Source organism: Ylistrum balloti, unplaced genomic scaffold, assembly GCF_031769215.1.
Source record: "Ylistrum balloti isolate Yb309-2 unplaced genomic scaffold, AGI_CSIRO_Ybal_v1 Utg369782, whole genome shotgun sequence".
NCBI lineage: Eukaryota > Metazoa > Mollusca > Bivalvia > Pectinida > Pectinidae > Ylistrum > Ylistrum balloti.
In genome coordinates, this window is record NW_026781970.1 from 361,664 (window position 1) to 433,752 (window position 72,089).

Sequence of the window (72,089 nt, forward strand, 5' to 3'; positions counted from 1 at the left end):
TTTTTTTTGGTAAACTAGTGTATTGATGAAATTTTTTTTTCTACCAAAAGATTTGTCTTGATTAGTCATTCAAAAATCCTTCAGCTATTAAATTTAGCATGTCATATCAATTAATGAAGCCAAGGTCACCACTGACAAAGTGAATTTATTGTGTTTCAGTAATATCAAATGACAACAATATATATACATATATATATATATATCAGAATAGGTCATACATGCATTGACTGAGTAAAACCTCAGACATGGAGAATTTCCAGTGATCAATTCCTCCAGTTAAAATCACAAGTAAGCTTTCTTTACCGTCAATAATTTAGAATAGGTAAAAAAATGAGACAAGGAGCACCGATAATACCAAATTAATATGTTTGGAAAAATCTTTGTGGTAGTTTTTGAAAGTAGGTATGTGTATCTTTATCTTGTACACTGAATGTAAAGGGGAGTAAAATCACATTTATGCCAGTCCATTGTGTACAACATAGCATACAAACAATAACAAAACATTCAGGCATGTTAATACATTTAGCACTGTCATTTGTAACAGATATAACATCAACACAACCAACTTCAATATATCCACTTGCAGCGAAAATCAGACACACATTTTCAATATTATACAAGCTTCTTGTTGGCCATTTAACATGGAAATTTGTGGTGGGTTATTTTGATCAACACCACATCTCTACCATTATGATGAGCAAAAGAGATTTTTCCACATTCTTTGGGAAGACAAATTCTTTACAACTGTGTGGTTTGATAAATTTCACTCAACCCTTAACAGACTAGCAGTGTAAGCGGCAAACAGGTGAGTATGAATCAGTTTTGAATAAAGGCAGTCTTGACATATGAAAAAACTAAACTCAGCTTTGTTCTCACTTGCCGTGTAGAAGATAAATCTTAGTGTAGAAGATAAATCTTAGTGTAGAAGATAAATCTTAGTATTATGATTGAAGACTTTCATCTTGAATGCATTTAATATAACAAAACGTTTTACTTTGGGAATCATTAACACAAACAGCAAAACTGAATTTTCATGTTTTGGTAATACAAGCTTAAAAACCAGAAAGTTATACCCCAACAAATCAGGAAGTCGTCTTGACAGAAAAGAAACGACTTGTTCAAAGGAATAAAGAAAACGGGTATAAAGAATTATAATTACAACAGTAGATGTGTATGTGTTATTTTGATTGTATGACTATTTAAAAGTACCTGTTTTTTTAATATGTCTACTTCTTCCCACAGAAACCCTGATGGTAATGCCTGTCTACATATTCAGATGTTATGTGTAATTATCTGGGTAACCTTTGTACAAGTAAAAAAGTCCTTCACATTATGCACACTTGTTTTACACTATAATCACATGTCACAGTTTGAAAGTAATGACAAGAATATGTTACTGTTTTGAATGTCTTGAAGAGTGAAAACTGAAACATACTTTTCTTATAGAAATTGATCAAGTTGGCATATTTAAAGAGGGTACATGTCAAAATATTCTCATATCTAATGGAGTTTTAAAATTACTATGTATGTGTATCACAACACTGCTGTTTCATCAATAAACATACTGACACAGTATTACTTGTGCACATAGTAATCCCTGAGGACATTCACATCATCCTGTTCTGTCCCAGTGATACCTGTGTATAGTTTGTATACCTGGGGTTGACAAATATATACCTTGTGAACCTGCCTGCAGGCTTGTCAACAGGAACCACAAGTACACATTCTTATGGAGCGGGACAGGAACGTACACAAACCAAACACTGTAATACTTCTTTCCCTAACAAAACTCAATCACTATCCTTTTTTATCCATCACTTTACCTATTTGCTAGCCAATAATTGAACAAAAGACAAGTTAATTTATCAGCAGATATGACACATTTCCTCGATTTTTTCACAGATCAGTCCGTAATTTTTTAATCAAAAGACCTATATACCCTAATAAAGTAAATGGTTACCAGTAATACTTTAGTATTGTCAAATTACTAGTGGAGAGTGAAATTAGTAAAAACAGTGACCTACATAAACAAACTAAGTAATTAATAATAAACAAAATATCACTCAAATAAAAGTAAACAATAAATACTATTTCTAATAATCAATAAATCAATTAAAAGGAAAATGATTGCACTTAATAACTGGTAAAAACATATATACATAAGCACAAAAGTAAGTATATAATGACATTGCAAATAATATACTTCCAGCATAGAAATCAATAACAAACAGATAATGTTGGAAAACACATTGGCTAATCACATTCAATAGATTAAGTAAATGATAATGTTAAGATAAAACTATTTTTTTTTGTAAAATTTAATTTTTCATTTTACTGGGTATACTAACTTTTGCACTTATGTATATAAGTTGTGTATAAATATCAAATAATTAAGATAACAGATCTACCAAAACGAAAAAGTAAATTTTCACTTTGCAATACGATCATTTATTTTTTCTAAAAAGGTATAAAATTCATAAACTATCTGAAGAGGATCATTATTTAAATGAAAACTATTAACCATGAGTTAATAATACTGTTTGTACAACAGTGATAGTAATTACTTCTAAATAATTAGTGCCTTTTTTAAAACTTAAGTTATCTTAGTTTTCTGTGAAAATATGTTAACACACCTTAACATACTTGTTAAAAAGAATGGAAAATTTGTTAATTACCCTAAGTATATTTACATTACTATATCACCTAAATGTAAATATATTGTGTTTACATATTCATAAATTCATGTTTAAACATTAATAAATAAAAATTCAACTTTTAAAACATACAGGTAAGTAAACTTTAGTCTAGTTCTGTATACAGATTTTCAATCATGCTAATTTTGTTTTTTTTTATAACGTATTTAGAAAAAAATAATCTTCATATAACTGGATGTTTTGCTATATAACTCACAATGCTGGAGTTATTTAAATGTTTGTGCAGCCAATCAATAGTTAAAACATGATATTACTGTCAGATATAGGATACTATATATAGAATGTGTGTTTTTTACACTAAGATTTATCAGTGTATCAACAAAGAAATACTTGAAATAACAATTACATTTTAAATGATTTTTGTCATCACTTGATATATATATATCTCACAAATTTGTTCCTGTATGTCGTCAGAGGGAGAACACAGAATTCATCATTCAACAAATAAACAGATTTAGTGTCATGTAGAGGTTCTTACAACAATTTCAATTTCATATTGATTTATAAAACAATGTTCAGAGTCTAAGTATGGTTTTCCACCAAGCCCCTTGCCAGGTTAAATGAAGCTTATAATGAGTTTAAAGAATCAAAATGGCTAAGAATGTAAGATACTGTTTATCGCATGACATCCACTTAAACTGCATTTCATAACATTGATAATAAATCGGTCTTGATGATAATTGCGCTCCATGTCTCTTTTTTAATGACATCACAATGTATATGGTGTCATGACATCATGGAGGCACAACTTAACCTATCAGACCCTATATCCAATCACAGCTTTGATATGTTATATTACAGGTATTGTCAGAAAAAAATACGGAATGGGTGTTATAACACTCACAACAGGGTAACTACACGAGAGATATGTTTCAGTTAAAATTTCCTTTTACATACAATTAATTAAAATGTTCTTTCAGATAATGTAACACACTATCATAATATTGACGACATCATGTTTTAAAGATATCAGTTAAATTTTCCTATTTAGACTAGGTTTGAATTTTTAAAAAATCAATATGTCTTTGTATAACGTTATCACAATGCCATACCATTTCTATGAATGAAAAATGAAAAAGAAAAACAACAATCACATGCTATGGATAAAAAGTCATGAGTACAAAAAACATTTAGCACTCAAATTTTCAGGGTCATAATAAAAAGTCACATTTGGCAAATAACTTATCTAACTTACAGGGAAAAAAAACCAAGGCAAAGTTGATTCATCCCTCAACAATGAAATTTAACCTTGACTCTCTTAAGAATTTTATATTTTAGATTGGACTCAAATATCACACAATCTTTTGTATCTATATCTAGCATTTTCGCCATTGTCAGAAACTTTTAAGAGTCAATAGCCTCACGTCATGTATGAAAATGAGCAAAATTTTATTTATTTGGGGTCCTTTGTCAATTTAAGGAGTCAAAATGACAAGTTTTGCGGGTCAGAAATAACCATGTTATCAAATTTAATCAAGTGATTTCATCGTCTCTTTTCTTCTTGCTAAACATCAATTTTCAACAGAATAGGATAAATACATTTATCATGATTATCCATAAGAGTATAGATATAACATAAAAAAATATATATTTTTTACAAACGATTTTGAATGTTGATTTAAATACATGCACTTTTGGTTCGAATCCTTCCTCTAGTATTCAAACAAAATTAACAGAGGCATCGGAGGTAGTACATCAATATGATTATAAATATTCTAAAGCTTTGGCATTTGTATGTGCTTAACAAAACACCAATCCCAGAAAAACCTGATATAGACAGAATGCATTATACTACATCAAAAAAATTACTGACAAGATTTCTACGCAATTCGTGAAATGTGAATCGTGTTACCAAAACAAATTTTGATTTTTCTACAAATGAAGCACATCGAAAGAAGCAAAAATGATAGGCATTCTATTGAGTAATACTGGCCGATGAAAATGTTCACCATAACATCCTCGTACATGTACAAGCAATCATGGATGCAGGTATTTGTAGTCAACTGCTTCTGAAACCCAATTGTTTAATATTCAATTTGTACCAAGACGTTTTCAAAGATTAAAAGGCATTTTCTTCACACTGTTAGTGTAAGTGTGAAAACGTATATACCAAAAGTGTCCAGCACACAGAAGTAACAACAATAAATGTTGGAATAACGAAGATGTCCCTCCCCACATCCCTAGCAACTTTTACCTCAACATTTCCAATAAGCCTACACAAAAATCTAATGATTTCATTCTATAAGCAGCTGACATTAAGGTATCTTTCAGCAAAAATTAAGCTTATCACTAAATGGCTGCATATTATCCTAATCTGACAACCCTCCTTTCAGTAAGAAATACAATGTAAGTGGTATATTGGATCACCGTTCAGGAAATCACTCAAATACATGTAAACACAGGAAAAATTCTTGCATGCTTACAAACCAACATCAACGACACATATCTCTAGAATATGGTTTATCCAACAATAAATGCTCTTATGATACTTAAGAAAATTCCTATAGACTGTCCGGTTACAACAATAGATCATTTCAGTCATGGCTCAAAATTAGAATCAAAAAGTTATTTTGTTCTATAGTAGATGTCCACAGAAGGAACTATTCAGGTGAAAGCTTTCTCCAGTTTGGTGGACTGCTGATAGAATTGCGGTACAGAGTGGGATACGAAATGTTGATGATTCCCCTCCATCTTTTGCTGGTCAAGCAAAATAGTTTAATGTTGGAGCTATCTGAGCACATTTCTTCAGTTCACTTAACAGCCATTTTCTCTATAAAAACAAAATTAATAATGTTTATTGCTGTAAAACAATATCCAGTTCTAACATCACAATCTAGAACTTATTAACAACTATATTTATCAGTGGCTTGGTCGGACATCTTTGTTTATGACATAAGACATCACTGACTTAGAAACCACTAGGAGTAAGCCTGGCATTATTTTACAGAAGATCTTACCTCCAGGTTTATGGAGATTTAAGTGACATCATCTATATATTTTCATTAATCTAACACCTGTGAGATTGAATATGAAATAACACCATAAATCCTAGTAGTTGAGTACATGTAAAAAATGATTGAGAAAAATGAATAAACAAATAAAAGATTGTAATGATAAATAGAACAAGACACGAAATAAGAGCGAGAAATATTCTGAGTGATGATGAACATCAACTCTGGAGTCACCTATAGAGGCTGTGTTGTCAGTTACCTAATTCCCCTCTATTGCCAAACAAGTTAAATGGTTTACCTGTCTCTCTTTGTTCTTATGGACACAATAAGCAAGAATGTAACATGTATTTTATAACAAGAGATCCTAGAATGATTTTGGCACCCGCCATTTTGTTCGTTTAAAGGTTGGGTACTTCTTTCTCTCTTCTTTTCTGTTTTTATTAAAATTACATGAGATCTGAAAATTCCTCCAAAGAAGTAGTGATAATAATCTGTAATTGTTGGCTATTTTGTCTTGTTTAATCAATCCTAAAATCAAAAGGGTATCACAAAGGAAACCTACATGTGAAAATTGGGAAAGATTTGTCCAGCATTTCTCAAGAAATAGTGATAACAAAACTCCAATATCAAAATCCAAGATTTCCAACAGTCAGCCATTTTGTTTTTTATCAGTCCCAAAATCAAACAATATATAACTAGGGATCTGATGACAGACCACTGACACAGGGCGATTTGAGTAGATAGTGGGATAAAATTTACTTCCGTAACAGTTCACATCCATAATTTATAATTAAGGTTATCTCAGGTCATATTTTCTTTGAAGTTTACAAAAACATTAGATAGATTCCTTACCTACAATATTAAGTTTACAAAGAGGACAGGTACGATTTTTGACAAGCCATGGATCAACACATTTTGTGTGGAACTCATGATCACAAGGAAGAACTCGTAATTTCTGGAAAACAAGAAGAAAAATATACTGAAACATTTCTTAAAAGCTTTCAACAATGATTCTTTGATATATCATTTCATTTCTCCAGCAATAATTTGTAATGACGTATTTAATAATGTGCTATTCTAAACACTTAACAAACATTTATCTGTCATTTAAATAACTTCAGGCGTGGTATTGAATAAAGAACCAAAATTTCAAAACAGTCACTATAACTTTTCATTTTTTTAATTTTATATGTAGTAATCATAACAGTGTTAAATTTCAAGAAAGCATATTTATTTAATCTATCATTAATTGTTATGTACATAATTTTGTCTCTTTTTAAGAAATTCTTAATCAGATCACCTCTAATATCCTCTCCCACAAAAAAATATTTGCATGATGACATTATTTTATATATATATATATATATCAATGCATGGAATTAGGCACAGAGGCCTAATAATGCCTATCTCATTCATAAAACTTATTCCCTATTCCCAAACCCCTGAATAAAAAAAATACCTGTAACATATTTTTCCCCCTCAGGGTATGGTGCAGATTTACCTGTTTTGGTGTAAAATAATCCAGGCAAATGGCACATATTTCCTGGTCCTGACTTGGAGGCCACTTCCTGGTCATCATCCTGGAGAGAGCTTTGTGGGCTAGCTTCCTTAATGCAATCTGTGTATATTGTACATATATTTACATATATGTATACTACAAAGCAATATGTTTTTAAGTTGTTTTACAAATCAGTTTATTTTTTTAAGATAAAGGTTCAATTTCATTACTGTATCTGTAAACATCACAAAATCCCAAAATAAGAATAAAATCGAAAAATGTTATTAAACACTTTATATTTCAGAGCCAATCATCATCAAATTAGGATGATGTAAGAAATCAATTTCAGTACTGATTATCAAGAATCTCCTGGATGAAATAAGTTTTAAAATTAAAACACATCAATGATAAAAATGGATCAAAATGTGATGAGGTATAGGAACAGGTAAAGGAACATTGATACTACCAAAAAAGTGGCAAAAGTTTGATAAATATTGTGCAAACACCACCATCCTGTTAATTTTTAGACTAATAAGAGAAATTACCAAAATGTGATCAAATATGAATCTGTAATATTGTGAAGAGCAGAGTGATCAAAGTGTAACAAAAATTTGATTTAATTTTAAAAAAATAAATAACTGACAAATATTAACACAATATGGTAAATTAATAAATATGAAATCTATGTAAAATAGAATATACTTTTGGTCATTCAAAAAACGAATAATTTCATGCCGGTAAAACATATTTTACCAAAACAGAATTAAATCTGTCTCTGATCTTTATAGTATTTCTGTATTAAACTCAATATGGAAATAAAATCCAACCACACATACAAAAATTTTTCTATGACTACGAACCTCCATGTCATCAGTCCCATTGAGGTGTCTGTCTCTCATGCGTGCCTTCATTACAAGTAAAAGAAGAAGTAGAAAGGCTGCAGAATAAAAAAAGTTCCAGAACTGCGCTGGGTCTGCCTGATAAGTAAAAAAAACCATAATGTACAATTAAATCCCACACAATTATACTGTTTCACAAAAAATGCTGGAAGATTTTATTTATTTTGTCAATGTGCATGTACATAAAATTGTCTTGATCAAACGATGCATGAAGAAATCTTTTACAAAAAATAAATAATTCATAGCTTTTAATTAAAGAATTTACCTATCACCTGTTCCTTTATGTTTTATGTTTTTTTTTTTTATTTGTTTGTTTGTTTGTATCGAAATATTGCCTTACAAAACACTCCAGTTCAGATCTGGATTGAACACCGCAATTTTATTTCTATTTCTATTTCCAGGGACATATAATACATATTATACGTCCCTGCTATTTCCATACAATTTCAGCTTTTAAATTTTTTTTTTTTTTTGAACTTTTTCTGAAATTTGTGTAATCTCTTTGAAACTACAAGAATACCTTTTTACTTAAAAAAATACAGGAATCAACCTTATCTTATCGATTAAATACTGATACATTTGTATATTGAAACTGACAACAAACCTTTCCTTGATCTCCAGTTTCAATTTTTGTGCCAAGGCAGATAACTCCATCCCACTCATGAAAGCTGCGTCCATTTGGGCGTCCACAAGTTGCCCACAGAGTCAGAGTGGGAAATTTCTACATTAAATCAACAAATATTTTGTAATCTTTATCCTTCTTAAACCTTCCTTGGTTGAAGCAGACACAGGGGTCTGTGAAGTTTAATTGTGAACCTGGTACATATTATTTCTATCCTTTGTTAAGCATGTGTTGAAGATGTTGCAAAGGAAAGGATTTCTTGAACATACAAATTTGCTTGAAAGAAATTATGTTATTATTTTGATATAAATACATATACCTCGGAAAAAAACACACAGAAAACCTAAATCATACCATTATTATATTTTTGGGAGAAAAAATGTTTATAACAAAATTTAACATGCTTACTGATAACAGTGACAATTACTTGCTCTTTCATTATGACTTTTCCAGCATAAATAGACAATAAAAATCCTTGAAATGAAATGTGACTTCACGATTCACCATTTACTCTATGGAAACCTGACATGAGATGATGACAATACAAAGTACTTTACCTGCCAGTAAGCTAGCACTGAGCTAAAGGTCACCTTGGCCCGGGTCTTCACCTTGCTGTAGTATCAGACAAGGAAAATATCACTTTATACCTAATCATGGTACATCAACAAAACTCAACTAAGACAGATCTTAAGTCTGACACAGAAATAATCAGAGAATGAAATAATACTGTTTATAGATTCATTGCTTTATGAAATCATTATTCTTCTATTTATTTAATCCAAGTAATTCATAGGCGAGAATTGAATACTAAAATGTACTAAATTTGAGTGTACTGGAGTAAACATCATAGTGCTATGGAGAATTAAAACTGTAGAGAAGTGCACGTAAGTACTCACCTCCTTAATACTGCCACAAAGTTTGTGATATTTTCCAGAGATTCTACTACCACGACTGGGTAGGCTAGTAGCTGCTTCACCTCCAGCTGAAAGTACAAAACAGGATATACAGATATACAGCAGATCACAAAAAAATGTGTAGATCAAACTTATTGCTGTTTACTGGTTCTAACAGGATATATAACCCTGGTGTCTGAGTTACTGGTCTCCTACGCACATACAAAATTAAAAAGTACCAAAGAATAACAATTTTCTAACAGAAAGCAGTACTGCAGAGTACTTTGCCATAGTGACATATAAACCAGTCAGGATTTTTTTGATACAGGGTTTTAGTTTTAATGAAAGTTTTTGTTATGTGTCTTTTTCTTACTTTCTTTTCCCTGTACCACATGTTGTTTCTATAAGAAGGGGACTAAGATAGGCAATGCATGATGTCCAATGCTATTGAACTTTGTTTTTTTCAATGAAATCAGTTGAAATTGAAATCGAAGAAAGATTTACTGCATATGTCAAATTTCATGAAGCATGAAATCCCACAGACAGTACATGTTAATTTCTTACTAAATGTAAAACATTCTAAATAAAATGTCTATATATAGATACTGTAGTGGTAACCATTCTTTTTTGCCTGGAACGTTTATAAATGATTATTAAGAATGGAACTTAAAAATGATTTTGTCACGTTTGTTAGATGCTTAGATTTTTATTTATTGGTCCCCCACCAGAAATCAGGGGGACTAACATATTGTGTTGTGTCCATCTGTCTGTCCTTCTGCTATCTTGCCCAGGCTCTGTCTCCTACACGTCTTGTCATTGGAACTTTATACATGGTTTACGGGTCCAAATTGGTGAGACAGTGTGCTTTGTATCAAAAATAGATCACTCTCACATAAATTTTGACTTTTGACTTATATCGAAGAAAAAGTTATGTATTTTATCTCCTTCACTACTTGTAACTGTAGCATCATACTTGGGGTATGGGTTCACCCTTGGTGAGTTGGTGTGCTGGTGAGGACTAATTTGCTTTACTGTCTTGTTACTGTCATATTATACAACCTGATAACTGTATGGCCTAATATATTTCAGGAGTGTAGATAACCATAATCAATGTCATATATCACTAAAGCAGCCATGCCTGGTAATGACATCAATTATAATATACGGTACTATCATTAAAATAAGATGTTTGTAATTTTTGAAATTTTTCTAAAAATTAACTCTCTATCTATAGTAACAGTGACCTAAATTGTTAATTAAATTGAAAAACAATCCAGAAATAACAACCACGTTCATTTCAGAAAGCAGTGTGTAAGTTTGTTCGGTGCATGGGAACTCTAATTGCTGTCGACAGGAACACAGTCTCTATTTATTTCACATTAAAAAATCAAACAATTAAACACACACTGGTAGGAGAGTGATGGGTGATGTTTGACTTATTCTGGCTAACAGACCTTGAATTATTAGTCAGAAACCATTTTTTCTATTTATAACATTGACCGTGATATTGACCTTTTGACCCAAAGTTCAATCTGAAGTAAACACTCAATAAGAAACCAGCATGTGAGTTCCACTTGAACTTGTATTATTGGCTGATAGTGGTGATACAGCTTTACATCAATTTATAGTGTATCATTACCTGTCTTATCTATGATCCTGGCATAACAATCCAATTTATCTCCTAATTTTCATGTCAGTCCATCATTTTGGCTTATTGTGGAATATACCAAGCTAAATACAGTTTATTAATTGATGAATTGTAGTTAATTCAATACTTACCTCCTTGATGATTTTGGGGTTCAAAGTCAGTATGATAATTGCTGAAGCTCCAAACATCAACGCCTTCTGCATCTAGAGATAGAACAACAATGTGTTATGTATATAGCATATCAATAAACGTTTTACTTCATAAAACCGGCAATTTAACAATTAAATAAAGACATTAAAAATCTGCAATATCATTCACAATATGTGTACTTACATCTGACCACAGGGGCAGGATACAATAAGAACATGTATGAAATAAATCAGTGTCATTGAATAATTATAAAGGCTTTGACCTAATTTACATACTTAATTTAACATATCCCTGTGACAGAATCAGTAAACTGCATCCATATGTAAACATTTTCAGATATGCACAATATATGTGTTAATACCCAAGTATCTTTTAGCAAATTAGGTTATAGAAATTATGTAACAGTACAGTACAGGCAAGTTGGAGTTACAACAAAGTAAGTAACAAGAGCCTTATAGAGGGTGAGATGTCTTGCAGTGCTCACTTGGCTTTTAATGTTTACCTAAATACATTAAATTTCCGCACCAGTGATACATTCAAAGCCCTGTTTATGTAAGAAATGTTCCATGTATACTACCTATTTATGTATTAATAGTATGTTTGATATACTATATTTAATGTACAGTTAACGAGCAGATTAATCGTGTGTATTCATCCGTGGTATTACACCCTTCACTAATATTTTCTGATGATAATTACATGAACGTCTATGTTATCCAGGTTAGGTTCACATATAGAAGACCAGGGGTCACAGGCCTGGTTTTTTTTCTTCATTATACTGTACTTGGAAGTGGTTGACAAGGTAATTTATCTCATTTTGAAATCTGGACCTCACTACAATTGCTGATACGAAATTGACAGAGTAATAGGGAACCTCGGATGAGCGTATTGCAAGGGTATTGGTGCAGGGCTGAGTATGCCGAGAAAAGTCAGGAACACCAGGCAAGAGACGCTGGTGTAGTTGCTGACTACCTAGTGCTGTATTTCCATATCTGTGAGGCAGCTGCAGCCGTACGTACCAGATGTGCAGGAGCAAATAATTAATACATGTGTAAATAAATTTCATTCTTCGTTTTTCTGTTGCTTTTGTATTATTTATATCTATGGGATAAAAAACGGAGAAAAATGTTACAGTTAATGAAAAGCAGTTCAATGGAGGTTTTAACAAATTTGACACCTTTAATCTAGAATATGGCTCTGAACCTCATTTCTTTTCATAAACTTTAATGGGCTTCATTCCGAAAACCTGTCAGCAAAATACAATGGTTCTGGACCTTTTTGTTGAATTAGAAGAATTAGTTATATGAGGGTTTCAACAAAGCTACCCCTGTGTGACCTTTCATATGGCTAAAGGTCCTTTTTTCACAAAGTTTGTTGCATTCAATCCAAAGAAGCTATTTATCAACTATCATGATTTGCTTAATCAGAAGAAACTGCTTTAAACACCTATAAACTTGAACATGGTTCAAGATTATTTTTTTCCCTATGTTGGGCTGTATCCCAGGCATCAACCAGCTAGACACTATGATTCTAGGCCATTTGGCTTATCAGATATTGCATTAAAATGGAAAATGTTGACACTAGACTGACAACAGATATACCACAACATAAGCAGATTTGACCCAGTGTTGGCCATTTGGTCTAATTAATATAAACAAAAGAACCATTTGATCTAAACATTGACAAAAATATTTCTGAACAAATGAGGGTCTATATATACCCTGGTATAACCATATACCCTATCTATATACCCTGGTATAACCATATACCCTATCTCTTTCATTCTGACCTATATGATATAAAGATAATATGTTTAAATGTCTCTTATTTGTGAGATGAGAACAATTGTAACTGAAAGTGGTACCCTGTCTATAACGGAGGGACAACCCCTTGTTGCATTATCAGAGGTTGCACTTCTTTCAGAGTAGTGGAAAACTGCTATCCAATCTCCGGGAAGACGAGCATACTCTTTCTCATCTTCTTCTCCACAATCAGATGAGAGCTAAAAGTAAATACGTAAATAGATAATAATAATGATGATGATGATAAATATTATGCAATATACATAGGGTAAACTGATAATGATTCATCAGATATGACCTAGAGTTGGACGATTAATATGATGTTTTATGTGCTTTATTCACACTTCCCAATTATGTCCTGTATGTGTTAATAAATGGACACCTTCAGAACCTAGAAGCAAATTATTTCTTTAGCCACATCAGTTTTTCTGATTTTTTTAGGTGAAAGATATGAATATTATTAGTCCCATGAGTAGGAGAATTTTAACGGATCAATTTGTTTTTTCTTGAACTGAGATGTAATGGCGTAGCTATTATTTGGCAATAATACTAATGTCGTGTCATTAAAAGAAAAATAAATGCACTGAAATGGAATACTAAAGCTAGTTTTTGTTGTCTTGATCATATTTTAGAATATTTCTTTCTTGGTAATTTTTTATTCAAGGTTAAATGCAAGACTCTGATTGATCTTGAGTCAGACAGTAGGTAGTTGACTGAAAAAGGAGATTCTTTCTAAAAATATCCATTGCTTAACAGTAGGTTATTCTAAACATGATCAGTGTCCATTGGAAGACGAAAGGTATCCGACTCATAAGAAGTTTACTCTAGTTGAATGAATGCTAAGTCTAGTGAAATCAGTGTTAAATATGTAGTTACAGTTATGGGATTGCACAATATGGTGGAGGTGATTGTACAAGATGTGTACACGATTATGTATGCACGATATCTGCCAGATAGAAAAAAACTTTGTTGCCGTCTATCTACCACACTGATGTGCCATTCAATCACGGTTCATATAACTCTTATTTGCATAACTTCTGTAATACTGTCATTTTTGTTGTCAGTTTGTAAGGAAAAAATAAGCACACATGAAAACTTTAAGCATAGTTGTGTGCTGGATACGTATACTGCATTGACGTATTTGGTGGGTTGTTACCACAACTGTGCAACTGATTGAATTAACTGATCGTCAGCACGGAAATAAAAATGTAAAGCGTACATAATACTGTAATGTACAGTTGATAATTCCATAGGTCACTAATATAGTATCTGAGTCAAATATGAGGGGATCTGTAGTACGTTTTCATTAACAACCAAACCAAACAACTGTGCATGTGTTAGCTACAATACAGTTGACATGTGGAATTCAAACTGTTTCAAATCAGTTCAATAAAAAATAACTCTAGTGTGGAAGCTAATTGATCTGAAATCCTTACCATATGCAGTCTTCCATCAGCTTGTTTCTTTTGACCAATAGATGCAAATTTACCCTGAATATTTTCAGCAATCACATGTACATCAGACGAATCGATTGACACAGTTCGCGAACTGTCAGATTTTGACAGTTTAGGTTGGTGAATTGGTTTATCGTATAATCTCACTTCAATTGATGCCGAGCTGTCGGGTGCAGCTAAAACAGGAGCCAAAAGCACCATGCACACATTTATGAGCGCCCACAAAGGGTGCCGTTTGCTCTGTCTAACGAAAAACAGGAACAGCTGGAGAATGACCCAGGCCACGGCGGCCATGTTTTTTGTTTTGGTTTGTAATATAATCATACCTCCACATTAAAGAGTCCCACATCCCACATTTTCCCGCGTGTACGTCGAACGGCGAGAAGAATACATCACGGAGTTCAAAATTTTCAGATATGTGATGATTTTTATTTCCCTTTAAACATAACTGTAAGTACTTGTTTGGTTGCAGAAGTTTTTAAAGTTTATTTTTTTCATTTTCTCTCTTATATTTGCAGTGTACTTTCTTCATTGACAGAGCAAGTGCGTCTATCGGCAAAGCAGGCTATTGTATTGTGGCCGTTATATAATGATCTGCTCTAAAGCCTAGTACTGGAAACACCTACCCGTTGTTTATAAAATTGCAAGAGTCTATTATTTTGTATAAAAATGACAGCGTCTTGACTCTCAATTCTTTTGATCAGTGGCATTAAATTTGTCCGACGTATTCCAACTATCTATCCACGAGTTTACTTTTGAGAAAAACAGAATGGCCGACAGGCAGCCATCTTGGTTTTTTACCTTGAAAGTATGTCATCGCTTTTTTTTTTTAAGAAGTGATGGAAATATTTCTCTCAAAATTTCATATATAAGTCCCCCTTTCTCCTAAGTTGTGCACATTAAATCTTTGGGTCTTATCAGAAACACAAAATGGCGGAAAGGTGACCATCTTGGATTTTGACTTCGAAAGTTTGTGATTGTTTTTTTTCTTCAGAAGTACTTGACAATCATCATGGATTTTGCCTAGTGAAGATTGTTATTGCTATTTCTGAAGAAGTACCGAATTGATATCTCTCAAATTTCATATGTATGTTCCCATTGGTCTCTCCTTGTGGTCATTTGCTTTTGGGACTGATAAGAAGAAACAAAATGGCTTCCAGATGGCCATTTTGGAGCTGGCAGGTAAAAATTAACAGTTACTTCTGCAAACGAATGTTCAAATGTCTTAGTATTAAGAGCAAAAACAGAGAAGAGAAGGGAAAAGATATAAAAGATCAAAAGGATCGAACAATTGTATGGCACCAAGATCCCTCAAGGATCTCTTGTTTATTTTTTTAATGGGAATAGTTCAAACCTAGATAGAATTTATTTTCTATTAATATAAGCTGACTGTTTAATAAGATGTAAATATTGACATTGATCCCCAGGGGCTAATGGCATGACCAAAAGTGGGTCAAATTGACTGAAATTTCAAAGATGTTCTACTGTTCCTGGATAGAAGATCATAGGAAAATTCAAATCTTGTGTGAGATTTCTTTTAATTTAAACTTGGTTAGAAGCCTTATAATGAGACAGCAGTTAATGTATACATAATTTACATTTGTGTTTTATATGTACAATATAGTTCCAAGTTATATCACTTTTTTAACAAAATCAGTTCTGCGATATGTTACAAGAACCATTGTGACTTAGATGACTGTTAAGGCCCTTGGGCCTCTTTATTGTTTTATATTTGTACTTAAAAATTGTTTGTGTATAAAATTACGTAATACTTTTGTTTATTTAGTACTTCTTCATTACACCATGCTATGAGACACATATCCAGTAAACAACCAATGAAAATAAAGTCAATCTTTGATGCAAAATGTCTTTTTCATAGAAGCACTGCTAAGTTGAACCATCGGATAAGCTGAATATTTCGTTTTGGTCCCATCAAGTTCGACTTATCCATGTTTAACTGTATATAGGTCTTGATAGTCAGATAACTATTAAGGACTGTGGGCCTCTTGATGGACAGTAACATACTAGGATATATAATAGGGTTATCAAGAGTGTTATAAATAATTAATGACCTTGACTCAATATCAAGGTTACAGGAGGCAAATATGTCAAAATCTTCATATGGTAACCTAGAAGCTTTGAGTTTTGTTAGCCACTTTTTAGTTTGTGATAATGAAATCACCAAAGTTAACTTTTCCAAAAATGTTTTCTCTTTTTTAACTGTAGAACAACTGGGAACGAGATACAGACCTGTTAAACACCTAGTTGTAAGTCATCTTTATTGTTTGTTGTTAACAGTAAATCTTTTTTTGATTTCTTTAGTGGGACAGCAAATTTGAAACCTATGTCATTGAGGAGAAATGGAATTAAAAGTTGGTAATACTGATTCTGATACTTATAAGTTAGCGGCAAGCCAAAGATATCCCAAAACCGTGCTGAATGCATTATACAAGTCGTGGCGACAGGGCGAGTTCTGCGATATCACGCTGCATGTTGGTGAGAAGAGTATCCGAGCCCACAAGAACGTACTAGCATCACTGTCTGAATACTTCAAAGTCCTCCTTCGCATAGATGCAGAGGACAAATCTGACGTAGAGCTACATGATATAGACTTTGATAGTCTTGAGCTTCTGCTTCAGTTTGCCTACACAGGATCAGTGGAAGTCACTGCAGACTATGTACAGAGCCTGTTTATAGGTGCTGACTATCTACAGGTTGAATTTGTGAGAGACGCGTGTCTGAGGTTGTTGCTGAAACATGTTGACAAAAGTAACTGTATATCCATGCTGTTATTTGCTGTTAAATTTTACTTAAAAAATATTAAAAACAGATGTTTTGACCTGATTAAGCGACACCTGGAAGAAATCAGCCAGTTATCGGAGTTCTCGTCTATCCCCTATGACTGTGTTCTAGAATTGGTCAGTCAGGATACATTAATAATATTTCGAAATGGGTTTCCTCTTCCAAATGACCTGAATGAATTGGCTATACTTAGAGCTGTGATCTGCTATATCTCTGGGCAGGACGAGGCAACTAAGTTGAATGAAGAACAAATATACTCTCTGGTTGTAGCTGCTCGATTGATCTACATAGACTATGATGAATGGGAAAATGTCGTTAAAACTCACTCAGATATTCTGATGGAGAAAAGATTTAGTACTGTGAGACAGTACCTATTAGATCATAAAGACGTTACCAACAAGTCTGTGTTGATGTCTTTACAAAACTGTAGGTCGCCTCCACTTCACTGGATTGTTAGACATCACAAAGATAAAGCTAAGATCGTACCTGATAAGCAGAGTAACTGTTTTAAGTCTGAATGCAGCATTTATTCTAAAGGATATTTCAACGATGGAAAAGGCGAGAAATCAAAAGAACGATCGCAGATCTCAAAGATAGTGCTTGTAACACGATACAATGAACACCAGAAAGAAAATGTTGTCGTAGGGATACATGTGTTTGATGACTACTGGCATCACCATGGCCTTGCTAAGGACTCCCCAGAAGCAAAAAGCATTTACGAGGTAGAATTAGAAAAGGGAGAGGTGATTGTTGAAGTAAAATTAAGGACACGGTCAATGATGATAAATTGTTTATCATTTGTCACCAATCAGGGAAGAAGCCTCGGACATTTTGGAGGTGCAGAACCTCCAAACGTTGTCCTAGAACCTCCTCCAAATTTGAGTGGATATTTACACAGTTTTTCAGGTAGGGATACAGAGTTCTGGGGCATAAAATCTGTCAGATGTATCAATGTTAATTGGATATGCCACAGAAACATTGAAATCGTGGAGTGCATTGACAGCTGGGATGTCATGTGGCAACATTTGGGAGAGGATGATGATGAGGAGGTTGCACTTGGATATGGGTATGCATCCAGTGATGATTACCCATACTATTTTGGAGAGGACAGTGATGATGATGATGATGATGATGATGATGATGATGATGATGAATTGGATGTGATAGACCTGTGCGTTAACGACTACGAGCCTGAAAGTGATTCTTCATGAGTGTTGTTTTCAAATGTAGGTGTTGATTGTTTCAGTATACTAAATTATTGATGTCAGGCATTCAGTTATATTTGACATCTTGGTCCAAGTTTTTTTCACAGGTAATAGTTATGCTTAAATTTCAGGCATGTGCATTTAGCTTGGAGGTAAAAATGACTTATTACTGTGTTTGTCCTGGAATAAGGAAAGATGACCAACACGTCCCATCAAAATCAGGTGATAGATGTATAAGTTAATTGTTCAGCTTAAAGCAACACCTATATTTCTTAGCCTACATTAATTTTTTTTATCAATTTTCAAGGAAGGATTGTTGTAAAGTCAAAATTCCTTTCCTCAATGTTCTTCAGAGAAAAACCATTTACAAAAATATAGAAAGAGTTCACCGTTTTCTACAAATGCTCCTTATTTTTCTGGCATGCAATTAATTGTGGAATCCTAAAACTTACATATTTTTTGAGGACAAACACTAAATAAACATAGTACATGTACAGTTACAATTATTTACTGTCAGCAATGTTAGCTTTATAGAACAGCACTTGACATCAATGGGTTTGTTATTGGGAATGGACTGATTGCCAGATAAGTACTGTATCCTACACAGCAGCATGTATCCTTAAATTTAGTGACCCTTAAATTACTTGGTATCTTCATGCACAGTTCAAACATGTTGGGTTGATGTATATGATTTTTGAAAAAAAACTTTATCAGTACATGGTAACAGTTATGTAGACTTAGTTATGCATCTGTAGGTGATAAGATATGATGCCATGTTAAATAGTAGTTGTTGCCTGCGACAGGCTTAAATAGTAATTACAAGAATGCTACCAAGTGAAAATAACTTCCTCAATGCTGAGAGACTTGGATGCATTTGACCTGCATGTTGGATCAAAAGTAATTTGATTCTGGAAGTATTAGACTTTTATGTATGTGTATGTTCATGCAACACATCACAATAATTTAGTTTATACAAACAATAGCACGCATGTACTTCCTTTCAACTTTTACATGAAACTATAGTGCAGTAGTACTAACAAAGAAAGAGAGAATTAGAAAGAATTCGAGATAATTAGGGATAAAGACACAGTAAAGATTATTAATACTAATTCATTATAGTGATAGGCATATGATATACTGTTTTTAGTGTTTACTATTTATATTTCTCATCTTTTAGCTTATTTGAAGTTTTAAGTACTGATGTTGATTCTGTTGACACTATATGGGTTCTATTGTTTTACTTATGTTGATTCTATTGACACTGTATGGTGTTCTGTTGTTTTACTTATGTTGATTCTGTTGACATATGGTGCTTTATCATTTGTATTGATTTGATTGATAATGCGAGATTTGTTTCTTTTCACAAATTTATCTTTAAAAAATGTACTTATAATTACATTGAACAAGTTTTAAAGTTCATAGATTAAATATTGTATTTCTTCATCTTTTTTCACTGCCTCTACTGAATGAGCTGTATGAAGGATTCACGTTATAGCTGCATACGTGATGGCTGATGAGGTTTCAAGAGTATACATGTACTTGGTATCTCTGTCAGTAAGTCACCATTTCAGGTTCATACAGGATGACATCAGACTTTGAAATTGGGTACATTAAGTGCGTGTTTGTCTCAGATGCTGAATGTGGGTCAATGTGATGGTCCTTATTTACCATTGACCTTAACTGCACAACGCTTAAAAAACCAGCTTTGCACAGTATGGTACTGTAGGACAATAGTAGTCTTTACTTTCGTACTATCACAAAGCGCACCTCGATCAACACATGCAATCACCTCACATTCACTGGCATTGGAGGCCAGTGACCATAGCTGTTGATGGGAAATTCAGTGACATAAATCCAAAACATCAAAATGATTTCTATTTCTTTACAAGCTGGAGCAGTACATGCTGTATTTTGTATCCTTCTTGCATCTTCACTATAAACATACTGAGTGTGATGTTTGATGCTACTGGCCATATCTAAACCTAAGGCAAGTGACTGGAAGATAAATACATGGACAATTTTTGTTTTTTTAAGGAATGATTTATTGATATTGGCACATGATGGATACTAGATGATTCTATAACATATTGTAATAAAAGTATATTTAATACATCAGATACAAAGCCCAGTATTCCCACTCTAAAAATTACTCAATGACCCATTAATACATAGAGAAAGGGTAGTTTATGTTATTGTAATTACATTCATTATCTTATATACTGAATGAACTGTATAAACAATCCTGTTTTATCAGCTACAAAGTGGTTTGTAATCTCCAGGTCTATTCAATTGTATGACCTTCCCATGCCTAAATATAACTCAATGGAAGAAAAAGAAACAATGTTTACAAAATCACATTTCATAGGACTGCACATAAACAATAGCAAAATATCTAATTATCTTTCAATCAAGTTTCATTCTAACTCCATAAGAAAATCATTGTGACCCCTAAATATATCTATATATAAAGTTTTACTTCTAATTATATAACATAATTGAGATCCATTCTGGGCTCTTAACAATTTCTGAATGAACAAAAACAAATTGGAAAGACATTCGAGTTTCGTTATAATAACTACATGATATCACATGCTCTACCAGAGCCATTAGCATTACAAAAATGACATCACATATTTCTCCTCTTGAAAGAACCTTATTCCAATAATGTGAACCACAGGTTTATGCATGAGTGCTTTGTAATTTCAAGAACTTCAGACATGTACATTAGAGACTTGGGTATACATCCTTTTTCCTTCTCAGAATTCTGCACTACTAAACATAGTAGATAAAAGTTACAACGCAGACCAGGATAACAAAGATTTCTTAAATCTGATCAATTGTAATGGTCTCAGCCTTGGTGTTTGGTGACAAAGTCTTCTATCATGCACCTTCTGTGATTACAAAAATATTGGTGTTTCAAATCCAAAATTCTAGTGAACCTTAATTCTGACACGAGGGCTGATTTTTATGAATAAACCAAGCAGCCACTGTATACACTCAAACAAATTGAATGTGTTAAGTCACTCACACAATGAAAGACAAATTAGATGAAAAATATAGATAAGTACCAGGGTACACAATATTACAAATATATATATGATAAAAAATGTTGCAGCCATGTAACAAAAAAAAAAAAAAAAAAAAATCTGATGTGTTATGTTATACAAACTCCAATATGAACTAAATCTAATGAGCTGAGAACTGATATAAAATATACCAATATAATCAATTAAAATCAGATAGGCATTTTGATAACGTTAAGCAAGCACATGCGGCCGAGGTTTTTATTGAAAGTGAATGCAATCATTTTCTTGTAACTTTAATTTGAAATACATCACTTTAATACATATGATTAACCTGAGAATTAATATTATCGGCAATTGGCATCTTTATTTTGCATGATACAATATAAATGTTTAATTTTTACTAAAACACTAGAAAACATTCCACCTGAGGTAGGTTAGAGAATTTACACAACATATATCAGCTACAAAGGTTTAGGTGTTTGATATGTCAAACACTTTTGCACACTGGACTTGTTAGGGTGATAACTGTTGTAGAAGCCCACAGAAGTTCTTAATGAAGAGTAAGTGGAAAGAGTACAGGGTAAGACCAGCAACCGGTATTGCCAAAGTATAAGTCCAACCAAGATAAGGCCAATAATGGAAGAAACTATGGACTTTGGCGCTGATAGATCCTAGCTCGAATGACACTTCAACATAAGTGAATGTAACAAAGAGGCACCACAACTAGTGGACTGGTGTGAGCAAAACGGTCAGCTCAGCATGGTTAAAGTATATTAGCTACCCAAACCTTTGAAGCTGGTGTATGTTTTTACACTCCTACCTCTGGTTTATAATTTCTAATGATGGAGTGAACACCCTGTTACCTAGTGATGGTTTTAGTTTTTTGGAGTTGTAGACTAGGTCATGCTCAAAAAAGGTCGTAACTATGCATTGCCAAATACAAAATGATGCAAATAACATCCTGGTTTTATCAAGTCATTCATCATTTAAGAAGATCTGTGTATCTAATGCCTTGACCTAGAGGTGAAAGTGTAGACATATTGTATTGCACATTTGTTTATGAATTTAAAGTTGATCCATATTTCCAACAGTAATAATCTACAACCTAAAAGACAGTCTCATGGAAAATGTTTACTCTTTCTTGACCTTTAACCTAGAATTGAAAGCCAATTTTATCTTCATACAATGTACAACATAAAATCTTTTTGAAAATGTCCAGTTCCAAAGGGAGACAACTTGGTGACAAGTACTACAATGTACATGATCAGTGGTGAGGGGAGGTAACTTAGATGATAGTTACAAGTTTAAAAAAAATAGTATATATATTTTGATATTGCATAAATCTAATATGTCTTGATAGTTGAACAGCAAAGGAAACATACAATTATTTCAATGTTACATAAGAATGTAGACTATACATGATAGACAGAGGACATAGAGAAGAATATCACAGGTCAGGTGAGAGAGACGAGTTTGGGGCGTCGGCAAGAGGGGAACGTTTGCATGAATCCGAGGAGACTGGTGACTGGTGACCTAGATTCCGAGCCAGTGGAGATATCTTGTGTTGTGGGGATGGTGAGCCTTCCATGGAATCATCACTGGATGAACGGCTGTCATTTGCAAACTGAAGATAAAAGTAATATATTGATAATAAGTGCATGTAAAATTAGTATATTTAAAATTTTACGCTTTTCAATATGTATATATAACTGTGTAGTTTATTCTAAGAGATGATTATTTATTTTTTCAAAAATCAGACACTCTAAAATGGAGTTTGGAAACTGAATATTTAATTCCTTTTTGTCCTTTTCAAAAAATGATATTGTACATCCATTATTTCAAATGTAGTAAGTGTTTTTGTAACTTTTGGAAAATAACAAGAATGAAAGATATACCATTAATAAAAACAAGTTTATGGGTCCTGTTTCTATTACACTCCGAAAAAAGGTACTCTGAAGTAAAATTGACCTGTTCTATACCCACATGTGTTTTGTTTTTATCATCAGTTGGGGCTTAATGATATAACCTTAATACTGCTTCTGATACATGTATATTGTATTTTCAAAAATGCATGTAGAACTATAACTAGAAACACATTGGTTTGTTATCTTTAAAAAAAAGGATGAGGAGGGAGACAGAAATCCAAATGAAATTCAAATTGTTGCCAAAACAACAGTGAACTCTACTTATTGTGCCTTCTTATTTCTGTGAGTGTGTAAAGTGCCTTTTCAGTCAAAGTTCACTCTGTTCGCCAATCAAAACATGATCAATTGTAATTACACCACATGTGCTTAAACATTTATTTTAACACAACATTTATCATGATTAATTGATGCCACGATAGTTAAATAACACCTACGTATTTTGGTAGAAAGTGACTTCTGTGCAATGTTTTCTCATGTATGCATTAATTGTTATTGTTCTTTTACTTTCATGTATAAGGTTTGAATTTTACATAGTGTTCAATAAGTTACATACTATAGCAGATTTGTTTCTGCTGTAAAAATAAGTACTATGTAAAGTAACTTTTAGGGGGTGATTGAGGAAAAAAATTCTCAGAAAGGCAGCTTGCTTTTAAACATTTGCTTCCAGTATTGTAAAATAACACAGGTTATTGATTTCAAAGGTTTTCGATTTGTACACTACAGAAATGGTAAGATATTGTGACCAATATTAAAGCATATCACATTTGTTTGGGGCTATAACTATGTAAATAGGATGGTAAATGACCAGATATTAGTATCAAACTATGACCCACTCAAACACATCCTCTTATACAAATTGGGTAGGTGACAAGAATGTCAAAATGTCTGACTGACAGATTGACCTAAATTAACTAAATGATAGACTACCAATCTGTGATTCTTTCCACTGCTATGAATGAGAGGTAAACGATTAGTGACCAGTCCTAGGAAGATGGAACAGTTGTATGGTTCACTTTTGATTCATTATTTGTTTCTATTTTCCCTTGAACTGATCTCTTGTTTATCCTTCGTACAATCCCATTAAATAGGATTCAAGTTTAGATTTGGATAATGATGCAAGGTTTTGAAGCATAAATAAAAGTAACAAAAAAAAAGACAAAGAAAAGCTGTTAGATTTAAGCTTAATATACTCACAACAAACTTTTTCTTTAAAGCTGTCGCCATCATGGGAGTTAATCCTTTACCAGTAGGTCGTTTGCGTTTCACTAATGGGGTGCCCCCTGGGCTCCTGTATCAAATATACCAGAAGTTAGTGTTACTGTCGTCTATTTTCAACAAAAGTCTAACATATCAAACAACAGCACAATATTTAGTAGAAAAACATTAAATTGGGTTTCATGCTAATGATACAAAAGGTATATATGTATGGTTACCGTTGACCTACCTACTTGAATTTAAATGCTTTCCAGACAATTTTAATGTAATCTTTTGTGTATTGTGATTTAGTTAAACCTTTTTTTTTTTTTGGAAAATAATAAATCTACACGTAGTATTATTTTTATCATTTTTACTGAAAAGTCAAGTTAACAACAATGTATATCGGGTTGTACAAACTGAACTGTTTGAAAGATCATTTAATACATCAAACAAGATATAAAACACTTACCTCTTCATAGTGGTTTTCTTAAGGCTACCTTTAAAACTTAGCACTTCACTAGCAATCCTGCATAAAAGCAATCACAGGGTTGGAAACAAGTGGCAAAGCAAGTAAGAAAATTGAGAACAATTTATATTACAACATTTGTAAAGTAAAGTTTAATTTTCAACTTAAAATGTTTCTGAGGAAAGGAAATCTAAAACATAATATTAAATCATCTATCCACTTTTCCTTGGGAATTTTTGAAGTACCAAGTATAATGAATACTGTGCTCACTTTTCTTGTATATTTTCCTTGTCCTGGTTAACTGTCGTCCGAAGTATTCGTTGCCGTAAGTCTAAGTCCGGGGACATAGATAATGCCTGTTTATTTTCTGCTCTCTGAAATAATTATAGTACAACATATATGAATTTTATTTGACTGAATTTTAATCTTTTCAATCCATAATTCCCCACTGGTCATCAACCAGAACATAAAGAAATTTGAGGTAAAATAATATTGGTGATTTAGCATGAACAAGGTGCTATGTTAGCTAAAAGGTACAGTGAATTAATTTTACTATGATACACATAACCATCCTAAAGTTATCTGTAGTGCGACATCCACAGCACTAGGTGTGCATTTGATTTTATGGGAAATAAGTCACAAACAACCTATTTCAGTGATCGAGGTCAAAGGTCAAATACTGTAGGGAAATATTATTGGAACAAGGAAAGACAGGGGGACAGAAAACAAAGTACAAATCTTCATGTATATCTAGCTAGACTAATGATAATTGTGTAAAAGTTGATAACAATATTAACCATGGAGATAGAATTACTTAACAAGTACAAACAGAAGATGTCAGCTATCTATAATTGCATGCTATTCTACCAGTACTTTTCCACATGAAAAAAGATGTTGCAAAATTGTGATACATTGTGCCTAATCCCATTTATTTGGATTTAACAAATAAAATGTTCAAACCAAATGTATCCACATATAAATATATTCAATGCAGCTGGTTCTTGTAGCTTTTGCATATAAAATAAAAAGTTGACAGTACAGACATGGTACAGAATGCCCCACCCACTCCATACACGTAGGTAGATACAATAAACTTCTTAATGTTCAGTTCAATAAAGTGAAATATTTGATGTAAAGAGGAAACAACCGTATCTTATTTGATTAAAATCTTTAATTATAAAGTTTTCAAAGTGACATCACAGTAAAATCTTTTCAAAAAAATAAATAAAAGATATGCAAGTATATTGTTTTATTATTCTTAATTTTTCAATCTTTTTTTTTACACTTGAATGTTATGATGCCATCTCATTACTCATAGTTCATCTGGAATGTCCAGTTCAATCACTCAAATTGTTTAGAAAACCCCTAAATATAGTGATGATAATATACACCTGTTATAACTCATCATACATTACAAGTCGGTCAGATCTATGATGGTAGGAATGATTTGTATCAACGGCAGTAATAAAGACTATATAAAACATATTTGTTGTGAAATATAATCTTAAAAAATGTTGTACATAGTTTCATTTGTCATTCCACTACAACAATTTCCCCCTCCAGGACCCCCGAGTTACAGCACAAGCTTACTTCTCAACTTCAATTTACATGAAACAAGGGTTGCTTCCTAATTGCTTTCGCAAATGTCTCTTACCATCTGTCATACCGACTTCCTATCCAAAATCTCGGATTAAGTTACCTAGCACCATTCAGAAACTCTTTGCTTTGTAGCTAATGTTGTGACTGATTTTGTTTGCCACCACTTCGCCCAGCATACTATTCACAACCATTGCCAGATTGTATACACATTCATTTCCTTAAATATAAACTTTATTTATTTTACAACAATTGCGAAACAAGTTATGTCATTTCCTTGTTGGCCCGGATGTAAGCGCGCGAGCTTTGGTGCTGATCTTTATCTTTTCATTTTAGATCTCCATTGTTAAAAGATTTATTAGTAATTGTTTTGTTTACTCCTCAGTAAATTCGCACACTATTATCCACTAAGGACCTGCAACCTATTTGTTAACACAGAATTTGGCGAGAGAGGGAAAAAATCACTGTGGTGTTCCCTTTAAGTAACTGTTCTGTAGATATACCAGGTATATATATATATTCTCTGCAATAACATACCAGTGGTGGTCTTGGCTCAGCTCTCCTTAACTTAACCTGCTGTAACTGTTCCAAGGTCACTGATGGCCGAGAATCTCTCTCCTCCTTTAATAATGATATTGTTCAATAGATTACATACTAATACTTAAGAGTATACAGTATTTCAAAAGTTCCCATAACAAATACATTCACAAAGTACCAAGATTTCTACTTGTTTATCCAAAGGCATACAGCATTATTAAGTCAGATAACAAACACACTTGGTCCTTTGGGCAAGGTGAGCTAATAAAAACACAAGCAGATATAAAAACTGTTCCTAAGGAACTAGAAAGAAAATAAACAATAAAGTTCATAGGTTGTAAACTTCAGTGTGACTTGGTGAGATTGTTTACCTTGGAGCTGATCCTGCGTTTCCTTGTCCTGATGTTTGTTGAGATTGGGGTTTGGACTGGGGGTAAGGGAGGAGGTGGGGGAGGAGGAGGAGGTGGTGGTGGGGGTACACCAGTTTGTATCATCGAAACATCTTTCATCATGGAAATTGAAGACACAGATTTTCCACACTGAGGACATCGACATCCTGAACACATTCCAGGGGCAATATCATGAGTCTTGTCTTCAGACTGAAATCATATACATATTTAAGGTTGAAAAGAAAAAAAAACTTCTTGAAAGACTTTTCAATGCCATGTTCATAAATTTTATAATATTTATATAGATTAGTTGATATATTAACCCAGTGTAAATTATTAAGTTTACTATATAATTGTCACCTTGAAAAAAAAAAAAGAAAAAATAAAGCAGATTATCCTAGCCTAACAAATTTGTGGCTATGAGCATTTCTGATCTTTTTAGAAAATTCAAATGAAAAGTCAATTTCACAGAGGGAGACATATCTTAGTGAGATACATATCACAGATTGATTCCAGCTGTATCATAACCTCCTTACAAACAGACCAAAAATTTGGTAAACACTCAGGAAGCTCAACAATTGCAAATTTATATCAATGTGTATTTTTAATTATCTTTATGTGTGGCAAAATTATGCCAATAAAAGGCTTTTATAATGAACATTGATTTGATATCAACACTTCAAGGAATGATGTTCAAGGCAGCCGTTATCAATTGTGACCTTTAATTTTCTTAAAATTAATATATAACAGAAAGTTGCTTAATTATACAAATGAATACCATATTGTATGTATACCTGTTCTGGTCTAGAGTCTCGCAGCTGTTGAAGTTCCCGTTCCAAGTCATCAAGTCGCTCAAACATCTTCTGAAGTTCCTGCTGGTACCAATGGTGGGGAAACACCTTGTCCCTTGCCACACTTAAACTCTAGAACATTTCAAATTTAATGTTATTTAATAAATTCATGATGTCAGTAAAGGACATCAGGAGGCATGTATTGAACTCAATGAGTTATTGTCTGGTAATACATTTGGTAAATATACTTTCCTTGTAAATTTGAAAGGTTAGCAGCTGATATATTGAAGGATCATAATGCCTAAATCTAGTAAATGGTGATTCACATATATGTACAAATGTAATGGCCTTTCAAATTGGCCAAATTTTGATAATGTAAACACTTTCCATGTGTAATGTACAGACCTTTCCTACACCAACTTCCAAATATTTTCACAACTCATTGTAAAGAAGTTTCTCCTTATTTATATAGGATTATGATAGCAGTGGTTCTGATATCACCATTAAAAAAACCCCCAAAAAAACCCAAAAATAAAATATTGCTTGTTCCTATCTATTTGCCTTTTCTAGGTTGTTGCATATGACACACAGATAATTATGGTGTTCAATGTTTGAAAACATCATGTATCATCAAAATTGATTTTATATTGACTTGAAAAAATCACATTGAATTAAGAATTTTTTGAAAATGAAGAAACTAAAATTAGAAATTCTGATATAAAGTTTCAACCATGGTAAGTATTCAGGACTTTTAGTAGTCAAAAGTTGACTCCAGATCGACATAAAATAAACAGTAGATATAGAGAATGTAAGAATAATTTGGATATGGCCTTTAAAAACAGTCCTCACAATAAGAGAGGAATTCCTAAAAAGTTCACAGGTTTAAAATTCATTTTGACACACCTTTCCTAGACATCTACTGCACCAGGTCAAAAGCTTACTGACACCAGTGGCTGCAGCCACTAGTTGACCTGTCCTGAACCATACTATTGGATCAGGACCCGACACATCCACCTTGTTCCTATATGGACTCAGACTGAAGGATTCCATATCACTGTAAAAATCAAATTATAAGACAATTATCTTCAAAAAATACATGTAAGTCATGGCTGTGATGCTATTCTATTCTTGTCTGTTTTAAAATTATCAAAATATATCAAATGAATTAAAATTTGCCTGCTTACCTTCTGTAATTAAAGATAAAGCAACTCAGATTTTCTACTTAGATTTAGTATATATATTTTCCATGAGTTTACTAAGGTGAAACATCTTCATAACTCTTAACATTGTAATCAGGAATCTTATTAGCATTACAATATAGCATTGTGATCATCTTGTGCAACACAAATATTAGTGTAGCAACTATACCTGTCATATTTTTTCAATAATTTTCAATGTATTCAGCTGGAATAGTGTAGTTAAGTTTACTGTAAACCAAATGATAAATCTACTATAGTAGTCATAATCCACTTAGTCTTGCATAGATCATTATCTGTATTGTGTACTAGATCCATTCATTCACTAAATGATATGTTCGTGAGTTTGTTCACTTTATAATCATCTCTCATACCTCTGATCTATATCAGTTGTGAGTTCAGATCACCTCATTAATGGCCCTGGTTAAAGGGAATTTGCATTCAGTCAAGCAGTAAAAATGTCCAGCTAGTGACTGAAAGGTAGTATAGACAGTTTGAACCATGACAGGGTAGTTGTTATTATGAATACTCCATCCCATTTCAATTACTAGTTTGGTGCCTATAGGAGATTAAGATGCTTCCTTGAAACTAGAGAACCTGAGTTGTTGGTGTCTTGAAGTCAAAGAATGTCCCTTTACTCACTTTAGTCAAGTGGCAGGGTGTCTGACCTGAGACTGAAAGGTTGGTGGTTCAAGTTTCATAAGGACGAGGTATTTTTCATTACTCCCTCAAAATGTGACACCTTTATTAGTGTTTAATTTAAATGTTGTAAATAAGATGTAGGCAAAGGGAAGACTGATAAAAGTGATCACAAGTGCTTTGTGATATTGTACAGATATGGAAAGATAAAAATTCTTAGTTTCATTTTATTATACTAAATTTCAAGGAATGTATTTTACATCTTTCTTTTTATTTCTCAGGTTATATTTCTTTTTTTCAAAAAACCTGTAATATAAGCTGAAACTGGGAATATAACCTGACAAACTTGTGAAATAAAAAAAATGTAAAATAAGCTGAAATATAATAGAATAAAATGTCCAAAGAAAGCATATGCTTAAATTACCGGTGGCAATTATGTTCACACAGCAACAAAAATGGGCATGTTATTAACCTCATTCAGTAATTGCAGTATCATCTCAACATTGGTTTCAAACCGCTATATATATTCGTGCAGCCATTCTGTAGAACTGTTTAAAGAGAATTATCAAACTATGTCACCTAAAACCTGGATAATTTAATTTGGTCATTCTAACATTCCATGCATCCTGAAAGAAACAAAATCTGTGACTAAATTCATTCATCATAAAAAAGGAATATTTTTTTCATCGGCCAATTTGAGTTCTTTTTCTTAATATTCATGTTAACATGTACAAAACATATGATAAGATAAGTTTATTTTTGGTTCAGGACTATCAGAGTCCTCTCTACCTGACTTTCAATAAACAAATGAATACAATTTTTCGAATACTTCTAATTCTATCCGATATACATGTCTATTGATGTCTAATATCTAACTGTTGCGATGTGAAGGAAAGTTCTTGGTTTTCTAGTGATTATCTTGCTTATTTCTAAAGCGTCAACATTTAATGCTAAACGATCTTTTCTGGCCGTCCCTCTTCCCAGATGTGAAAATAACCCACCAATTTATCATGTGAAAAAAATAGTCCCTGAATAATAAGCCACTAAATGATATAATGTACGAGATGGGTCACCATCTCGTATATCATATCCTCGTCCGCTGGAAGACCGAAAAGTTTATAATAGTGGACAAAACCCCCGTTCAAATAAATAGATAATATCATATCATTTAAACGGACAGATGTGTGCTGATCAACAGCTGGACATTTCGTCAATGTCTTTAATTACATTCTAGATCGATCAAACAGCCCTTGGACATAAGTTATAACTGATGATTCATGTATGTGTATGTCATTGATTTATCTATAACACGTATCATATAACCATAATCAATATAGCTTTCAATGAAATGATATAAATCAGTTTACCAGTTATAATCTTGATTTTCAAGGAAACGGGAAATCTACTCCTTTAAACCTCGCGCCTGACGTTGACTAATCAACGCATCTTTCACAAAACCGAATAACCAATCAAAATCGTCGTAATGACAAGCGGAAGTTGGTATAATTCAAGATGGAGCAGACAGTAAACTCTTTAGAGTCGATGGTAAGTGATAAAATATTCTTTCTTCTGTAGCGCTCGAGAATTTTGATTTAATTCCGATTTGATTTATGATTACTAGCTGGTCGTAGGTGTCCATGCCCTCTCATTATCATTGCTATTCTATGCTAACCAACCATTAAAATACATATGTTTATACAGAACTTGTACTTTCATTTTCACCCAAATCAAAACAATGTGAAGTGGTTTAATTTGTTTGCGTTTTGTAAACAAAGCCCTTTGGACTGAATGAGAAGATTGGCTTATCCATTATACTTGAATATTTGTCGGTTATTAGCTATTGAAAAAAGTGTCTGGAACAATGTCCACCACAGCTGTTTCTTGTTTTCATCCCTCTCTCTTTCTCGCACTTCATTTTAGCGGTCTATCTAAAACGCGTCAATAAGCGACAATACGAGTCTTCAGAAATGTCTTTTTAACTTCTTGGGAAAAAAGCGACATCAGAACACATAATGTTAATATTGCCATAACGCACCTATGTACCAAGTTTCATGTTAATATTTGGGAAAAAAATGTTTGAGTTAGGGAGATTTGAAATTGACTCGATCATCGGCTTTACACATGTATATTGTGTATCACAGCCTCGAGCAGAGTCTTTAAACTATATATTTTGAAATACTTTTAAAAAAGTAAGTGACTTCAAAAGAAATATGTTGTTAATATTATTACAATACATCATTAAAGGACATTTCATGTCATATATGAACAAATGGCTATGTATTGTGATTTCACTTCAGTGAGACTGAGAGCTAGGCACGTGTTTTCACAAAAAGCATGGGTTAAAAGTCCAGTATCTTCAGGTTGTTTATTTCATAATACTCCATAAACTTAATGACATGATAAAATATATGTTTCACATAGGATCATAATATACCTATATATGTCTATACTTTGATGTTGCTATTTATAAATTTTGTTGAGTTATGGAGAGTCAAATCATCCAAGATGGTGTTCATGTGTAACCACATAGACACTAGTAGAGAGTGATATGTTTGTGAGGATTAAGAAGTTGCATGTTTCTTCCAAATTTCTGTTAATGAATTTTTTATGCACTCTACATGTGTGGAAATTGTCAGACATCAGTAAGTTGGTGAATAAAATTCTGCTAGTCCCTTGTACAAACAACCTTTTTAGGGTCAACTACACAAAAGATACTTTAAAGGAACAACAGCCTTCTAAAGAGAAATGAAAAGCAGATGATGCTAGATTGATATACAAAACATAGATAAAAATTCTAACATACACATTTCACATATTCACTTTATTATGACAATAATGAATTTTCCTTGAACTATTTGTATTTCAGTTTACATGAATAAGTAATTTTTGTCATACATAGTCTCTCTAGATTGTCCATTTAACAATATTTACAAAACAATATGTGTCAGAGCAAACCATACATTTACTCACACAGTGAAGTCCAACACAAATGTAAGTAGAAGTCACCCATTACTGTATTCTCAACATTGAAGTCACCATGATTTGGTAATTTTCATATATGAAACAGAAATTGGTACATTAATATATTATTATTATTATATTAACAACCTATCTTTTGATATTACTGAATTTATTAAATATTTCGAAATATATACTTTGAAGATGCTATTTTCAAGTGTGATAATTCAACTCTCCCAAATTCAACCATTTTTTTCAAATAGCAGTATGAAACTTGATATGTTGGTATAATATGGTCATACTAAGAACATATTTTTTAATGTCGATACTTTTGATGTGTATTTTTAATAATACAGCCTGACGACATTTGGGTTATGGTGAAGTGTATGTTTACATACACACATGCTAAGCTGTCAATCTCACTGTAATTAAAATCATCATAACTTGGTCATATTTCATATATACGCAACTGTAACTTGATACACTAGTGTATAATGATCATATATATCTTTTGATTTTGTTAATTTTAAGTATTTTCAGATAGTTTGAAGATGCTACCTGTGATTGTGATATGCAATACACAGTGTGCCATGGACAATCAAGAAAAATTTTAATCTCCCTAACTCATTTAATTTTACAACTATCAACTTTCAGACGATCTTATTCTGCTTGTATTTCTGGCATCCTCTGTAAATGCCTGGTTCCTTCAGCCCTTCATTGTTTGATTGCCGATTTTCATCAGCATCAAGTTGTTGCGAACTATCCTCGGGTGTTTCAATCTAGAACAATGACATCCTCCACTTGGTGGATCAGTAGTGGTGGCCAACCACTACTCAATGGATTCTGGCTCCAGCATTTGTCATTCTTACAGTGCCATATCCAGCATGATGTTCTCTCTGCTACTTCACCCAGTTTCTTCAAGGCCGCCAATTTCACCTTCCCCAACATTCAAAGTTGTTGCTCACTAATTGAGCCGAAAAAATTTAGCAGCTGGCCTTGACTGGTTTAGCCATACTCTTCATCTTCTCTGCAGACTGCTACTAGGTCTGCATACACAAGATTTTTTCTCTTGTGTACCGTCTACATTGAGTCTTTTTGAATGTGTTGGTTTGAGAACCATATCGGGTCAGAATGTGTCCACAATGGATAGGAATAAAAATTTCCCATCAAGGTCCACTTGCAGCTTCCAGTCCCTTTCTCTGTCCATCAGCAATGTGCTGGCCAATCCTCTACCCTCAGCTGATTCACCTTGCTTCACAAAACCGCCAACATTTGTTTTGATGTTGCTAACTTCATTAAGTATTATAAACATATTTCTAAAGATGCTCTACAGCAGTTGTTATCCCTTATCTTTTGTACATTTTGACATTTTTTAAGGTAGACCCCATATTAGGCATGTTTGGGGTATGACTTTGTCTTGGCCAAATTCTTTTGGATAAAGCTTTCTATTATGGTGTTCACAATTACTGAGTATAAGGATGCTAAACCTTTGCTTAAACGTTTGTAGGGATCAAACATAGATGTTATGAATTCACATTGTGAAAATAAAAGAACTTGTTCCAAGTTTTTGAGCTCCATCCTTATGAACGATTATAGACGTTGTTTGTGAAGGCCACTAGGGGACACATTTTGCCTTTAACAAAACTCATTATGTTTTATATATATGATGTGTTTGCAGTTCCAGAAAGCAGAATCTGATTTGAATTACTTGTCGAGGAAGATAGACTTTGAGCTTGGACAGAAAAATAAGGTATTACCAGCAAAAACATATGAATTACAATAGATTTTTCATATAAGAGTGTTCCTGTATAATCGCTCAGGAGATTTCGATCTGGTTTCAATGTACTTTGTTGTACAAAAAAGTCTGTTAGTCACGAAGTTTTAATGCTAAAGCTAAATGAAGAAAAATCTGTTGAAGTTCATGGTTTATAGTAGAGCACTGCCTAACTGTCATGGCTATTGGACTTGTTTACATGCTCTCATATCAATTCAGCAGGACACATATACATATACCAGTAATACATAGTACACAGATTTGACAAGAATACACAGGATGTGATGCAAAATTGGGATAATGAAAATTTTTGTACATGTATATATACATTCATAACCTTCACACCCATTTTGCTTTACACTCAAAACTCAAGGTCATGATGACTGTTCAATGTTGAAGCTGGACAACCAAAAATGTACATACAACATTTCTTTATTTTGAACTTTGAAACTTTTTCATAACACACATGCATACTGAGCTGAAGTTGAGACCACTGATGTAATTTATGTAACTGAATACCACCCTTTACATAAAATGACCTTTCATTAATATTGATTATTAAAACCTAGCACTTAAATAAAATACATAGTGTTGTATTCATATAAAGAATTATGCAGTACAATGATAAACAAATAAAATAAAATCATTGTGATAATTATTTTGGAAGCAGTGTAATTTCATGGATAAATTTTGTTTTAGACGAATCCAGCTCAGTTGATCGAAAAAATTTCAGAAATCAAAAAGGAATATGGTGATTTGGTGAAGGAAGCAACATCTATACAGGAGGCACAAAAGGTAGCTTGTTTTGTCTTGTCAATGATTAGTTGTTTATCGTATCAAAACACTTGTTATTGTTTATTGTTCAATACTAAGTAATGTATGTACATGTACCTTGCTTATTTGGCATATAGCTCTTCCATGGTAACAAACCCACCCATGTTTTAATGTTAAGTGAAATTATAAATGAGGTCTTACTTGCCTTGTCCAAGAGATTTTGAATAACAAATAATTTATTTTGGTGGTTGGTCCCGAGGGCTTATTGGGGGAAAATGTTCATAGGTATATTTTTCATAGTTGTGGGCACATTATTTTGTTTTGCTTAAATATGTTACTCTTTTGTGGACACGGATAAACAACAGTAATTTAGTATGAAGTTGTATATCTGTAGTAATATTATTCGGGTCAAGTTTTGATTTGGTTATGGCCAATTAATTTTTCAAACATACCGTAAATATTCGCGTATAGTGCTCACTTTTTTAAGCTGAAACTGTCGTGTCAAAAAGGGGGTGCGCACTATACGCAGGTACATGCCATTCCTGGGGTTATCATTCCCGAGTTCTGCATCCGCCATATTGGATTACTTCCCTTCACATAGTTATATGTAAAAGTCGTCGGTCTTATATGATAGTTTGGAGAAAAACAACAAAAAAATAAAATAAAATAAATTTCGAATGTTTTAATCATTTTTAGCATTACGGTGAATCCAATTTTTTTTCGTTTCCCGTCGGTCTTACTATTGGTCGGGGCTATATGAATGCCTCATTTTGATGATGCCATTTCACATAAATCGGACAGCCCATCTATGGTATCTATGGTCATTTCACTCAAGAACATTATAATGATTTAAAAATTTTACAAAATGGCAACCCAATAATGGAGAGCCATGTCTAATGGTCTTACATTTCATATGTTTGAATCTCTTGATATCATATGATGAACATAAAAAGGGGAAAAAAGGGAAAAGTAGGGAAATAGAAGTCTCTCATAGAACTAATAAAGAACATTGAATTGTTGATACCATAATCCCTCTGGGATCTCTTGTTGTATCCAATTTTATCATCTGTAGATAGTCTATCACATTATTCAAGAATTTAAGTTGAAGCACACTCAGATATAGGTAATTTCAATCATTACTCATGACAATATAATTTGAGTTGATATCCACATTCAGTAATGAATCATGTGACATATTATGACATATACGATAAACAAGAAAAATATGGCTTTCTCCTCTGTCTGGTGTAATGTATGATCTGAAAACTATTTCCTCCCCAGGAAGCTGTGGAGTATTTCAGAACACAGCTGATGGCAGCATGTCAGTTACTTCAAACCTTACAGCACCAGACTGGAAAACAGGTATAGTTATACATCAGTCTTCATTCTTCAATAACTATCACATACATCTTTATATGATTTGATGATAAAGTCAACATGAAAATGGCTAATTTTATGTGTTTATTTGGCACATTAATCATGGAAATATAGCTTGTATATCTTTATGTCTTTTGTCACTATCCTGTTATTTTTTTTTTTATAATTCTGACGAAATTAACCACAATGTATAAAGACAGAATCTCACCTCACCTATCCTCTTCATGCCCACTGGTAGATATTAGACAGAACCTCACCTCACCTATCCTCTTCACGCCCACTGGTAGATATTAGACAGAACCTCACCTCACCTATCCTCTTCATGCCCACTGGCAGATATTAGACAGAACCTACATAAGTTGTTCTTGGAAAACTACCTGAAAACACGTAAATATAACTTTAATTATGTGAAAGTTGTTTACTCAAAAAATATTTAAAGTATGTAATAACCAGGCCCTTAAACAGATGCAAATGAAAACTTTTGCTGAAAGAATAGTGTTTATATTGCTAACATCCAATACTAAATACATGGGTATGTATTTCAAAACTTCAAAAAACGTTAATGTACTGAAACTTGTATTAAATGCATTTGAGATATATCATGATAATGAAAAACAGGTGCATGATTCCACACCCTAGACCCCACACTACTCAAGGAAATATATTGTAGATATCATTATACACATACCAGGGTTGGAGGACCGTGGGAATGGCAATTCAAATCAGTAATGCTAAATCATTATATCATTGATAGAACATATACATCTCCATTAACTACTGTAATCTGTTCACCTCATGCTTTTGTCATATGGTGTCAAAACTATAATATCATATATTAATAAGCATGTCATATTTTTATCATTGAAGAACAGAAAATATAATCAAAATATATCTCATTCAACATTATGGAAAAAATTGGAAAAATTAGACACTGGCTGTTGTACAGTATCTTTTATAATATATAAAATATATCAAATAATGATACACAAAAAATGATAACAAATTTTTTTAATATAACTCAGTGTGATTCTTCATAAAATAACTCAAACTTGGAGTTACAGCTATCCAGTTGTGCATTTAATCTTCATGTTAGATAAATATTGTAATATAAGGATGGTGAAAGACCAGAGGAGCTGGACAGATTGGAGGCCATTCTAGGTATTAAATTACCCAGTAGTGCAGACAAGCCTGTGGCTGATAGTAAAGGCAATGACGAGGAATCCACCGGTACAAGTGTGTCCAACACATCGCCTGAAGTACCTGAAGAAAACTCCAAACCAGCTGTTTGTACAGGTAAATAGTCAAATTGTCTTGGTTCTGTTACTTGTGCTATGTAACAAATTATTTCATTTGAAGTATTGACATTCCCTTAAGTGTTGTCACTTGTACTGCAAAGATGACCCTAATTGTTTACATGGTAATAAACCTAGTAAACAAACAAAAGTCTTAATGATACATTTTTGATAGTGTTCCCCTCCCGTATCCCATATCTCCTCTCTCAAGACCCTGCAGGGGCTATCCATTTCACAATTGAAAATTCCCCCACCTAGACAACAACACCTCTAAACTTGGAAAATGATTTCAATGAAACTACGTAGGAATGTTGGGGAACATGTGTAGATTTGTAGAGCTGATTATTTAGCAGAAATTTTGGGTGCTATGATAACCAGGTCACTGTACACAGGTTTTTATATAAATGCTATATCTGTGGCCCATTCTTTGATTCTATTTGAACTAGGTCAATTGCTATAGCTAATTATATCTCAGGGTTTTCCATATGAGCCGGTCGCCGGCCAATTTGACAGCTAGACTCCATTTCCGTAATAATGTGTCACATCTAATTATGACTACACAGCCTACTACTAACAAAATTATGGAAAACCCTGATATCTTATAATTTAACATATTGTTTTCAAAACCGTTATTATGGAAACATATTGGAGACTTTTAATTGGTTGAAATTATGATATTAAGTTGTAAATTAGTAGAAAAAGTTTTTGGGGGATGATAAATACAATGGTTCCATTTTGGAAAGAAAAATAGTTGTTGCCATGGCGACCAAATGAAAACCTCTTGTAGGAATCTGTTCGACAACCCCTTTTGAACTATGTTAATAGGACAGGAAGGGGATATTAGTCAGCCATCTTGGCGACAGTACTTGACTTGACATTTATGTCTTTATAACAGAAACACAGTTGTCACCTGCATCACGACGTGCTGATTCTTCAGAATGTCAAGATATCACACAGGAGGAGTTTGAGTCTGTGTCAGAACTGATCAGGGGCAGATGTAAATTGGCTGATGTAAATACTGTAAGTATCTTGTACTCCAGGTTGATTAAGTTAGTGTTGATAAATAACTGATGTTAGGTCAGTTATACTTTAATCACTTCAACTTCAAGAATACTTTATTTTGTGAATTAACCACTTCAGACTTATTCATAAGTACATGAATTTGCAAATGGTGATCTAGGAACGACTATTAATGAGTGAATGATGGGTTATCAGGTATGTAATGGTAACCAAATCAGCAGGGATGTCATCAAGAATTAATTTGTACAAATAAGCGTGATGGATTTGAATTTGCAATTGGCTTTCCTTGCACATTAATGCAAAAATAAATCCCAGGTGAAATATATGTGATATAAACTCTATACCTACACTGTTTGTGATGATGATTACATATAGGATATTTAATAATGTCTTCAGTAATAACAAATATATTTCACCCGTGTGGCTAATATTTTGGTATCTTTCATGAGTTCGAAGAACGAGTGAAAGATACCAAAAATATTAGCTACACGAGTGAAATATATTTGTTATTACTGAAGACACAATTAAATATTCTGTTTATTACATTTTCATCGCAAAAATTAACCAAAACAACGACAAACTTATGATAACTATAAAATGGGTAAGTTGACCATGCTTTTTCCAGACACTACTCACTCATTATACAACGATGTTGTGCACGGCAAACAATAGTCCATTTTATGAAAAATCAGTAAAAATATACAGACTCATAAATAAATCATAATAAATGTTTATTTGTGTTTGGACATGGATTTTGTAATTTATTGATGTCACTTATACATAATAAAATGGTTTAAACTTTAACTGAAAAAATAAAAACAATGTTTGATAAATTCTTCCGTGCATGAAAAAGTATGGCGCCATCCTAGTCGTTGGGGTATATTTGTATCGGGCTCTTTGATTGGTCAATCCTCAAAGTGATATTTTTTACTAGTGAAAAATATAAATGAAAAAAGTGATATTTTTCACTATCACTTTTATCAGTTTGAGATATCCCTATATTTCACTGCTAAAAATGTAATAAAATTATCATCTTGAGGCTTTTTACCTTAGCATATCAATCTTGCTTCTCCTTCATGTGTCTTAGTCTCTGCTATGCCTTATTTCCACCATGTGTCTAACATGTTTCTTCATGTGTCTTCTATTCTTCATCTTCATTTTCCTTATGTCTGCTATGCTTCATGTCTACCTGTCTTTGCATCTTGTCACATATCCAGGTGTCTTATGTCTGCCATGCTTCATTTTCAATTCTTTGTGTCTGTGATGCTTCATCTTCATGTGTCCTAGATTCTACCATGCGTCCTTGTGTCTTCCTTGATTCATCTCCTTGTGTCATTGTGCCTTCCTTGATTCATCTCCTTGTGTCATTATGTCTTCCTTGATTCATCTCCTTGTGTCATTGTGTCAACTATGCTACATCTCTGCCAATCCTTAGTTGTATAATGTCTCTAGAGTTTTGTGATGGACATTTTAACATGACATTCATTTTTACAGGTATATCGTGTTCTCTGGCGGCATTTTAAAGAAGAAAATAATAGGTAAATATTGAATTCTTGAGATTAATGACAGCAGGTAGATCTAGATTTTAGTTACAGTGTGAGATTTTTAACTAGCCTCAGGCCTTTTATTCATCTTTGATATTTGTGTAGTACAATTAATTAGTAACAAGTTGATATTTGTTGATATATACCCCATTGGTTTGAAAATTAATAAATTGTGAAGACAAACTGTTTTGAATACAACTATACACTGGTACGTTAAATTTTCTCAGCTTATTGCAATTTAAACGTATGTTGCCATTTAATAGCAAAAATTCAATACGAAGGGAAAATTTTCTTTTGATTCAGAGGAACCAGAGGTGATTAATCTGAAATTATGATCTCTGCCTTGAGATGGCTCAAGATAAGATTTACTGTAATTTAAGTCCTAATTGAGTGTTTCTTGATTATCATCAAAATTTAAATGAAAAGAAAAAGGACCCTTTTTTATCTACCGTGGTACCCCGGTAGTAATTAGGTAGTTTGTTTGTATAGATATGAAAAAATAGGCTGTAAAATGATATAAATGAATTTGCAGCAAACCACTTAATCCTGGAGAGATGTTCAAGATGGGTTTGAAGGTGTCAGGTACCACTGGAGAGGCAAAACTAAAGGTAAATGAATTACATTCTCTATGATCATATGATGACTTAATTGTACAAAATGGTCACTGAACTCAAATTTTGGTTGACAGTTAGTTATTATGATAATTATCTTCAGAGTGGATCTTCTGAAGATCTGATGTTTCTGGTGACACCACACAAGAAGGTTGAAACAGTCACCCATAAGATTTTAAATCTTACTCTCAGAATCAAAAGATGCTTGTTGTCTTGACATTCAGAACATACATTTCCTGTTAGGTTACCTGACCTATAGGGTCATGTTGATTTATTCACATCATGGTTTGTCCATTTTCATCTGCTGTGCTTAAATATTGCCTATAAATGCTACTCCTCCTTATCACCTGAGTAGATTTCAACCAAAATTTGATGTGGAAGATTACTTGGGGTGGGGTTGGAGATAGGGGATATAGGGCCAGGAAAGGAGGATCAAGATTAATGTTTTCTTTCAAATGCTATACTTTCTAAACACCTGATTGGATTTAAACCTTTTAGTTTGAAACATCATTTGGGGAGAGTAATCATTTCTTAAACAAATGAAATAGTTCAGTGCCCAGGGACAGGGGATGGAGATTCAAACTTGAATTTAGCTATATATTTGCTTTAAACACTGATCTTCAAAAAACATCTGAGTGGATTTCAAACTTTGGCCTGAAACATCAGGGGAGACAATCATTTCCTACATAAATGATATTCATTTACATGAGATTGTATGAAAATTCAGATCAAATGTTTTTCCTTTCAAATTGATATTCTATTAGTGGCTAAATCCTCTTGTGTTTCATCATCAAATGACCATTAAGGCCCATAGGCATTTGTATTCTTTCCTGTTATTTTATATCAACTTGAAAATGTGCCATTGATATTTGATGAATTGTTTTTTACTCATTCACAGATTCTACGGGCATTGAAACTGTGCACCATATCAGCAAATAAGGAAGTGAAATTAGTGTGAAAATTACTTCTTCTGGTCAGTTAGGAACAAACTCAAAAGTTTGAGAATATAGATCTTTGTTGATCTAGATGTAAAGCTGCAATTATAGTGAGATTTTTACAAGTTACATTTTGCTTTGAAGTTTTGGGGGTAAAACTACCTCCAATTGCAAAGGTATAGTAATTTTAATCAGAAGTGTATTGTGCAATGAAATTACTGGTATAAGGTTTAATATTCCAACCATTCTTGCTTATCAGTTCTCATCTTATTAGCTCCCTAGACCAAAGGGCAAATTGATTTGTGCTACGGTGTAACATCTGTTGTCCATTAGGTATCAACTTTCATTGACTTTTCAATAGCCAGGAGACACAGGGTCTCGACATTAGGCAAGTGACATGGTTATATGAATGCCCATGACCTACTTTCTAGGTCATAGGGGTCAAATAAAACAATCAAACTTCTGTTGAACTGAAAAATCATAGAAAAATGACATGTCTTCCTTGGAAGAAGTCTGACAATGTTGAATAGAAAAGTGCAAATTTGTTCTACCATGAAAAACACATGAATCTAATAAATTTTACCCTGACTAGCTTGTAACGTTACAATGTGTTTGCAAACAGTGTATGACAGGTGAGCTATGCAGGCTCTTTAGGCCTCTTGTAATGTGGCTGCAATTCCACAATTAAGAAATTGTGATTATGTTTGAACAAGAAGACTGTGTAAAGGATTGGAACAAAAGCATCTAATGAGAGTGTTTTCCATGCAGTAGGTGTAGATGGAAAATATAAATATTCAACCAGAATTTTCATACCTCTACCAGGATGTTGTACTTCAGGATACAAACTCTAATTTTTTTACATTTATGCTGAAAAATTTCCTAGGATGCTGATACACATTGACCTCATTTTACAAGATGCCATGGGATCAACTTCATTATGTTTTAATGTTTTTTTTTTTTTTGTTTTTTTTTGTTTTGTTTTGTTTTTTACATTATGGAACTACACACAACAACCCCAAAGTAACAGGTACATATACATTGTCACACTAGACAAAAAAATCAAGAAGAGATTTTAAAAGGGTATGCCTTCTTTTCTTTCAAGCAAACATTTACATTGATTTGTTAAAATCATTTGTGTTACGACAACATTTTATAAAAAGATTTCTAATTCTTGCTTATAAACACACCACAAGGTTTCATATATTATTCTCGTTGAAATTACTACGCAGCCACAGCTTATCAAAAGGTGTGGCTACATGATATGAAAAATTACTGTGATGTAAATATTATTCTCGCAACACAGACCAAAATGCCATGTTAGGGGTGATAATTTACAACCTACTTTTTTATGCAATGGATGTAAATACTGCTGTGGTGTTGATATGTAGGTTTGTTTGTGTGATTGTATGTTAGATGTTGTTAAAATGAAAGTACAGGTAGTTTTTTCTGTTATATTAAATGCCTGATTTGACATTTTCTTATTGTGACATTCATCGAAGAAGTTGTAATGGTATGGATACTAAAAGTGCACAGATTATCCCGCCTTATCAGTCCAAGAAGACAGCACTAGAGTATAACTAACTTTAAGAGATGGGATTATTTCAGTACATTAAAATAGCTTTTGTTGGTGATTTTACTGAAGAGTAATAGACGTTGAATTAGCAAACCAGTTACATCAATCTAATTCTCATATGCATGCATCTGATCTTTTGTAATTATTGTTATTTGATAGATTGGTATCAAGGGATTGTAAAAGTTAGGAATCTGATAAAAATCAGTAGTAAAATATGGACCATTCTAACATTGATAAAATTGTATGGACATACTTTCAGCGGCTGATAAACTTTTAGAGTTTGATTTTACTGATGAATGATCAGAATTTAGAGTAAAACTGCCAGGAATTACATCTTATGTGTGTAATTAGCTGGATTTTGTCATTAGGAATGTTTTATGAGTTAATGGGCCATTGATTTATCGTTATACTGCCAGCATTAAAAAACACACTACCATTTGCTTTTATAAAAAGGCAAATAAACTTGTGTCTAATTAATTGGGGTAGTTTTACTTAGAATTGTATACATCTGTATATTTTCAATGAATGTTCTGCCTAATATGGATTTCATACATGTTTAAATATTTTTATATTCACTCTCTGTCTGTACATGACATTTTAAGTGTTTGTGGTCGCTCTCAGCATGTGTGTATATGACAGTTAACAGTATCAGAATTTGTTGATTTATGAAATATCTGGTAGTTTGTCGAGAACAGTGATATTTTATTCAATATGAACATTAAATGCCTGTAGCTGAATTGAAAATATTCATATTTGGGTAGTGTTGAATTGTTCTTTAAGAAAAACAATAAATAGTAAATGAAACAAACTTGTTTACTTGTTTGTTGTATATATATACACTAATTAAGATGGGAAATTGCTGTAAAGCTGACATAATGATAAATCCTTCACTAGGAACAGGGGTTGGGGTATTTGGTTTTGCATTTTCCTTATGTCCCTTTGACCTTTCTGCAGTCTATTCTTGTGGATTATCTATATAAGTGGATTGTCTATAAAACGTGGATTGTCTATATAACGTGGATTGTCTATATAATGCAGATTTTAATGAAAGTATGGACATTGTTAGAGTGAACAGTTCCTACAGAGTAGCAAACAGATATAAAAAGAAAACTCAGGTCTGGTGATGCCAAAAACAAGCATGGGGACTTATCTAACAAATAACTGTAAACACACAGTACCGGATGGGACTTTAAATGGTGGCACTTGAGAGAATATCCATGTTGCACAAAGATCCCTCTGCTTTTTTTTTTTTTTTTTTTTCAAGAGCAGACTGATGACGCTGGCCCAGAGATTAGGTCTATGTTAGCCTTAGGACGACTTTTCAGGAAATTTTAGGACTTCCAATATATTATAAACATATATGTAAATTCATGTAGATGATGATCCCATCCTCTTTCTCACTGTTTGCGACGAGTCCTCTTCTGCGATGTGCCTATTGTTATAGTTATAGGTTAGGGTTAAAATGAGGTCTGACAGGTCCAACAACTAGAACATGTACAAGGGTTAATATTTAGGTCGGTTGTTTAGGGTTTTTTCTCCGGTCATGCTAGGCCTTATAATTTGTATATTCAATTTGACTGAAATTGAAGACAAATAAATCTTTTTCAACATTTATTTATTGATAAAAAAATATAAAACAGTATATATTTATGTATAACACTATGCATACACGCTTGGTCATTGAAATAAAAAAAAACTGACGAAATTATGTAATAGTGATTTATAAATGGTACGGTATTTCATTTGTATTAGTAACTGGAGTTCAGTAACCGGTATAATAACCCTTAATCTTCTAAGTGACGTAAACATGACGTCAGAAGGGATCCAGCACGAGATCAGTAGAGATGTTGAGGTCAATGTTCCGACTCGTCGCCATGTCAGCAAACCTATCCTTGATGACGCCAAGTTCTGTCCACTCCATCTCCGATAGCCCACAGGCCGTGATGTGTAGTGAACGCAGATCTGGGAATACAAAACCACACATTATATCATAAAACAATCATGATGATGTATTTCAATTAAGTAATGAAATGGTTTTGTTCCAAGGGCCAAGTGAGCTTATGCCATAGCGCCACGTTTGCCGTCATCCGTCTGTCCTGCGTCCGTCGTCCGGTCGTCCTGCGACCGTCAACTTTTCATTCAAACAATTTCTCCAGAAATACTGAAAGACGTAGAGTTATCATATTTGGCTGGAATTATTTTCCTTTGATGAAGCCAAACAAAGTTTGCAAAAAGGAAGTTTCCTTTGATGAAGCCCAACAAAGTTTTAGAAAAAATAACTTTGACCCATATTCAAGGTCACAGAGATCAAGTGTGTTAAAACCTTTAAACAACTTCTCCCAAAATACCGGAAGGCCTAGAATCATTATATTTGGCTGGAAGGTTCCTTTGGTAAAACCCAACAAAGTTTGTGAATAGAAATAACCTTGTCCCATATTCAAGGTCACAGAGGTCAAATATGGTAAAACCTTTAAACGAATTCTTCCAAAATATTGGAAGGCCTAGAATCATTATATTTGGCTGAAAGGCTCCTTTGATAAAGCCCAACAAAGTTTGTGAAAAGAAAAGACCTTGACCCATATTCAAGGTCACAAAAGTCAAATGTGCTAAACCTTTGAACAACTTCTGATTAACCTTAAGGCCTATGATCACAATATTTGGCCGAAAGGTTCCCTTAATGGTGCCCAGATAGTGTGTGAAAAAATAGCTTGACCCATAATGATATCTAAGGCCATCGGGGTTATATTTGGTAAAATAGTCGCCAATAAAGGCTTATATACAAATATGTAGAACCTTCCTGACTTAATGAATGGGACATATTTGGCTGAGAGTGTTCTTGGCATGATTTGGACAAATTATAAAGACCTTTCACAGTGGCGTCACACTGTTCCCAAAAAATAGATTGGGCCACGCCCATTGGAGGTCTGGAGGGCTTGGGATAAGTAATGTTACACAGTAAAAAAATATATGTGAGCTAATTAATTAATTCACAGCATTAAAATAAAGAAAACATGATCGGAAAGGGAATTGCAAGAGCTCCATTTTGATGCAAGATTCTTCATAATCATAGTACAAATAAATAAGAAATTCTAAGTTGAAGCCATTTGCTATGTAGTGTTTATAGGTCTACAGTAAACTGTTATCAGTATATCTCCAGTGGGCGGGGCTTAACTGACCATGGTGACATCACTAATGGTATGCATGAAACGTTTTATTATTGGTTTTGAGTTAGGATTATGGTTTATAATTACATGTACCTTAATTTTTCCTGTCTCTAAATTTAATTGTTGCTATATATTGTTGACTTGTGAATGTCTCAGATATGTTGTATCTGTGTTTGTAAACAATGATCAAAAGGGCAAGTAAGCTTCTGCTGTCCTGGGTCATCCGTCCAGCTTTAATTAAGAGTTTTTTCTGCTATATTGTTTGGCCATTTTCTTTCCCTGATTTAAAAACAAAACTTTCAAGTATATTTAACTGGAAACATCGTAAGAAAATCTCAATTCAACATTGCACAGATGAGGGGGCTGACTACTAAGGGACAGAACCCATATGGAGTAATTTGTCATATTGCTTTAAGAATCTACTGTGGAACATATGCACAGATATAGTACTGTTGGTCATAAAATTCCAGGTGAGCGATACAGGCCCTTTGGGCCTCTTGTTTTTAATTGTGGACTGGCTGAGCATTGCGGTACATCAGATTGTTAGAGATGGACTGGTTCAAACAATATCATAACAAATCACAGAATTCAGATATACAAATATCTACATCTAAATCCGTACGTAAATCATCGGGATTTATACTGTCAGTTCAATTAGGACTGGTAAATATGAAATGATCGACGTTTTACTTGACTTCATATAAAATGTGCATATATACACTGAACATATGTGGTGTGTTGTTCCGCACGTAAAGTGGTATTTTCTGAAACATTCAATAAAATCATTGGCATTACTTTCAATTAATATCAAATTACATTAATCACAATTTCATTCGTAAAAAAAAAGAAAAAAAAACTAGATCTACAATGTTCTGACTCTGCAGCTCTTCCTTTGTGACGTCACGACGTATGACGTCATGAAATTATATGACGTCACAATCAACACAAAGTAAGTTTCTATCGATCTTCGCTACGCTAGGTCATAATACATAGAGGATACATGACCATGTATTAGATTTATCCTGCAACACTGATTGAAAATCAGACCATCAAAACTTCAACAGATGTGTTGTTTAATCTGTGTTTACCTGACGTTTACGTTACGCTGAACCATAGTTTGACTGATAGTTATTGCTAAGCGCGGAAATATATCTCCAAACTTCCATGAGCATGACAGCGATTTTATGAATTTTCGTAAATAAACCTGTTCATTGCAACATAAAATCTTTTTTCTTGATGGAATCATTTCAACACTCTGTGTAATATCTTAATACGTAATACGTCATAAAATCACTCTGCAAAGCTTGGTACAACGTGTTTATTGAAATGTCTGGATGTCGTATTAAGCTATGCGTGTTAAAATTCGTGTAGAGATGAAGAAAGACCAAGATACTTATCTCTAGCAAGTCTGAACTTATATCTCAATAACGAACTTCTGATTTTAATAATTCTAATAGCCGCCCGGTCAAGAATATGCCCCTATGTATTGGATTTTTTTTCCCGAAATCGTCCAATATAGGCGAGAACGAATTTTATCGAATATGGGAGTTAGCGTACCCCACTCTCTGATTTTTGAAATTAATTTCAATCAGTTTTTATTTTTCTCATTCGCCGTTTATATAGTACGGAAGCGTATTCCGGTCACGTAGTGTTTTATTTTAACTCGAAATTTCGAGTGAGTAAACCGAAATTTTAAGTTAGTGATCCGAAATTTTGAGATATTAACCCGAAATTTCGAGATAGCAGCTCGAAATTTCGAGTAAGTAATCTGAAATTTTGAGTTAGTAAGTCGAAATTTCGTGTTATCTTGAAATTTCGGGTTAATATCTCAAAATTTCAATAACTTAAAATTTCAATAACTCAAAATTTAGGGTTATTATCTCAAAATTTCGGATTACTAACTCAAAATTTCGAGTTGCTATCTCGAAATTTCGAAATAAAATAAAACACATCGTGGCCGGAATACTCTTCCGTAATATAGGCTTAAGTATTATATACAATAATTATTTGAAAAGGGGGACATTTAATCATTAAAGCAGTGGTGTGTTAAGGTGTGTGTGGAATGAGAACTCTAATACGTGAAGAAATCCGTGTTTGTGTTGCTTTATGTCTTTGTCAATAAAACGTTTGTAATAAAGCAGTTTACCCCCCAGAACAGTTGTATGACATGCTAATTCTAAATTTATATAAAAGGTGTTAATCCGTATTATTTATTCGTGTATCTTTTGTATAATATTGTAAAGTATGTAACGATTGGTGTTCGTATTAATATAGATCATCATTATCAGACAGGGTGTGGTATTTTATATATATATATAATACTTTGTACATGGACAAAAATAACCACTCACTGATCTCGTCCATATATGTATACGTAATAGTATTACATTATAGATATATCTGTCATCCGCGTGATTAAAAAGCACAGTACACAAAGTGCCAACACCCTAATTAAGCTCACATGCTTCTACTGAGGTTTTTGGCATGACAAATAAGTATGTGGCACTGGAAGATATATTGAAATTTTGACCCACACAGAAAGTTTTCCTGGAAAAGATCCACATGGATGATCTAGTCACAGAAGTCTGTCGATACCATCGGAATGTGAATTTCCGATCGAGTGATTGGTTTAACAAATTGCCGATGTTATGTCCTGTAAAATGCCCCTTTCAAGTACACGTGCGGAAGTGACCCAAATGAATTAAACAAACTTTCAAGTGGTTTTGGTTTGTAGAAAAATAGACTTGGCCTAGATTACAAAAAACATGTAAGAAATATCAGGAAAAATCTGCTTGCCAGATTTCCGTTTTAAGCGCATCAGGAATTTTGACAAAGTGATTGGTAAATGATAATTATAAAATGTAGAGACTTATTTAAATTTCGTCTTTCCGAAAAAAAGCACAATGACGTCTTGAATCTCTTATTTACACGAATGGCATTAAGACTTCAAAATGGCACCGTTTCATTCTCTGTAATGCCTTTGTTTCTGCTACAAAGAGTAGTCTTAATTTCTTGGTCAACTGAGCTGTATTAATCAACTACTTACTGGCATTAAAAGTTGATAATCATCAGTTGAATAAATATTTCTAGTCTTTAGTATACAATTAATAGATAAACCATACAGGACAATTCGCACGTGCTCGTTTTCAGTACTCACTTGACTTGCGTTCATCAACTTGTTCTAGGATTGTCTCGATGGTGCTCAGAAGTACTGCTGCGTTGAGGCTTAAGTCGAACAATCGTTTACACTTATTTACAAGGTAGAGAACAGCATCATCAACAAACTCCTGGTTATTGTCCAGCTCTAGAGACGCCGCTTCTGTAATTGATACGTGACCACTTTCGATCAAATAGTTACAAAATTATATAAACGAAAACATTGAATGTTGAACATATCTATTTGACAAGATAATTATTTTTCGTTGTAAAAATATATCAAGCATATATATATATATATAGATGTCTTGAACTATATGCATTGTCGCAATGTTCTATACGGAGTTTCAACATGTAGAATACTGAAACAATCTTTGACCCAGAGTCTTTTAGAGATTTAATATTTTAAGGTGTTTGTGGGAATAATATGGGATAAATCACACAAATCATAGTTCTCGGGAGCTGTGAAAGTTATAGACTGTAAATAATAGCACCTCTCATCACAAGTAAAGAATTAGCGTGATACAGCTGCGGACAGGTCAGTAATCAAATACATCATACAGCTGTTTCATCCTTTATGAGACTCGTGAGTGAGAATAAGAACTTAGATATCTAAACCTATGAGGTTCATCTGAGAAAAACAATAATTGATCGAAAGAAATTCATGATTGGGAGGTGCGCCGAGAGAAACTGAGCAGAGTTACTTCCCTTCCCATATATAAAAGTAGAGAGAAACAGGAAACAATCTTGAACAGCGATAGAAACAGTCTAAGTTTAATCTAAAAAATAGTCAGAAAACGAATTCAAAATCAATCATGCAGAAACATGTATATCTTTTCCAGGGTAATCTAGGGGTCGGTGTTTATGTGAATTTTTTAAAATTATATTCCTAAAAATAGCAATCAGTAAGTATTGCAACCGCTACGACCTAAATTTTATTGCCACGTAATTGTTAATGGTTACCATGGCGACCACGTTCAATGATACCAAAAATATTTTCGTTTTCTTATTAATAAAATAACCTATCGTTATGGTTGTAATATGCATTCTTGCGTTGCTTTAGGGGTTTAAGGAAGGGAATGCCAGATTATATAATAAATTTGTTCTGCTTCCATCAAAACTGCACTATTTGCACTTTCTACAATGTTTGCTTTGGTGTTGCCGATTTAGGTGATTCACATATCCAGAAACAAGCATGTCCATTGGCTGTAGATTTCTATTGCTTTTAAAATGAAACTTATATTAAAATATCGCTGATTCATACAGCGGATCGAAAGAAGAAAATTTAGGCAGAACGAAAAGAAATTTAATTTGGAGTTACTGCTCTTGTGAACAAACCCATAGTTTATAAAGAAGATAACTCTAGAATAGTGATGATTTAGATACAATGATACACACACATGTACGACCTACAACATTTAAAGGTAGCTCGGAGATATATCATTTACTAAAGTGACGCGGATTCTAAAATTCATTTAACACTCCACGTTCTTTTCTGTCCGTGTACCAATCTTTTCTGTGTTTGAAAGTACTTCTCATCATCACACGTATGTTTCACAGCTCTTTGAGTTTGCCTGGTATATAACCATCCAGATACTAACACATAGACAATAAATTGTACCCGATTCCTATGTTCTCGATGAAAAGTGTGCGAGAGAAATTGTAACAACACTCTATGTGATATCGTACTCCAATCCTTACTTCCAGACAAGAAAGAGAAACCGTAAAATTGAATGCCGGGAGTATGTTAAAGGTGTAGAAAGTAACTGCTTACCAAGCGTAGCGACATTACTGTCCGCAATGTGTGTTATTGTGTCGCTCAGGTTCCATTCCGCGTCATCTTCGTACCCAGTCCAGATATGTACGTCTTGCACAGGTATCTCGGGTACTAGGATTGGAATAATTTCTGTAGACCTGGCCACGCTATCGAACCAAAACATCACCTGTAGGTTGGGACAGATGGACGTCAAATGTCGCCAAGCGAACGACGATATTCTGTGTAGGTGAGGGTTACTACGATATACCTTGATGTTGAAAAACTTTAATTTTCCTGCTAAAGTTTTCGAAAATATTTCAATTATTTCTTCTGAAATGTAATTATAATTCAGAGCAACGTAACTGAGATTCGTAAAATATGAAATGGCTATTTTAAATTTTTCGACGCTATAAACTGTAAACCGTGAGGGGAAAAAGTCTTCAATGTAGATCTCTTCCATAGTTTTACCAGATTTCTGACCAATGACCTCCATTATTTTCAAGCCTCCATTTAGGGGACATTGAGCTGCCGTCATATCAAAAACCTTCAAACGTTTTTGCGTTTTGAAGAATTTAACAAAATTGTTTGTGAATCTATCTCTTGCTGAATCGTGCTTCCAAAACCTGTCCAGTTCAAGGCGTTCCATCTCAAATTCTTTTAGTTGACTCGTCCTGAATTTCACTAGGAGATCTTCCATGCTCTTCTGGAACACCTTTGTTATATGATAGGAAGGGTGACTACATGTTATGGAGAGGTTTTCCACGTACGCGCCAAACTGTTCCGCAAACTTATTTGCTCGTACGCCGTTCGTGTGAGACTTGTATCCGCCCATGTCAAAGTGTCGGTTTCGCCATAAGCTCGGCGTATGGAAGAGGCGTGCCCAATTTGTACATGTAAGTGCTAGGTTTGCTTTGTCTGGGTCCCGCAAAAGTTTAAATATTTCTATCATTGCCACATCCGGTAGTGTTTCCCATATCGATTTTTCCATATTTTTGCCCCAGAAGCGGTTCCAAATATCCTCAGCTTTCCGTAACACCCATCCGACATCCATACGAGTCCCGTCTCCAAGGACTGATCATTTATGACGTCATAGTACTGCGCCAAAGCTAAGCGTCAGTATAAGCGTGTGTATAGTGACGTCATTGTTAATGACCTGTCCCGGATTTCAGCATAAAACTGAACTGTATAAGTCATGCACATACAATAATACAACATGAAGCCAGACAAAGAAGAGCAAAACAAAAGACGACAAGAAAAAGCAAAGCGTGACATTATCCCCGCCTGAAAAATAGCTGAACTTTGTAATTTGGCCTATTTGTTTCCATGGTAACAGGAAAAGTATTTAAATGGAGAACTTCCCCAAAGCAAAAGACACTACTGCCTTAATTAGTGTAAAACGTTTTTGAGCAATTATCTTGAATGGTTTCAGAGCACTGGGTCAGCAAAACTGAAATTTGTTTCGAGGGTTATTTGTTTCCATGGTAACAGAAAATGTATGAATAAAGTCTTTGACATCATTTTTTCTAGACTTTACAAATTGATAGAAAAAATCTTCAAAAGAAATGTATAAGAGTTTTCCTTTCACAGTTACAGAGATTGTAGAGAGGACTATCTATTATATTTGCTTTAAAAGAAATAAGTTTGTTGTCAAAATATGGTGAAAGATTATAAAGCTTTAGTCGGATTTGTAAAGGCGCTGCTTATATGTTTAACCAGTTTTCATTATTGAAACAGGAATGCTATCACTCACAGGTTTCTTTTCTTTTTGCTATTGAGAGTTTTCGTTCTGTTTAACAAATTATAGAAAAGCTTTAGAACCTTCAGCTTTTTAAGCAGTGCTGACTTGTCTCGATAGAAAAAAGCGGGTAAAGTTATAAACACTGCTGAAACTATTATGTTATACATTGTAATTCAGAAAATCAATATGAATTTGTCATGAAAATTCTTATCAAAGTCACCAATATTACATTAACAGCCTTTTTCTGAAAAAAAAAGAAAAAAGAAAACAAAAAACTCACCATTAATAGTTATCTTATCGTTGTGTCTTATATGTGTTTGCTGGAAAAATTCTAAACATTCAAATACTTCATCATAATTAATGTCAATGAGTTATCGAAAGAATACCCACATCTTGCAGTTTGCATGTAGTTAGGAGACGGGATGGGTTTTACGCCAAATCAGGTCCTCTCGGCTGCTTCCGTGTAAGAGACGATATATTTCTCATTCACGGAAAGTGACGAAAGTTCCCGAAACTTAAACTGGAAATCAGTTTCATCGGAGAACAAATGTGCTCTAATCTTGAATGGTAAAAATTGTAATTTATTAACGAGATATTTGTTATATGCGTTTCAAACCATTAGCATTTATGTTTCTTAAATTCATTTGAATTATCTAAGACTTTTAGTATGATTTCATTTCAAAAGGAAAGCTTAAAAAGATATGTTGTTGCTAAACATACTTTTTAATCCATTGAACGGGTCGATTGTCCTTATTGCGTGCTGCGGTAAGTGTATTGTGGGTAATAAAGTGCCAGCAACACCTCCGGTTAAAGTTGATCGTATGGGCACCTTAAGCTAGTTGATTTTTAATTGTCACACACAATATCATAAAGTGCTCACTATAAAATCACTTGATAAAACGTCACAGTATGTTCATTTTTACAAGTAACATACCTCTGCCATTGTATGTTTTGTGTCAACACTATCAGTAACTATTCATTGAAATTAATTTGACGCACAACTGGTTTTTTGCTGCCCCCCTCTCTCTCTCTCTCTCTCTCTCTGACTCATACTCCCCCTCTCTCTCCCTCCTTCCCTCCTCCCTCTCTCTCTGACTCCTACTCCTCTCTCTCTCTCTCTGACTTCTACCCCTCCCCCCCCTCTGTCTCTCTCTCTCCCTCCCTCCTCCCTCTCCCCCCTCTCTCTCACCCTCTCTCTCTCCCCCCCTCCCCCTATCTCTCTCTCCCTCCCTCTCTCCCTCTCCCTCTCTCTCTCACTCCCCCCCCCCCTCTCTCTCTCCCTCCCTCCCCCTCTCTCTCTCTCTCCTGGCACTGTATGCATATGCTGATGTGTTTACACTCTCGTGCTCTGGTCACATTGCTTGCAATGCATTTATTTTATCTTGTCACAAGCCGAATTATTATCATAAGTTAGCGCCGTATCTTTTCCTGGATGAAAATACGTAAAGAATTTTGTAAATATGACATTTTATGGTAGTGTTTAAAATGAAGTTTCCTTTCCAATTCATTGTTAAGTAATGTTACTATATCTACATACTTGTTCTTTATTCTCTATGATGATACCAGCTGTATAACAAAACCAGTCAGTGATAAGAGACAATTCACCTAGTCATAGACAGTGTAAAAAATATACCCAATCACTATATATTTCAAATTCCTTAAGTTAATAGTGTTACCTATCCTATCAAACATCCCTCTCTGACGTGATTCTCACTAAGTTCAATGAAATAATGTTTTATTATCATCATTGCTTTTACAAACATCACAGTTCTCGTTCAACTCGATGCTCCAACTTTATAATAAAGTTATTAAATCTGATTAAACTAGAATTTATGTAATGAAATAATTTCCATCGAAATATTTTTTCGTCATTTTCCATTATTATTTTAAAAACAAGTCAGAAAAAACATGAAAACATGTACTTGTTATTTTCTCTTTTATTAAATTTATCTTTCCAGAACCTCCGCAAATTAAAGGCATACAAGATGTGTGTTTTTTATCCCTAAACATCCCGTACATATCCTTACATTGTCTAATGATATCATGTCGCGGGTTGTTTTGTGGTAAACATAAACATCCTGCCATGAAAGTTGATTTACAGTTTTCATTTTGTAATTCATTTAACCACACTCGTGGGATTGCTCGTTTTACAGATGCTGACTTATGTAACCAATTACGTTTATATTTCAATATCTGATATATAAGATCGTCATCAGTTTTCTACTATTTTCACTAAATCATTATATATATATCGTACCCGAATCGCTCCAATTTTTAAACCATAATGTTTTGCTATTTAAGTGGTTTGATATATTTATAACCACGAGTAATTTGTTTTATCTCACTATGATCTCTGTTATCACCAATATCTGATTGTGATGTATACATATGTATATCAAATTAGAATCTTAGTCATACGTGTTTCTTCCGTTTTGAAGAGGTTTGTAGAACCCGTTTTTATTTTAGATATTAAGTTAGTTTTTCTTAAATGCTCAAATTAAAAGCGAGATGTAATTCTCCATTTGGCTTCATTTTTCATTGCCTAATCCATGAAATGCGAAGAATATTGTCATGACTTCTGTCATCTGTATCTACATCGTTTACATTAAGGTAAGTCATGGCTTCATATATTAGTTTTAAATCGTTAATTCAATATATTGTAAGCATTGCACAAGAAGGCGATATGGATTTCGAAAATAAGTGTTCTACACTTATATAAAGTTCTTCTCCGTTAAGAAGCACTTATGTGCAACAAACAAAGAAAAGAAAAAAAAAAAAAAAAAAAAGAAACCAGAAAGTAAGGGAGGGACGGGAAAGGGAGAGTTCTTCAGCTTATCATTGCAGTATGACGTGATGTTCGAAAGCCCGAGTCATCACACCGAAGACCATACATTAGAAAGAAAGGTGCGAGAAAACTATGCTGTAATATACTGATACAAAGGAATATTCACATTTGAAAGCGAGTATCGATTGCATTCGTGCAGTCAGATCATTATTTCCAAACAGTTCAAGAAGAAGACTTTGTAACAAGTGCTGATTGGTTTCATCTCCAGTTATATCTGTGCATAAAGGACTGTCAATAGGTTTTCTACGATACAAGAAAATTTGAGAGAACTGCACCAACATTTAGTCAAACATTGATAATCTGGCCCATCATGCTACCGCTATAATAGAAAGAATGATTAAGTCCATTTACATAACTGTTGTTTTTCAGTTTGTAAATACTTTATAGGAACTGGAAACGAATTTTAGAGGCCAATCAAAGAAGGCCAATGATTTTCTATACCAATTTGCGTGACAAACGATAGGATGAAAATGATTACTGGAATATTGTTGTCATGTGAAATCGGTTATTAGGAGAAGGAAGTATGCTATGAAGGAATTGAGGTAATAATCCACGAAATGTTTTATAAATCTGATTTATTTTGTTTTGTTCGCATCTTTGCTTGAGCAGAAGCCTGCTCGTTCAATATAACGTTTAACCAGTCAGTGTAGAGCACCAGCCACTGTACGTGCTGTTTCTAATTGAATATCTCCCGATAAGTCAGACTGAGCGTTTGTAGGAGAGTCACAGATAATATGACTATTCTGATATTGGTTGAATAAGAGCGAAATATGAAGTTAAGTGACAGAAAGTTAACCTAAATTTTGATTTTGATAAGATATTTATTTTCGGCGTGATTTTTGACAGATTTTTGGTGCATTTATTTGAACACTTATTGCATGAATTAAGTATACCGAGATGCTTATTAATTGGGTTTCAGTTATGTTAAGAGTAAAATTTAACAGCCATTTCATCGATCGTTCATGACTGATTTAAGATCGAAAAGTACGTATCTATTCTAAGGGTATCAATGGAGGTTTACAGAACTGACATCCGCAAATAAGTTTATAGAATTTATATTTTCACATTGTCATTAATGAATATGAGGAACAAAAGAATACCAAATATGGAAACTTGTGTAACACCATCATTAATGACAATTTTGAACTTATTCCATCAATTACAACATTTTGCTTCCGGTTAAGAATAGTATATTCTTACAAAAGGTTGGTATTAATGGGAATGTTTAAACATATAACTGGCGAGGGCTTCCATGTTTGGCACGTAGTTCAGGTGTTCAAGACACAAGGACACGATTAGAGGTAACAGTATATGTCAAAAATTATCATTATAATGTTTATCTTAAAATCCACCACGGCAAATTGGTATACACTCTGCCTAAATTTCTCCTTGATTCTGCCACGAAAATGATTTATCTGACACGCATGGAGCTAACTGTGGTCAAAGTTTGTACAAAACATACACAAGTTAATTAGAGTATTTAATACAACTTTATAATTATATAAAGCAGTTTCAAAAACAATTAATTAAACTGTATCATGCAGTTGTTTCGTCCTTCTATGACTCGTCGGTAATGATAGAGGCCTAGATGTTGATGTCTACGACGTGACTGAGGATAATTCAAAGTAATTGAAAGAAATATTAAAATCATGTTTGGGAGGTGCACTAGACGTGTAATTCAATAAACTGCGTATTTTTCATGTAACTGTTGATTTAAGAAAAACGTTAGCTACATGGCTATATTCTGAAATGTGCTTTTATTCGAATGAATTAAAGCGTGACATGCAGGTTACATCTACCACCTGCAATCTCGAAGATATTACAAACGACACACAAGTGAATCGCAACTTTTAATACAAATTTACTCTTATAAAAGAGCCCAATCATGAGTTAAACCGCATCGTGCATAGCCACCGCAATGAGGTATATGTTTAAAAAACTAATAAGCTATTAAGAGAAAACAGATATATCATAGTACTTCTACTCTAACCGTATACACGTCTTTTCGTGTCCTTATTATTTTAGGACTCGTTGGACACATCTTACCTTACAAGGATGCCATAGTCTCGAGAGTCTAATTCTGCAAGCCCTTCAGTCATGAATTGTAACTGTTTGAATGATGTCTCATACAGGAAATCACCATTGTATAGCATGGGTATCAATTGAGAAAGTGTCGAGATCAAACGATTTTTCTTTTTACGTGACAACAGAACAAAAATAGATCGATATATATAAATCAATAAAACAGAAAGGAAAATGGTTCTGATTAGACGCAGACTGCCCCTGATATATGATACATTTTCATAACACACTGATCTCGATTTAAACTAGCTGATGGAAAAAATAGGTAGGCAGGTAATATCATATTTATCCCTTACACTACTATGGCAGAATCCGTAGTCCTTACAGTTTCATCCAGAATTCAGTAGGTACATGTAGGTGTTATCACGCCTCGCACTACCCTAACTATTGCTAGTAAATTGGGATGCCGGACCGGAAAGACAATTGGAGCAGGAAAAGAAATTGTTAAAGTTCATTAAAGGATCTCTCTCTCAGGAACATTGGAAGTTTGCCCACACACCAAATTAAATAAAAGTGGGTGGCACTTGTAGCACCTTAAGTGACTATCCATGAACCGGATATAGGATTGAAAAATTCAAAAGGTCCATAGGATCTGTGCTACGACTCATTTAGTGTCGTAACCATAGGAGTATGACAGGGTTCAGTCTTTTCATCTGAAAAAGTGTTAAAAATGATATACTGTTTGATTTACAAGGATCAGTTTGACAATATGGTGGTACAAAGTAAATATTATCAAAATATTGCGAAGTAAAAAAATTATATAGTTTCCAAATACAAAAAAGTATGAAGCATATACTTTTGAGTGCACCAGAATCTTTACATATCATTTGGTCATTTATGTAAAGAACATTTGGTGAAAATTTCAGGAAAATCGAGAAACTGTTAAGGTGTCATTTCAAAATCAGTATTTCAATTTCAGTCATTTTTGTTGGGGATCGATAGGGGTCAGTATTTCCGCGAAAATTTCGTATAACAAAGGTGTACATAATCATACGATGTCAATTTGGATCAGATTCCATGTCAAAAACAAATATTGTTAATTGATAAATGATAGATAAATGAAATAATGCTTTTTCAACAGTTTTTCAGCCAATGAGTGATCAAAAGAGAAAATCTTTAACCTGGTTCTGTATTTACTTCTTTCATCACGTGGGTATATTTAATAATTCTTATGAGGAGGGTTATTCACACAGACTTCACAAAATGTTATTTTCGATTTTGTTGCAAATGAGTTGAATTGGGTATTGTCTGTCAATGTGCATGTTATATCATAAATAGTAAAGAATCGAGGCAATATAAGCACATACTAGATGTTCCTTGCAGGACAGATACAATAATACGATTTCACAGCATCGTCAGGATCATTCACGTCAAAATGGATCCACATATTATTGTAGCATTGGGGTGAACAAACAACCTCAATCCATGCGTAGGTTTGGTTATTAAGATTCATTAAGGCATAAAATGTAACATTATGATGACATGAACTTCACAACGAATGAAATATGTTCAGCAATATATAGAATAAATGTACAATTGAAGAAAACGGTTATACATTAAAACTTATAAAAAGAATAAAAGTCACCAAGATGAGGCTATAAGAGATGAACATTACTTATATGTTCAGCATTGAGTGTCGTATCTGGAAATTGTCCAGGGGAATAGGTGTGCAGGGTATAAACAGGTGACTTGCATGCTCACACCCTCACCCGTTCACTCGTTCAGCCAATCAGAACACCTTTTTTCCACATTCCTTACATACCAACGGAACAAACAAGCGCGCGACTGGTCAACCCTGACCACTACTCACTATATATATGCAGTTCATGCATGGACATACATACAGATACAGTTATCATAACTTATATATATGGGCTACATTATGTTTGGTTTGAGACTTGTGACATGAACGAATCTGTCCACGAATAAGATCATCTACATGCAGATCGTCATCACTCAAATGTGGGATAGCGTCTGTGGAAGTGTCAACATTATCTGCATTGTCACTGCTGATATTCTCGGACGTGTATTTAGGAAGATGGAGCTGCATCCTATTGGGAGTAGTCATTGCTTAGATCTGATCATGGTGTTGGTTTTAGAAACTTTGTATAACATCTTTTGCAAATTTTGCAGTCTGTTTCCACTGATAAACCTCATCATTTAAGCCAACTATCATGTTGTGAATCAAGACTCCTAGGCAAGTTTTGGGTTTTGCCACCGCCTTTGAACATTGCACGGCAACATGGAATGATACACTTGTCATTTATTTTTATGCAAATACTAAATTGCATTGAGTAAAGGTACAATATATTTCTTAATGATACCATTTATCTAATAGATATGTATTGTTATACCTCTCACAACTGAATGCTGTTTATCTGAATACTGTTTATTAGATACTTATACTCTTCATCATTGCAATTTCGTGAAATATGGTAACTTTGCTCGAGCCTTTAAATAGCAATTTTACTGGTTCTCAGTATCTAAATTTAGATAATATACTAAATAATTTGAGAAAAATCCTTGGTGCATTGAAAATGGAAATAGTTGTTTTTCTTTCAAGAAAGCTTTCCTATTTTGAGATATTGTTGAAAAAATGACATATTTTTTAAAGTTCAAGATTATTAATTATTATTAATTTACAATATTTACATCTATCTTTGACATGGAAACTACTTCTTATTCACAACATCATTTGGTAATTCACGCTTTACGCGGTTTTAATACTTTTTTTCAGACTAGAATGCTGAACCCTGTCATACTTCTATGGTTACGACACTAAATGGGTCGTAGCACAAGCCATATGCACCTTTTGAATTTTTCAATTCTGCTTCATGGGTAGTCACGCAGGTGCTACAAGTGCCATTCACTTTTATTTAATTTGGTACGTGTCAAAATGTCATTTTTTCTGAAAGATATCCTTTTGTGTCCAACTGAAAACAGTTAACGTACCTGATGTACTACACAGCAAAATATATTCTTTTTGCAACAGCATACCATTTTGTTTTGTTCATATTAGGTCGTTGATTATCAGTTGATTTCACACTTCACGTGAATGCTGTTATCATCCACTGAAATCTGAAGTGATTTGTTTGCTATAACGCTATATAGAACTTCCTAATACATACGCCGCTAATTCGTTTATATAGCCTATTTACCAGGTACCGACAGTATGTTTATCAAAAGCAAATCCAGGCAGGAGTTCATAAAACAGAGCCTACAAACATTACAATCCCAGTGCAAATTTTGCTGTTTTTCTTATCTATATATAGTCACCAGGAATTGTAGTTTATTTTTTCTATTTAACCATAAAAGTAGATAATTCTATAGAAACGCCTACCCAGTATGTCAGCTCCATTTTGTCGAGATACCAGGGATGGTTACAGGAATATACATAGTTTATATAGTTTTCAGTCAATGCTTTTGTTTTATTGCTTTTTTTTTGTTTTGTTAACTGTCTTTGATGACTTTTCAGGTGCAGGTTTACGATTTATTTTTTTATAAACTTACTTCGTTTACGATCACACCTGTTCTTATGGCTATTTTTATGTTCAGGACTTCGCAATGGATAGAGATAAGGAATGTGTAGCCTTGAAAAAAAAACAAAAAAAACCCCATAAATATGGTGTTTGAATAATACCATACGTTAAGATAAAAAAAATAAAACTTCTGAAAAAGTCCTTTGGGTATTAGATATTGGCGATATTACGAAGAATTCATATTAAAAGGCAATAATAATTATCTGTCTGTTATGTAAAGCCTGTTTGTTTTTGCCACATACTTGTTTCTCAAAGCAAGACTCCCGACAAGCCTTCATATATAATACAGGTCACGAAGTCGTGGATGTTCGTGCCAACAGAAAGTAATATCACCAGACCCATCCTTATTTCATTAACGAAAAAGCATGAATTGTTAGCTTCTGTCCATTAACCATTGATAAACTAGAACAGCTATTGATACGTACATATTGTCTTCAATCAACATGACATTTTTCGACATTTCATAAATTCATTTTGACCTTTGTTAACCCTGAAGCCATTTGACAATAAATCTGCAAGTTCGTGGCTATTGAAGACACAAATTCACTTGTAGTTTGTATCAACTCAAAATTAATAATATTTATAGAAGTGATTAGTATTGAGATTAATTCTGCCATCCATTCGAAAAACGTTAATGCGTTACACTATATGTAGAATAGCATGTATGTGTTTGAGACACTTGGAATGATTTATTGATAAATTCAGAGTTGTATGATACCCGACGAATGTGGAAGAACTATATATACATTACGTGAACGTTTACTTAACGATTGCAGAGTCCGTTTATTCAAAGTCAACGTCTCTTTTAACCCAATTCTGTTTATTAATGTTGGCATTTCTTCTCGCGTGATGTGATTATTATTTTCCACCTAACCATTTTAAAAAACTCATGATGACATATTAACCGTCGGAAAAGACACACAAGGTACACTACTGGATGATTTGATGATTTTAGATACATTTTGATAGCTGTATAACAATATCGAAGGTTTACACTCAGTATGAGATGTTCACCGATGTTGATTGTTTAGTAATTTGGACTAAACATTTTTGTGAGACATTCAAAACTATCCAACAAACTGTCAGTTTAGTCGCTAATATTCCTCCCACTAAGGTTGAAATGTTTGACCAAAGTATTAGCCTCAGCTCCACTCTGTGCTTTTGTTTTGAGTGTTTCTTACTGGATAATCTGGCATATTTTGTTCTATTCTATTTTCTTAATTGAAAATTTCTTACTGCCAGACCCTTTTCTAGATGAACCAATGAACGGCTTCATTAAATGATACTGGTCGATTTACTTGTACTACTTAACACCAATGTAAAGCTACCTGTAGCTACAAAACAGTAGAATGTTACATCGCCAACTTTTCTTTTGTAAATGAACAGAGACGCAGTATACACAGAAGGGCCAATCCCCAGCAATTAATCGGAAGAATTCTTTTATACAAGATGTAAAATGTCAAATGTCTTTTTTTCTGACAGCCGGTTGGGAAGGGCGATGTATGGGTCTCATCAATTTTGTACTTTTTAACATTTCTTTTTAACATTTCAAAGTCTAACACATGATCTTTTTTGCCAAATTATCAAAATGATGAAAATAAATAACATCCAGAGTCGGTCTTTTCCGTGGACAAATGCTGAGGGAATAGAAACACTAACATCGATATTTCTACCATTGAAAATGAAGGTGGTAACGAACGATAACAAATCCGATACAAAATACATATATTTTAGAACCATGAACCAGTTAAACAGTCGTTTCTGAGAGAAGAGGTGTAGAAAAAAGGATCAAAATCCTTAGAAATGAAGAGAATAAACATTATCAAAGGAATCATATGCTTTTCTACTGACCAATACACTGAGAAATATATGTTTTCAATCACGGTAGATTTTTTCATCGACTCATCAATTATTTTTCTTGTGCCGAAATGTCATTAGTGTGTTGGTGTTGTCCCTACCCACTGCTGCTTTTAACGATATTCAGGGATCAAAGCAAAGCTAAATCTTGTGATGAGAAACATCATAAAAACATGCCAAACGTTAATGACAAGACATTAGAATGTCACAGCAGGTCTGTTACCAGACAAAGCAATATTAGAAAATGTCAGTAGTCAACCACACAACATCAAAGTATTTAAAAAGATTATAATCTGTTTCACCACAGTAACACAATATTTTCTATTATGTAATAAAAATAATCACTAATCAGAACAATGCTTTCTCTTCATTCCCTGGACATTCTCGCCGATTATTTTGTTAGTTTGCCAATGTCGTTCATCCATCAACCTAGCCCCTTTGTGATTCACGTAGCTCGTTCCACCAGACCCAGCACACGTTACTCCAACAGAAAGTCTTCAATGTTGTGCAATACTTGAAAACGGGTTTATATTAATATTTGATAATCGATTTCACTGGTCAACAGTGCACCCCTGTAATGTTAAGGTTTTAATGTTTCTGGGCATTTTACTTATGGTTTACACTATACTATTGAATTTGGGATTATGGTTATGCTCCTTGTCCGGTTTTAACTGTATGTCAATTAGAAATTGATTTCTTGTGTTTGAAGACAGGCAGTCATCAAATGGAAATGGAATGTCATTCTTTTGCAATGGATATTCCCAGAAACAGGTGGATTTTAGTGATTTTTTTTCCCTTAGTAGCTTTTGATAGACCTCTGTGTCAATGAGATTTTTTGATTTTCCTACCGGAAGTACTACCATTCGAACCATCCAATGAAAGAATGGCTGGGGATCTAGAACATCAGAGACGATCGGAATAGTCATCTTTAATCCTAAAGACATACACGTGAAAACAAGACAATTCAAGACATCTTCATAACCGCTGACATCCCAGACCATTCATTGTTTCCTTACCAATTCCGACAGAACGACTTCTCTTTTAATCATGATTTCTATGTAAAAAATGAAAGAGAGACCTCATCTCTCTACATTGAATATCATTGCGGAAAAAACTGAAACATTAATCAAGGTAGAGGTTTTCAAAAATTGTCCAACGTTTCAAGCAGATTGTTCTCGACTATTGACTTTGAAGAAAAGGACACCCTCAACCCAACTAGAACAAGTGATCAGGGAACAAATAAACTTAAACTCCAATTAAACTGTATATGTATGTTAACTCCTAGAGCAATCGGATAGGGAACCAAAAAGAAATCAAGAAAACAAAAAATACGAAATAAGCGGAAAAATTCAACAGAAGAACAGGAACTTGATGCTGCTTTGTTAAACAAAATTCAAGAAAATACCAATATGGTAATTATAATTCAAACTTAATTTCATAAAAATTGGACAAAATTTGAACAAAAGAAAGATATATACGGCGACTCCTGAATAAAAAGAAGGAGAATATGACCAGATATTCCGGCATCTGTATACCAAATCCATCTGCAGGTCATTATACACATCTTATGTTAAAACCCAACACCGGGGACGTTGGCCTGTACAGGTATAAAGCACATACACATAATTATTCAACTAATTTAGTGCTGAAACCCCACGAAAAATTTTCAAGGACAATGGGATAATGAAAACGTGATAAATGTCATTTCGCTGTAATTTCACATAAATTTCATGAGCAAAATCATTAGAATTTACATTAAGTATGGACTAAGTTGATAAACTGACAGAATTTTGTCATTAAAGATTTTTATCTCCATCATTTCTTGACGGAAATATATATATCATTGATATGATGATGGTATCACTGCGATAAGAGGGCGGTACATGCTGTATAATGTCATTATCCTGTAGAATACTTAATCTTAACAGATGAAATATTACTAACGACTCTAATAAATGAATTCGTTTTCTCGTCCTCTACTTTCAATCTTTGTCACGCTTATTAAGGGATGCTGTAAGAAAACTATATATTTGTCACTCGTTCGTTATTATACCAAGGCCGCATTGATAATGGACGGATTCTTTTTATACACATGTTACCACTGCTGACCTGTTTTAGATTAAAATTTGGAATCATCGCAACAAAATACAACCCTTTAGATATGTGATTGACAAATCGCATGCGTTATAGTAGACGAATAAGTAGTTTTGTTACTGGTTTCATTCCTCTGTCAATTTTAAAGAAAAAAAAGTTTCACTTTAAAGTAGCAAATATATGTAAATATTAAAGATTATTCATTCTCAATGTTGCCATTTTGCTGTCATTCACGTCGATCGCGTGTTATGCCTTGAAGTCAAATGTTCTGTACAATATAAAAAAGTTGAGATCTCATGACAGGTCTTCTCTTGGAACATTATATTGTGATTACCCGTCTATCTCGGGAGAGAACCAGACTCCATATTACCATCAATATATGACCTAATGAGATACAGTTTCAGGCGCCAGTCACATCCAGCTACACCCGGCCGTAAGTAACAGGACATTATAGGACACCAAATATATTTGCAGAAATCCATCAGACATCTTCTCAATTGATTTACAATGATGCTACTGACCTTAGTGGGCAAGATTCCCGTGGACCTATGTTCAACCCATGGGTGATCAAATTTCCATAGACTTCGTCTATGTTTGAAACATTGATATTTGTGATGAGTGTGCAGCACGAGTAAAATATATACAAACGTTCCAAAACACATTATCAAATAACTGTCAAGGATTATTACAGTCTCCTTCTTTATCTTGTACAATTGTCTTAAACTTGAATCTGCCTCTCCGTCTATCATTTTCTAATGTCATTGCTCCATCTTCGAGTTTAACATCGAAAACATAGATTTTCAAATAATTTAACATTAAGTGATTAACACTGTAATGCTTTAACACACATGAGCCATGATCAGTAGATCTAAGTACAGTTTCCATACATGTCACAATATTAAGTATTAAATGACGGTTGTACATAGTAATAAAGTCAATACAAGAGTCACACAAACTGTTCATGATTGTGCATGGAAGAGATCAGAGAAATAAACAACACGCATTTAGAAATCCTGTTAGGTAACTACCTGCGGATTATACGTCATCGTCATCACTATCCAGAAATTGTCAATAGACTATATCAGATAGCTTATGTGTATTGACAAAAAGGACATGTGTATAATATATCTTATATGATATGTATGATACATAACCCTTATAATATCTACTGATATTTATACAGTATCTAGTATGAGAGATAGATAATTTTGTACTAGTTTCCCAGTATAAACGATTTATGAAACTTGTTGTAGATAACTTCCTTTTACCGAATCTCTGGCGAGGTCAAATGGAAAATTCGCTGGTTTCATGAAACCCACATAAAAAGGGAAATTAATTTATGACTTTGATGTTCATATAACTTCCATATTAAAAAAAAGTTGAATAAGATTTTCAATAAAATTGATAAAAAAAATATATATCATAATTCTGTATCGTTTTCTTTGTTGACATGCATATTGCTCCATTAATCGATGGCGTCACCATAGAAACGATGAGAACTTTCAGTGAACCAAAATCCCGCAAGGTTATATTGCACATCTGTAATAACAAAGCACTATGTAATGGGTGATCTCATAGCGACTTTTTGACCTATCACAATATTTTTACTTTATTGCATTCCTTTTTTACAATGGCGATTTCTTACCTATATTTATTTTCTATAGGGCATGGGATACGACGTACTCTAATTATTATGTATACATGTATATCATAAATCGTATACAATATCTTACATAGATTTTGAAATATCTTACATAATACCTTTAGTATATGATATATAGTTGAAATTAAGGACCAAAAGTGTGAGATATTTGAATTATTATGTATATATTATAAATCGTATACAATATTTATGTAGATTTTAAAATATCGTAAAAGATCAGCTATCGTATATGGCATATGATATATCATAGTGTTGTAATTATGGAACAACATTGCGCCTTCTATAAATGTTAGGTATGGGCATGCTCCCTTCTTTTAGGAGTGTCTTAACGGTAGGTCATGGCAACGCCACTACTCTCCTTAAACAAGCCGTCAATTACCAATTAGGCTGTTTTATCAGCTCTAACAAACAGATGTTACACTTAATGGTTCCTGTAACTATTTAGAAATTGCTGCAGATAATCCAGGGTGTCGATTCCACAGGGTGAAGCAGTACGGAAGGACGAACACAACGTTAGCTTAAGAGGTTATGCTTTTATCAATATCAACCCAATTATTTTTGGAAATCTGGAGAGAGATCTTCAATGTGTCATTATCTGAGGAATTGTTATCACCACATCTAAAAATATCAAACTATATCTATGCTTGCAAGTTAAACTATACATACCATCGCAATATATCATCAAGTCTAATATTGACTGAAGAACCTGCACAAGACAAGTGACAACATCAAAACGTAGGAGTGTCGTAGCATCAAGGTTACACAACTTCGACTAATTTCCTCATTGTTGGTTTATGAAATCTTAGTTTTCATCGCAGTAAGACATTGTTCTGCAGTTTTGATTACAACTTAAAAACAATTAAATATTCAAACACAACTTTAACAAAACTGAGATTCAGTGAAAATGGGGCCAGCCTGTGAATAAAAGGAAAATTTACACAGAGACCTTTGACAAATAAGATCATGTGTTCCTGAAGGGTAAACTTCTTTCGATTCATCGACGGCACTCTTAAACATCTTGGCCAATCATTGTAAGTAACGTCAAGTTACCAAATGAAAACAAGGTTAACAACAAGCGAACCACCTTGCATTACAACGATCCTCATACATATCCATTTTGTCTATGTTGCGCAATAATATTTCCGAATGGCATCTCAATGACAAGTGTGCTAATATTTTTTATTAACCTGCATCTCTCGAAAACTCGGGTTATCTCTCAGTTTTCTCTAAAAAGAAATGCTATATTGAAAAGAAACCTTCGATTATCCACTGATCTGCCACATGCAATCACTGCAGGTATAGGAAGTAGGAATCCTGCCATTCAGGAATGGAAAACTCACGCTTATCATACACTTTGGTGAAAAGCTATCCTTTTAAGTTTCAAAGTGTGAAAAGATCAAGGTAAATGGTATCCATAATTTCTAATTGCCGTGGGCATATAAGATGGACACGGTTTATACTTTTTATTGCTATTTCAAGATAGAATGTCGTCCTTTTATCTAAAAACGGAAATTTGAAATACTTTGCTAAATCTATTGACGTGTTTTTCTTCTTCTCAATGAATGTAATTTCACAAGAAAACAAACACAATCGGCCAAAAGATTGGTTTATTAAGTATCCATACGGACGTCAATAGTCTGTTGGAAGATCTTGCCATCAAATTCGACGAAGATATTGTCGATTTCGTTCTCCATAAAGTTCTGTTTTGCTCAGATGTCTATTTAAGGAAATAGACCCAAGCATAATTCAAGTCTTATATTTGTACAGTCGTTCTCCTTACTATGTAAATGAAGCTTTCATAATTAGAGATTAAGTTGTTACTTCACTTTGGAATAGGGTATGGTAGTGTATAGGGTGCGCATAAAATGCTTTTCAATATCTTTTCGTATGAATTCTTAACACATTTCGAAGATGTAGGATGACCGCAAACGGCTGTGTTTTGTAAAACAGTATTTTTGTTTCCATGTTTGGTGTTTGTGTTATTATTATTATTTTGTAAAAACAGAATGTGTTGTATTTCAAGAGCTATGTATTAACGATTTTACATAATTTATGAAAAATCTAATCTGAAAATATTGTTAAAGAAGCTGATTTTCAAAAGCACCAAGTGGGAGTTGCTTTTCTAAACATTAGGCATTTTTACAAGGAAAACTGAAGCGACCCCAAAAATTAATTCGCCTAGATATGACATCCACTTTGTTACACTGCAAATATGTACACCTAACAATCTTGTTACAAGAATGGAAGGCAATATGTATTTCGCAAATTCCGTTTTACTATCTTTAACACGTCTGTGTTCCCCTCTTGTACGGATCCTTTCACGACGCTGGATGGCGGACCATGGCAAATTAAGTAACCCCCTTAAGCATATCATCGATAAGCAATTAGGATGTTTTGATCAGCTCGAGAGAACACTTAATGAGTCCTGTACCTGCACCATAAAAATTGCTGCAGGTAATGGTACATGTCCAATCAAGATAGTGGAGCAATGCTAAAGGAGAAAGTCTATGGCTTGGTATGTTAAAACGTAATATTGATCCAGGTTTGGTGGGAATCTGAAGAGGTATTTTCGTTATCACCAGAGGTGAAAAGAAGCACGCCATATTCTAGCCATCTGCTGTCCCTAAGACAAATATAAAACCTTAGGTATGCTTAGCATTTTGAAAACGAGAAAATTAAATACCAAGAACAAGATAAATAGAACAAAGGCGGGCGAATTTTTCTATAACTCGATAGAGTTCATCTCATCACATAACTCGCCCACAAGCATGAGTTCCTCCAATCGATCTGCATAAGTGCAAAGATAAAGGTAACGTTATAAACTTACTATCAGATTACAATATCATAATTAACAGCTACATGTCAATCAAAAATGAAGACATTTTAACCTTATTCTGGCAATATATGAGATATTTTTATTTAATTTAGTTTAGATGTATATCTGTGCAGGATAGTATCTGTGTAACACATACTTTATAATTATCGATACGGAATACGAAATTAATGGCAATCGGTTGACACCCTTAGAGCTGATGTTAGAAACAGATATGGTTAGAGAGGTTATAACTAGGAAACTACTTGTCATAAAGACACCAATTGAGTTCAATAAAACGTGCTAAAAATAAACGTAACGGACGAAAAGAATTCTGCGCACATTATGTGCAGCCTACTTACCTTCATATAATGTTAGTTATTTATACTGAGTGAACGTTCTCTTATCGAAACTTAGGAAGGTACACATGGAGGTTTTATTTTCAATATCGTGACAATTGCCGACCGTATATGTAGCAAAGTTATCTCCATTTCACCAGCCACTTTTACACGTGACATTATCAAGACATTTTGGAGGACAAATAAAACAGTCATCTGGCAGGTGAAATTAAAACCAGATGAGTATCATAACATTTTTGTAACATAGACACAACGCATTGAAATAGATTATCGGGTACAGAAACTGGAGCTATAATTCGCAAAAAATTAAACATTGAATGGAAGAGAACTTCAGGTTCCGGGAAAAAAATCCATCTTCACTACATCCCGGAACATTTATCGAATAGGTGACCAAAACGCAAAATACACGGGTAGATTTTCTAATCATTATTAGGTTTGGTAAATGATGGTGCTTGCTTCAACAACAAAATGATTACCTCTGAGAAAAGAATTTCACGTTCTAGGGTAATTAAGATCTAAGTATATCTAAAGTACTCGCGTCACTTTGGATTAGACTCAACTTAATATTTGCTAGCATCACACACTCCGATATCGGGCAGAATATCAATGGATTGACCTAAAAATTAGTATATTTAGTATATTCCTCTTGCCCAAAAATATTGTCCATCAAATTTAAAGGCTACAATGCATGTTTTTTCCCAATTTTATATTTTCTGCTTCTAGCACTCAAACGTTAACTTGACTGACTTATGACGTCACATATGAC

The 72,089-nt window shown here is 33.5% G+C and overlaps 5 protein-coding genes across 5 annotated transcripts; 2 read left to right on the forward strand and 3 right to left on the reverse strand.

Moving 5' to 3' along the window:
• Positions 1-2,276: 2,276 nt before the first annotated feature.
• LOC132544220 (RING finger protein 215-like) lies at positions 2,277-14,955 on the reverse strand. The gene is made up of 10 exons (XM_060207793.1): positions 14,614-14,955; positions 13,240-13,377; positions 11,357-11,428; positions 9,581-9,666; positions 9,242-9,296; positions 8,667-8,783; positions 8,024-8,140; positions 7,167-7,283; positions 6,518-6,620; positions 2,277-5,484 (listed from the first exon to the last, which is right to left on the reverse strand). The coding sequence occupies exons 1-10, from the start codon at positions 14,953-14,955 to the stop codon at positions 5,465-5,467; spliced, it is 1,167 nt and encodes a 388-aa protein (XP_060063776.1). The 3' UTR covers positions 2,277-5,464.
• Positions 14,956-16,973: 2,018 nt separating this feature from the next.
• Positions 16,974-18,846, forward strand: LOC132544154 (uncharacterized). Its single transcript, XM_060207728.1, has one exon. The coding sequence runs from the start codon at positions 16,992-16,994 to the stop codon at positions 18,642-18,644; it is 1,653 nt and encodes a 550-aa protein (XP_060063711.1). The 5' UTR covers positions 16,974-16,991; the 3' UTR covers positions 18,645-18,846.
• A 4,253-nt stretch (positions 18,847-23,099) lies between these two features.
• LOC132544214 (proline-rich protein 11-like) lies at positions 23,100-29,615 on the reverse strand. Its single transcript, XM_060207787.1, has 8 exons — positions 29,469-29,615; positions 28,569-28,697; positions 27,757-27,984; positions 27,386-27,469; positions 25,523-25,626; positions 25,256-25,312; positions 24,784-24,877; positions 23,100-23,288 (listed from the first exon to the last, which is right to left on the reverse strand). The coding sequence occupies exons 1-8, from the start codon at positions 29,613-29,615 to the stop codon at positions 23,112-23,114; spliced, it is 1,020 nt and encodes a 339-aa protein (XP_060063770.1). The 3' UTR covers positions 23,100-23,111.
• Positions 29,616-31,912: 2,297 nt separating this feature from the next.
• On the forward strand, positions 31,913-43,607 carry LOC132544136 (spindle and kinetochore-associated protein 2-like). Its single transcript, XM_060207707.1, has 9 exons — positions 31,913-31,945; positions 35,037-35,108; positions 35,832-35,927; positions 37,188-37,268; positions 38,396-38,576; positions 39,471-39,595; positions 41,090-41,133; positions 41,672-41,747; positions 42,649-43,607. Exons 1-9 carry the CDS (start codon positions 31,913-31,915, stop codon positions 42,706-42,708), a joined length of 768 nt encoding a protein of 255 aa, XP_060063690.1. The 3' UTR covers positions 42,709-43,607.
• Positions 43,608-46,071: 2,464 nt separating this feature from the next.
• Positions 46,072-53,385, reverse strand: LOC132544106 (F-box only protein 39-like). The gene is made up of 3 exons (XM_060207675.1): positions 52,353-53,385; positions 50,580-50,741; positions 46,072-46,220 (listed from the first exon to the last, which is right to left on the reverse strand). The coding sequence occupies exons 1-3, from the start codon at positions 53,383-53,385 to the stop codon at positions 46,072-46,074; spliced, it is 1,344 nt and encodes a 447-aa protein (XP_060063658.1).
• Between the last annotated feature and the right edge of the window lie 18,704 nt (positions 53,386-72,089).

Excerpts from the sequence above, each read along its gene's own strand:
- LOC132544136 (XM_060207707.1), top strand. The coding sequence starts at position 31,913 with ATGGAGCAGACAGTAAACTCTTTAGAGTCGATG. Across the intron at positions 37,269-38,395 it reads AGCACCAGACTGGAAAACAG|GATGGTGAAAGACCAGAGGA; the intron begins GTATAGTTATAC and ends TTGTAATATAAG. Across the intron at positions 38,577-39,470 it reads CAAACCAGCTGTTTGTACAG|AAACACAGTTGTCACCTGCA; the intron begins GTAAATAGTCAA and ends TCTTTATAACAG.
- LOC132544214 (XM_060207787.1), bottom strand. The coding sequence starts at position 29,615 with ATGGAATCCTTCAGTCTGAGTCCATATAGGAACAAGGTGGATGTGTCG. Across the intron at positions 27,985-28,568 it reads GAGACTCTAGACCAGAACAG|TCTGAAGACAAGACTCATGA; the intron begins GTATACATACAA and ends ATATGATTTCAG. Across the intron at positions 25,627-27,385 it reads CTGAGCCAAGACCACCACTG|AGAGCAGAAAATAAACAGGC; the intron begins GTATGTTATTGC and ends TAATTATTTCAG.
- LOC132544154 (XM_060207728.1), top strand. The coding sequence starts at position 16,992 with ATGGAATTAAAAGTTGGTAATACTGATTCTGATACTTATAAGTTAGCG.
- LOC132544106 (XM_060207675.1), bottom strand. The coding sequence starts at position 53,385 with ATGGATGTCGGATGGGTGTTACGGAAAGCTGAGGATATTTGGAACCGC. Across the intron at positions 50,742-52,352 it reads CAGTAATGTCGCTACGCTTG|AAGCGGCGTCTCTAGAGCTG; the intron begins GTAAGCAGTTAC and ends TATCAATTACAG. Across the intron at positions 46,221-50,579 it reads AGTTGATGAACGCAAGTCAA|ATCTGCGTTCACTACACATC; the intron begins GTGAGTACTGAA and ends TTGTATTCCCAG.
- LOC132544220 (XM_060207793.1), bottom strand. The coding sequence starts at position 14,955 with ATGATTATATTACAAACCAAAACAAAAAACATGGCCGCCGTGGCCTGG. Across the intron at positions 8,784-9,241 it reads CAGTGCTAGCTTACTGGCAG|AAATTTCCCACTCTGACTCT; the intron begins GTAAAGTACTTT and ends GATTTAATGTAG. Across the intron at positions 5,485-6,517 it reads TTGTAAACTTAATATTGTAG|AGAAAATGGCTGTTAAGTGA; the intron begins GTAAGGAATCTA and ends TTGTTTTTATAG.